This window comes from Oncorhynchus kisutch, linkage group LG27 (assembly GCF_002021735.2).
Source record: "Oncorhynchus kisutch isolate 150728-3 linkage group LG27, Okis_V2, whole genome shotgun sequence".
Lineage (NCBI taxonomy): Eukaryota > Metazoa > Chordata > Actinopteri > Salmoniformes > Salmonidae > Oncorhynchus > Oncorhynchus kisutch.
In genome coordinates, this window is record NC_034200.2 from 8,421,040 (window position 1) to 8,493,128 (window position 72,089).

General features: G+C 42.2%; 3 protein-coding genes and 1 long non-coding RNA gene across 16 annotated transcripts in view; all 4 read left to right on the forward strand.

Annotated features, from left to right (window-relative positions):
* The window catches only part of LOC109872320 (dual specificity mitogen-activated protein kinase kinase 2), a 20,806-nt gene extending 17,757 nt beyond the window's left edge, over positions 1-3,049 (forward strand). For all 9 annotated transcript variants that reach the window (XM_020463513.2, XM_031807112.1, XM_020463517.2 and 6 more), the window contains one exon: positions 1-3,049. This exon is cut by the window's left edge and continues 1,151 nt beyond it. The gene's annotated coding sequence lies outside the window, so the exon portion shown is untranslated.
* Positions 3,050-6,977: 3,928 nt separating this feature from the next.
* LOC109872186 (transcription factor E2-alpha-like) lies at positions 6,978-48,379 on the forward strand. Of its 3 annotated transcripts, none has more exons than XM_020463328.2 (21): positions 6,978-7,518; positions 11,305-11,397; positions 12,295-12,367; positions 19,984-20,057; positions 27,330-27,405; positions 27,988-28,028; positions 28,289-28,418; positions 30,314-30,363; positions 34,406-34,508; positions 34,974-35,113; positions 35,250-35,388; positions 35,572-35,624; positions 37,109-37,187; positions 37,747-37,823; positions 38,008-38,187; positions 38,365-38,452; positions 38,582-38,714; positions 39,037-39,090; positions 39,764-40,005; positions 43,478-43,624; positions 43,726-48,379. In XM_020463328.2, exons 2-20 carry the CDS (start codon positions 11,344-11,346, stop codon positions 43,615-43,617), a joined length of 1,926 nt encoding a protein of 641 aa, XP_020318917.1. In that variant the 5' UTR covers positions 6,978-7,518; positions 11,305-11,343; the 3' UTR covers positions 43,618-43,624; positions 43,726-48,379. The 3 variants fall into 3 exon arrangements, with proteins under 3 accessions (XP_020318917.1, XP_020318915.1, XP_020318916.1); XM_020463326.2 differs by lacking the exon at positions 39,764-40,005 and adding an exon at positions 42,374-42,624; XM_020463327.2 differs by lacking the exon at positions 39,764-40,005 and adding an exon at positions 42,377-42,624.
* A 17,719-nt stretch (positions 48,380-66,098) lies between these two features.
* LOC116357804 (uncharacterized) lies at positions 66,099-68,208 on the forward strand. Its single transcript, XR_004205793.1, has 2 exons — positions 66,099-67,419; positions 67,701-68,208. It is a non-coding gene; the product is annotated as an uncharacterized LOC116357804 (long non-coding RNA).
* Positions 68,209-69,270: 1,062 nt separating this feature from the next.
* The window catches only part of LOC109872009 (methyl-CpG-binding domain protein 3), a 5,593-nt gene continuing 2,774 nt past the window's right edge, over positions 69,271-72,089 (forward strand). Inside the window, exons 1-3 of one of the 3 annotated variants that reach the window (XM_020463077.2) lie at positions 69,271-69,493; positions 71,390-71,552; positions 71,637-71,774. In XM_020463077.2, coding sequence (XP_020318666.1) covers positions 69,480-69,493; positions 71,390-71,552; positions 71,637-71,774 — 315 coding nt within the window. In that variant the 5' untranslated portion in view covers positions 69,271-69,479. Of the gene's footprint in view, positions 69,494-70,060; positions 70,323-70,404; positions 70,982-71,389; positions 71,553-71,636; positions 71,775-72,089 lie in introns of those variants that run through there. The other 2 variants (XM_031806958.1, XM_031806959.1) reach the window with 2 other exon arrangements.

Sequence of the window (72,089 nt, forward strand, 5' to 3'; positions counted from 1 at the left end):
TTGCCAAAGTGGCAAAGAATGTACTTATTGTTGAGTACAAAGTGTTATGTTTGGGGGAAACCACATCACGGAGTGCCACTCCATATTTTCAAGCATGGTGGTGGCTGTATCTATAGGATGCTTGTGGTCGTCAAGGCCTTATTTAAAAAGATATATATATTTAGGCTAAAAAGAAACGGAATATATCTAAGCACATACAAATCCTAAAGGAAACCCTGGTCTGCTTTCAAACAGACATTGGAAGACAAATTCACCTTTCAGCAGGACGGTAACCTGAAACACGGCAAAATCTACACGGGCTACATACCAAGATGACATTGACTGTTCCTGGGTGTCCTAGTTTTGACTTGGACTTGACTCGGCTTAACTCTATGGCAAGACTTAAATGGCTCTCGTGGTGATTAACCCACTTTTTTATTTAATAATGGGAAAGTATTGGACAATCCAGGTGGCAAAGCTCTTAGACTTACCCAGAAAGACTCAGTTGTAAATGCTGCCAAAGGTGACTAACACGTATTGACTCGGTTGACTACTCAACAACGAAATGCATTTCTTCCACTTTGACATCAGTGTTTTGTGTAGATCAATGACAAATCTATTTTAATCCCACTAACTGGAAAAAGTGAAGGTGTGGGTACTTCCTGAAGGCACTATTTTGCATTGCTGTAACACCAGAACCCTTTGAACAGAGGTTACGCAGAAATATATATATATATATATATATGCCTTGTTTTAGAAATAAAGAAATTGTGATACTTGACATCAAACTAAGCGAGACCTATTTCAGCTTCCTGAGTATGTAAACACAACTGCACTTCTATTTTCCCAAGATCATCTTATTTTGCTTTTCAATTACATCTATCAATCACTCTGTACAAGCAATAACCCAAATATGGGCCAGGCCATAGGTCTTGTTACAATCATGATTAGGAGTTATATGTATTGACATGTACATTGTATGTCTTCACATCTCTGTGTGCATATTCAGCAGAGGCTGGTGGGGGGAGCTATAGGAGTATCGGCTCATTGTAATGTCTGGAATGGAATAAATGGAACGGTAAACATATGGAAACCACATGTTTGACTCCGTTCCATTTAATTCCAGCCAATACAATGAGCCCGTCCTCCTAAAGCTCCTCCAACCAGCTTCCTCTGATATTCAGATATGTTAAGCTTATTTGCATACTGTACATCAGTTTTTAATTTTTCTCTTTCGGCAGATTGAGTGAGTAGTGTTTGTCAATGAGATGTGGGATGGCATCCTGTCCAATTCTTTCACATCAGTGAAGTTGAAGGAAATTCTACTAGAAGAGGATGCAGCCCTAGTGTCTGTGTCCTGGCCAGGCTCCCTCCATCCCTTTGGCTGTAGGAGAGATGCATGCCTGACCAGTGTTGGGAGATAAACACACCTTAACCAGAGTAATTTATATCTCCTAATACAGTGTTTCCCAAGTCCTGTCCTCAAGTACCCCCAACAGTACACATGTTTTGTTGTAGCCCCGGACAAACTCACCTGATTCAACTCATTGAGGGTTGTGGGTACTCTATGACTGGAGTTGGGAAACACTGTCGTAATATACACTTGAGTGTACAAAACATTAAGAACACCTTCCTAATATTGAGTTGCACCCCCTTTTGCCTTCACGACAGCCTCAATTCATTGTGGCATGGTCTCTACAAGGATGCTGGCCCATGTTTGAGTGGTGGATCATTCTTGATACACAAACTGAGTGTGAAAAACCCAGCAGCGTTGCAGTTAACACAAACCGGTGCATCTGACACTTATTACCATACCCCGTTCAAAGGCTCTCAAACCTTTTGTCATTACCATTCACACTCTGAATGCCACACAGACACTATCCATGTCTCAATTGTCTCAAGGTTTAAAAATCCTTCTTTAACCTGTCACCTCCCCTTCAAATCAATGAATTTGTATTTGTCACATGCGCTGAATACAACAATACAACCTTACCGTTGTAAGCCCTTAACCAACAATTCAGTTTTAAGAAAATGTTTACTAAATAAAGTTAATAAAATTTTAAAAAGTTATACAAAATAACAATGAGGCTATATACAGGGGGTACCGGTACCGAGTCCATGTGTGGGGGTACAGCTTCGTCGAAGTAATTTGTACATGTAGGTAGGGGTAAAGTGACTATGCATAGAAAATAAACAGTGAGTGGCAGCAGTTGTAAAAACAAAGGTGGGGTGTGTCAAATAATCCGGGTGGCCATTTGATCAATTGTTCAGCAGTCTTATGGCTTGGGAGTTGAAGCTGTTAAGGAGACTTTTGCACCTAGACTTGGTGCTCCGGTACCGCTTGCCGTGTGGTAGCAGAGAGCATAGTCTATGACTTGGATGACTGGATTCTTTGACAATTTTTGGGGCCTTCCTCTGACATCGATTAGTATATAGGTCCTGGAGGCAGGAACCCAGTGATGTACTGGGCTGTATGCACTACCCTCTATAGCGCCTTACAGTCAGTTGCCAAGCAGTTGCCATACCAGGCGGTGTTGCAAGCGGTCAGGATGCTCTCGATGGTGCAGCTGTAGAACTTTTTTAGGATCGCGGGACCTATGCCAAATCTTTTAAGTCTCCTGAGGGGGAAAAGGCGTTGTCGTGCTCTCTTCATTACTTTCTTGGTGAGTTTGGACCATGATGGTGTTCACATCACCAATAGACTAAGGTACTTGAAACGTCATCTACACGGATTAAAGTGGATTTAACAAGTGACATCAGTAAGGGATCATAGCTTTCACCTGGATTCACCTGGTCAGTCTGTCATGGAAAGAGCATGAGTTCTTCATGTTTTGTACACTTAGTGTATATAAAAGCATGTATACAGCAGGGCATGGAGCTGCCATAAAATAAGTGCGTTTCTGTGTCCTGGGGTGGTCGAGTGAAAGTTGGCCTTTCACTGATTTCTTTGCTTCTCTTTGTGTATTTCTTCTCAAAAATGGTTTAAAACGATGGATGTTTTGTACCATGTCAAAAACATCAAAAATGTTGTTTTCATGGCATAATTGTCAATAAATTATATGTATTGTCACAACGGAGCAGGGTCTCCTTATTTTCTATAAAACTATTGAAAGCAAATTCTAAAGGGATTTTCTTTCATGGCATGACATGAACTACCGGTATCCTGGGGTGTATTCACTAGGAATGAAACGGGGAGGGACCTACCTGAATCTGTAAAATAAACTCTTGTTTCGGTAGCAATATTTTTGCAACTGTTTGCTACATTGTGGTAAAACACTCATGATACCACTAGGGGGAAGTATAGCAATTCAGAGGCGCTCAGGGTAGAAGTTGCCCTCAAGCACAGATCTAGGACCAGCTTACCAAGAGGGAAAACAGCAAACCTGACCTTAGATTAGTGTCTAAAAACAATTGTATCATATCCCTTCAAAGGCCACTTCAATAGAGTAAACAAATTCCCCACAGCCGACCTTACCTATGTGCTAAGGATGTTGACTGTGTAGGTTTTGTGTGTACACTCACGCTTGAGCGTGTGTGTGTATGAGTGTGTTGGGGATAAGTCTAAAGCTTAAAGAGCTCAGATTCTAGCAGAGTGTGTGCAGGTTTTGTATATAAGTCTGTGTGTGTGTGCACGTTTGTGTGGTGGGGGTAATTCTAGAACTTAGAGAGGAGGGGGGCTATGAGGGAGATGGGTTGCTCTATAAGCCACTGCGGCAGTAAAACAGCAAAGTCTGCAGTCATTAATATGCAAATATGCAAATTAGAGGGTAATTAAGATCCTGCGTTCGTCAGTAGCTCTTTGATTGCTAATGAATTCCAATCTGCAAGAAAGGGGGAGGGGAAGATGAGGAAAAAGCAAGTGGAAAAGAGAGACAGAGAAGAGTAGAGAGAGGTATATTGCACCTCTAATCACGTTCTGTGAAAACAGGAAAGGGTAATGGGGGTCCATCATTAGAGGGTGAATAGGCCTATGCATGAATGCTTAGATGGATAAATGAAAAATAGATGAATGCTTTTGTCTATTGTCATGACAGAATGTTGTCTCTGTCAGAGTGTGAAGGGTGTGGTTGTTGTTAAACAGTGATTAACGTACATCATCACCAAACACACAGCATGGTGCAAGCCAGACCCGCTACGGGGAGCAAGAGAGATGCATGCTGGTTAACGGTGATTCTTATGACCCCCGTTGAGCTAGAGAGGGAGAGAAAAAGAGAGCAGTATGGAGAGAAAAAGAGCAAGAGGTAGCCTGGCGGGGGGGTTGCAATGGCAGCATATGTGTCATTGAGCACGAAGGATGTTATTTTATATTTTTGGCAAGCAGTAACTTCACCCACGGGCAGACACACTGCTGTTATTGTTGCTTCAGTGCTCCCTTGGCACCCCTAATCCCCCCCCCCCCCCTCACTCTCTCTCCTTACATAGCCTTCAACCCCCACCCATCTTCATCTCTTTCTATCTCTCTATCGTTCGCTTGCATATTATGGCAACAACACCTCTTTCCAAACATCGCCACAGAAGTAATTTTGTTGCTTTAGAATTAAGTTGCCCTTCTGCACTGATCTAAGATCAGTTTTGTGTTTTTTTCTTGTAATAATTTATTTGGGCAGTAATTATGGCAAGCTGGTCCCAGATCTGCACTATTGGGAGTTTGTTGCATTTGTTACAGGAAACAGGAAACCATAGTCATAACAGGAAGCCCCAGGTTTTGCACACTGTACCTGATGCGTGGGTGGCTGCACGGGGCCTACCTGCTAAGAAAGGGGAGCTGTACAACTGTAGAGAGAGGGAGCCCAGGAAAGCGTGGGTGGAGGAGAGGGTGCTTTAGGGTTAGGAGGATGGGGTTCCACGCTTAAAATAGCTTTTCATACTTTGCGTAGGCCTATAGGTAAACCACACCACCGTACAATGCTACAGTGCAAAGATGGCAATACTTATATAAAACAGAATTTCACGCTTTTACAGAAGAAGTGGTAAGACTTTTCCACAGGTGCAAAAGCCTAGTAAATCTAGGACATAGTAACCTTTTGTCATAAACTGCTCATAGCTGAGAGGGGAGGAAAAAACACAATGTAGATACAAATGTATGACAGCAATGACATCAACTTCGAATCGGCATAAAAAATCATTACAACAGCAGAATAGTAGAAACGAGGTGAGGGAGGAAAGAGCAGGTCAGGAAACGAAGTGAACATCTCACCCTTGGTTTGTGAAGCCACACATGTGGTGCGCTCTGTACTCTTGTGAAGGCTGGGGCAGATGTAACTCAACTCAATACCACTGAATTTTTTTTCTTTCTTTTGAAACACGTAAACACACACACATACACAAACACACAAAAACTAACATGAGCCACAGACACATGCTGTGCTTGTTTATTTTACCACTGAAATACCTGTCTCACGAGAACCCCGTCCAGAGTCTGTATTACTTGCCATTCCCTCTACAAAACCATAGGGGAAAACCAGGCGCTCTTTTGCCCTTTTCTCTCTCACACACACACACACACACACACACACACACTCCTTTATACAATACACACACACACACTCCTTTATACAATACACACTTCATGTCAGACCCAGCTGTTACTCAGTGCCCGACCCCCCTCAACTGATGAAGCCTTGGTTCATTCAGACAATTCATAACAGACTACTTGCTCCTGTGGAGGGAACGCTACAATCATCCAAACTTCCATTTCATTATACTACTGATGGACACAAATAATGTTGACAGGGATTTTGGATTTAAGCCAACGGCTAACACCATTAGTGGGCTTACCATAGTGGGCTTATAGTGACACAAGTCTCAACGATACAAACGGGGTCCAAGTACCTAAGAAATAGGAAATGAGACGCACTTCAAATAAAATAATCTGAATCTTGTCAGTCAAACAAATGTATCATCCTCCTCCCAAATGGAGAAACGGTGTCTGTCTATACTAACTAATCACAGTGTAATACACACAGTAATAACACATTTTCCTGTTATATGCACTCCTTTCCCTTTCTCTATAACACATGGCATATGTTGCTGCCCATACAGTTTCCCTGCCCCCACGCTATACATTCTTGTTGTGGTCTTGTCCACTAATTCCTCACCTCCCTGTGTATACTGAGTCATAAGCTAGGGCCACCAGGGATGGTTAGTCCTCTGTTTCAGGTCCAGATCGGTTGCAGAAGAAAACACTGTGCACTATTCTCTCCGGGTGAACCTTATATAAGACATTTTTTTTTTTACATACTTAGATGAAAACTTCTTAGCTCACAAGCTGTTCTCACAAAGGATCAATATAAAAGGCAAATGCTGCTGTATCCTGTACTTTTAAACCCCCTCTTTAACCACACTTTCACACCACTGAGGTGGAGCCATTTGTCCAATGCTGCCTTTGGAGTGACACACACACACACGCAGAAATCCTGACCCCTGATCTGCCCCCTCTAATTATTTTGTGTAAAATAAATGTTAATACTGGTAGGCTAGATTATTATTAACAGATACTGTCTATGTGCTTAAATCTGCAATACTCTTTTGTTGGAGGATAGGGTGGGCTGGTAGATCACATTAGGTCTAAATGGATTAGGTTACTAGTAACCTTCACGCATTATCTTAGTAGCCTATATTCACGTTTTGTTGTTGTTTTTACAGAATTTCTGACTGAATTGTATAGGCCCTGTGCAAATAGGATATATGTACGGTTTGTTGATGTACCTAATATGAGGATACATATTTTGCAATGGTTTTCAAGTTCAGCCTTTACCAATAACTGCATCGTGCACTGTTATTGCAGTTAAACACATTTTTAAAATGAAATGCTGTCCATAACACGGACCATAGCGGGTCCATGATGGGGTAACCTTGGAGGCAGGCCCAACGAACAATGTCGATATATATTTGGACTTTCTTACTGTCAATCAGATTCTCGTGGCATACCATTGGTTGTGCGTCTGCTGTATTATCGTTCCATCTCACACTGTTTCTGGTCTGCCACTATTCGGTTTTCCGCAGTCTCCCTCCGCAAATTGACGTAGTTCTCATGGTTTGCGATTTAAAAAAGATGTCATTTTAATGCATCGACAATAACACTGATGCTGTACAGCATTTTAGTTTATCTCCATATCGATGTGTTACTGGATGTTTATTGAAAACGGCAGTTTTTAGTTGTAGGGCGTTTGAAATCGGACACCACTGGTGTTTTTACGATCCTCGTAAGCCGCGGAGGGATACTCTTTTGGAACCGACAATTGTGGAGGCTGTTAACATGTCTACTCGGAGGATAAAATGGTTACAATTGTCGCAACTAAAATAATCGATTGAGATATCACAAGAGTGATGAAGCTATTTGGAAACGTTGTCTCATTTTCCTGACGTGGACTCTATAACGAACCAATAAGGGTTTGGGAGAACACGATATCGTCGTTCGCTCTTCATTTACAGTCCGGAGCACAGAGAGGGAATCTATCCCCAACTTTGTTTTTCTCTCTACAAGCGTTCTTTCCCCCCCCCTGTTGGATGCTACATAATTAAAGAGGTTACTGAAAGGTAAATACACCACATCACACACTGTATATTTGTGAACGATATTATGATATTGACCAGCATATGTTTGGCGGGGGCATTGTGTAACTTTAGCGAATAATAATAATAATGAGTTCTGTGAGTAGCACTCCCGGAGAAAACGGGGTCTTGAATTTTTGTCCGGCCTGGGCCATGGGAGCGAGCATGCAGCAGTTGGGCAGTAACACCAGCTACTTGCTGGCTTGTCGGAAAATAACGTTACTTCTTTGTTCACTTTGGACAACATTGTCAAGTTTTAAAAGTAAACTAACATGCCAGTTCGAACGGCTAAATCATTGTAGTGATGCTACTGGCATTTCTGTATCAATATTTTCTGGAATAACAAACTAAATGTTTTTTTTTAGACTGTTCGAAATTTGGTTAAATATTTAGAGGAAAACTTTGGTGTAGAGGAAAGTTGCGCCCAGAAAGGCACGCATGCATGCATGCCTCTATTTTCTGTGTCAAATAGGCAGTGTTTATATTTTACATTTATTTTATAATACACGTAAGATCTAATTTATCTTAATTCCCAGTTATGTGCTCCTCAACCTTTTCCACTCTGTTTATTTCGCATTTGGCAGTAAATTCCTTTCCCCCCCACCCTCTTCTGTCGCGTTGAACCCCGTGAACATGAACTTAAGCAATGTACATTCTTTACACGGTTCGACACATTTTATTATCGTTTTTCCATCATGCACATTTAATTTAATATGCAAGGAGAGCAAATTTTACTCCATTGTTCTAGCCGTTATCACAAACTTTATCGGGGCCTGACTCTCTTTGTGTTCTAGACTAACAGACTAGTGGAGAAGTCGTGTGTATTCGACAGCTAATTCACAACCGGTTTCTCACCCATCCCAAACGCACGGACTGAACAATAATTTATGGGCTGGCAATGGTAAAACCTGAACTTGGGGGATTCCTTCGAAATCCACAAAAACTATTTAGATTCGCCGTCCGGGAAGGCCTAAGTATTGGGGGGGGGGGGGGGGGGGGTTCGTCAGTGGGGCCCATTATGGATCTTCGAGTTTAGGGAGTTGGCAGATTTCCGCAGCAAATGGGACTTTCAGAGAACTGTCAGGCAACTGTTGAACGTCTGCTACAGCATGAATTTCTGTACCAACAAGCTCATACTACTTTTCAGTAGTAATGCATGTGTTAGTGTACTCCTTATACTAGTCATGTCCATCCAAAAACATCCTGACTATGTGATTCTAAGTAGGTTATAGTATACTTTTTTTGCAAGGCTTACATAACTATCATACAGCCTATTCATGATTACATTCCCCACAGTGACAAGTTTACCAAACTGAGTTTTGCATGAGGCCCCCTCTTATCTTTGCACTTTCTTGTGTGTTGGCTCTTGGCCATGGGGTGCTGCCTGCCTGGTAGTGTTTCAGATGCTGCCCTCAAGGGAAGACACACTCACCATCACCAACAAAACTGGTGCTCAGCACACATAGGCTACTCTTGTTCTTGATGTGTCTGAAATCCTTTCACACAACCAGAACCCAGTGCTTGCCGATGCCCTGAGCTGTTCATTAGCCTACTTAGATGATTGTGTTTGATATTGGAACACAGATTTTGTAGCCTAAACCTTACTCTGGCTGAAGTTTGAGGAAACACTTGATACCTGAGTTATGTTCATCTGGTACAAATGGGGAAATGTTGTGAAACAGAACAACTAGGTCCTTTATTTGATAAACTCACAGGGTTGCTGTGCTGGTAAAGTTCAGATATTTCATACCATATGTAATGGGCTTTGATGTGTAGGCTGGTATTGTTGTTGTTGACAACGACTCTTGAAGCAGGTTGGTTTCTTAGGTTGCAGAGGCAGCCAGGGCTGAGGAGAGAGGCGATTATTGGCTTTGTGGTAGACCAGAGGCCATACTCCAGATAGCTGACTGATGTGGGCTAGAATGGGGAAAGCCCCCCAGAGTTTGACACTAGATCTTTGATAAAGGCACTGAAAACCTCTAATACCCAATGATTAAAGCATCACCAGTAGTTCATCCCAGTGTGTACATTTGCTAGTAGTTTCCATACCTTAAGGGATTCCACACCACCTGTTTTGTAGATTGAGCTATGTAGCACAAATCTGCAGGCCACAATTCCAAATGAATGGGAAAGAGTTGCGTCATCTAACTCAATAACAGAGCAGGAAACTTGTAGCAGTGAAATAACTAGTAGGCTATATTTGTGCCATCCCTTTCCCTTATTGGCCTTTTGAAGTGTTTGTAAAGGGTGCTTTGTGTGTTTTGCCAACCCTAATGTTGGTCATTCTATACAGAAGGCAAGTGATATCATGCTGACTCGATGCTCGTGACATTTTCACCATGGTGGCCGACCGGGTGTCAAACCTGATTTATATTCCCAAGACTGTTAGCCCACTGAACTAAAGCCTATTCGTGGGAGCCCCTTGTTTGCTCAGCGAGCAAACTTCAGTCTTCAGGTCTCAGACAAGGTTGCTTATCACGTTGACCACCTACATGCTCTGCCAAATGTGAACTTATGTTCTACAAGGGGAATTGTAATGTGGAGTATCCACAGTAAAAAGTGGTTGCAACCAAGTTAATGGTTTGTGTAGAGAAATCTTGGTGTCTGAATAAGCAATTTGTTGGTGGATTTGAATCCTGATGCTGAAAATGTACCCTTGACACAGGAATCAATTTATTAAGATTTGACTTCACACTTTTGTCACTCAGAAGAGAATCAGTCTTTCAACGATTTGTACCTCTAGACCAGGAGTCTCCAACCTTTTCTAGCATGAGAGCTATGTTGAGAGCCCCGGCCCACACACAAATTCAGTTTTATATTCGTTTTTTTAGTTTTCCACTCAATGTCTATTGTTCTTAGAGAAACAATGGAACTGGATGTCCTGTGTCCATGCCAATTCTTAAATCATATCAGAAGACCATTTATTTTTAGTTTGGGAAGATTTGAGTGTACTTCCCCTTTAATTACATCTAGTGAGTGAGGAATGTGCCGGTCTAGCAATGGTGCTTTACTGCTGCTACTCATTTCATGGCAAAGTATGCAAATTAACAAATAATATATTCAGATTGATGTACTTACTCATGATATACTTCTGCCAGGTAAGTCTACTTTGCAGTTAACATTTAATTGAGAAGGTTTTGGGAAGGTATTTCTGTCAACCCACAAGACGGTTATCGCATCAATGGTCTACACACAGACAAATGCACACGCCACACAGACAGACGGGCATGGGTGGAATAATGGCGATGTCGTGTTGATTAGATATTAGCTGGAAGCTAACGGTGTCTGATACTTGGGAGGTTTTGTTTATGACAGTTTTTTTACCCTGCAACACGTGAAAATTGCATGTACTTTCAGAATTGTTTGGCGAGCTACTCGTAGGTGGGCTGCTGGTGGCTGGCGATCGACCTGCTGGAGACCCCTGCTCTAGACCATGTGTCACTCATTCCACTGAGGCAGAGTGTCTGCGGGTTTTCAAATCAAATTTTATTTGTCACATACAAATGGTTAGCAGATGTTAATGTGAGTGTAGCGAAATGCTTGGTTTTTCACTCCCCCCTTGTGTTTGCTTGATGAATTAAGGTCATTGATTAGTTAGGAACTCCCCTCACCCGGTTGTGTAGATCTTAATTGGATACAAATTGAAAGGGAAAAACCAGCAGACACTTGGCCATCCATGGAATGAGTTTGACAACCCAGCTCTAGACCTTGCCAGTTGGTCTGTTATCCCACTAAAGATCACCTCTCTCTCGCTCTCTCTCTTCCCCTCAGTTGCTGAGACTGCGAGGGCCAAAGGAACAGCAGCAGAGAATGGCTACAGTGGGAACAGACAAGGAGCTCAGCGACCTGCTGGATTTCAGCGCGGTAAGACATTTGCTGTCAATGGCCCTGCAATATTTTTGTTCCCAATACTAGAATATATTTGTCCAGAACAGCTCCTTCGGGTATATAATAGGTTGTTTGTAGTCAAATACACATAGTCTCTTATAATGGGATGAGCACGGGAAAAACGTAGACTGGTGAAATGTATTATTTTAGATACTAGTTCATGTACACAGAAACACTTCAACACACCTTTTGTCAAGACGAGTGTATAAATCCAAACCCATCAAGATAGACATGCCAAAGACCATTTGCTAAAATGTCTCTTTAATAAAAGTAAGTGTTTTTTTGTTGTATTGTTTGGTATAGAAGGTTGGTACATAAAGTGAATAGCACAGTATCAATCAGCCAGTGTTGTTATTGGGCTGTTTTTGTGAGTCACTCGCGTCAATGACTAACTCATTGGCATGTTTTTTTAGATTGCTTCACACTGTTGACAGCTGTGGGAGTCTGTTGTAACTGAGAACGACTAAATCCTTCTATCAGATAGATTAAATTAGCGCCTAGCACCAAACCATGTAACATCAGAGGTGTAATGTAACCGTTGCAATTGTACTTTGGTGTCTATTAAGAGCAGCTTTGGTTTCCTGTAGTCTAATGAAGATGACTAGTTTAGTGAAGTGGTTGCCACAGGCTCGCCATTTTTCTCAAGACATAGATGTCAAAAGGAGACTTCTGCTTGTTTTTTTAGAACTTTAGGGCCCATATCCACAGTGCTTCTCTAGCATCAGGTTGGACTTTTACATCATAATGAATAAGATTGTATGAACTGATTCGAGATTAGCGGTCCAACTCTGAGATGCTTTGTGGGTACAATCTTTGTGGATACACCCCAATTCTTGTTGAATGTTTTTGACTCAGTGTTTGTCTCTGTTTCAGATGTTTGCACCACCGGTGTCAAATGGGAAGAACAGGCCCACCACTCTCGCCAGCAGCCAGTTTGGAGGCTCCGGTAAGACCCGCCCTTGGTTTTTATACAAAAATAAATGCCCACTGAATGCTTACAGCTACCAAATAGATTTTTAATAAAGCCTAATTATGGTGCAATCATTTAAGTATTTCAGTTAACATGGTCTTCTTCAGGTCACCTTGGTGATAGTACAATAACATTTTGACCAACATGGTCTTCATATGTGACCATATGATCTAAAATGGTCAACATCCACCTTTTCCCTACATCTCATCTGAAGCTGTTTCATTAAGGGTGTTAATTGCTCTATAATGGTCCCCTATATATGTCTTTAAGGAACAGCATGACATCGATGGGCTGTTACAGCCCTTTCAACAACACTTTCTTATTTGTCTTCTGAGAACCCTCCCCACTGTCCATCCTCTCACTGCCCCGAAGGGAGTGTTGTCAGTGAGGTGAAATCACAGTAGCTGTATCAATACTCCAAATAGGCTGAAATGGCATACTGGCCTTCATTACCACTGATGGGTCGAAGGATTGGATATGATTCCACCGGTCTTCTCCTTGCAGATGTTTGTTAATAAAGTTCATAATGAAAAGGAAGCAGCCTCAGCCCCCCCCCCCCCCCCTCCAGGTGTCCCCGCCCTCACCTTCTCAGCTACTGCCTCACCATCACACTCTACAGAGGGTGTTAAAATGGGGGGGGGAGGAATGACCCTATTCACCGCCACATTCCCCATCTCTCACCCTGTGGGGAGCGGGGAACTATTTCCGTTATTCTTCGCTCCTCCTCACCCCCAACCAACCAACTACCATCCCTCAATAGATCCCATCTCCTCTTGTTGATAACCATCCAAGATCAACACAAGAACCATGGGGCGGCAGGGTAGGTTAGAGCGTTGGACTAGTAACTGAAAGGTTGCAAGTTCAAATCCCCGAGCTGACAAGGTACAAATCTGTCATTCGGCCCCTGAACTGGCAGTTAACCCACTGTTCCTAGTCCGTCATTGAAAATCAGAATTAGTTCTTAACTGACTTCCCTAGTTAAAGGTAAAATAAAAAATGCTCCACATGCAACTTGCATCCTCTCTCTCACTCGGCCTCAAGCCACTTTTCTTCAACCCTCTCCGCCAATAATTTTCCTTCACCGCCCTTCTCCAATCACCTTCTTTCACCCTCCCTACCGTTGATGTAGGTATTTTCAGGTTGTAACTGAAAAGAAACAGGATATTGAAGTAGCATAAATCAGATGAAAGGGATGGAGTAGGTGAAGCATGGAAACCGAGCTATGGTGTTTCTCTAAGCTTGAGGGCCACTTACATTTTCTTTTATAGCGACAAAGGTGCACACTTACAGAAAAAGGCCGTTACTGTTCTCAATCCAACGGCTGCTCCTGGTATTGTGTGGCAGCCCTCAGCACAGGTCTCCACAATGCTCATCAGAGGCCAAAACAAAGGGCCTAGGCCGCAGAGAGAAGTGGATAGGCAGGCAGCATATGTGGCCTAGTGTATGATTTCACCCAGGAAGCCCCCACCCATCCTCTCACAATGGGGAGGAAGAGGCTCTATAAGGGAAGGTTCCTAGTCTCGCTGCACTACCATCTCCTTGGTAGCATTGGTTAGTATCTGCTCTGCCTTGCCTTTTTTTCTAGATTTGATTTAGATGAGCTGTGGTTTATTAGAATTTTTTTGGTGCTCGTCCCTGTAGAGTGGAAAAGGTTTGACGTGTGCTGTCATGGATTAGGACGAGTTTAGCCTGGCCCAAGATATTGATCTATGGTCAATTTTTGCGGGAAGGGTAATAATGCTTTTATCACAGATCTGTGTCTTTGGGAGATCTTTACCCGTAGGAACGGTCATTGTCGTGCATCCCTAGTTCTCTCTGACTTTGGGTGTCTATGTGCAAAACCCTTGAGGTGTAAACTAACTTCCAACCAAGTTTCATTTACTGGCAACCAGAAACTGAGATTCTGAACTGGTATTTTTAAACTCTGGCTTGGGTTGAAATGCAAAAGAGGAACGTATGCATTTTGCATGAACTTTTTGTACTTTAGGAACTTTCCTTCATGTGAATGGAAATTTGAAGACAAACCCAAATCTAACTGCCTGTAGCTCAGGCACAGAACCAAGGATATGCATATTCTTGGTACCATTTGAAAGGAAACACTCTGAAGTTTGTGTAAATGTTAATTGAATGTAGGAGAATATAACACACTAGATCTGGTTTAGATAATACAATGAAAAAAAACATACTTTTTTTTATTGTTGTATCATCTTTAAAATGAACAAGATAAAACAAACATTCAGATAGGATGATGGGGCCAATTTCAGTGGAAAATATAAGTGGGCAACAGTACTTGTGCAAAGTTTCAGAATGATAACTTCCAAAATGAGTGTGCTTACATGACAATCATCATTTTACATTTATCAAGTCACCCAGGTGTCCCACACAAGTAGCCAAAATGTACCCAAGTGGCCAAATTGGTGAAGTTATACATTTTGAATGGAATAACTATATACAAAATACCAAAATGGTATTCTCCCCCCCCCCCCCCAAAAAAAATAAAAATAAAATGTTTTGAGAAAAAACATGGGGGGGAAAATGTATACATTTACAAAATAACACTTTCAATATTTGGAAGACCCTCCGTCCTCTACACAATATTATGCTGCTGATGCCAGGTGCCATAGCACATCCATGTGCTACTCGTGGCAGGAGCTGGATGAACCAGCTTCAGTGGGGGATGGACACCTTGGCACTGGGGGCTCCCATTCGGAGTCAGTGTCACTGTGAAAGAAAATGTTCAGTCAGAATAGTTTCACATATGAGCCCTGTATCAACAGGTATAATAAACAGCTAGATATATAGATATGAGTACAGGGAACATAGGGTTGACTATATTATTATAGATAGATCTACTGTCTTTATTATATTACAACAGACCAGCTGTATGTCTCCGTTTCACTTTGGCCATTGTTGTGGCCTGCCTTCCCCTCAACAGCCTCAAATAAGGCTATTTGATTTCACAAATAATATTTTATATTAATTTCAAACAACGGCATGAGAAGAATTTGCCAGTCCAAAACGATGTCCTCTCCGTTCAAAAAATATTCCTCCATTTGGGAATCGCTACATGAATCGTCCCCGCTCAATTTCTTCTAAAATTGTGTGTACATCTGTATATCTAGACTTAGATTTAGCTTTTCCTGGCTTAGTCGCCATACTGATTGATATATATATATATATATATATATATATATATATATATATATATATATATATATATATATATATATATATATATATATATATATATATATATATATATATATATATATATATATATATATATATATATATATATATATAAATAAATAAATAAATAGCTATATATATATATAAATAAATAGCTGAATATGCGCTTTACCAAAACAATCTTGTGCGCAACATGCGTGGCTCCTTCCGGTATGACTCTTCAATGGCGAATGAACCTCTTTACGCCGGAGTTTACTACATGGGTTGGTCTTCCAACACATAACCATTACATATCGCCGTTTACCTCCGCTCATTGGCTATCTAACCAGCTAGATTTCAAGATGATCAGTGGTCATTGGGTTAAAATACAGTCAATCAACGAAACAGCAGGCAAATCATTGCACAATGATGTCATTACTTGTTGTCTTCAAATCGGTTTCTTTCAGTCAATGCGTCCTGCGAAATGACCCATCAGGTTTGGTTGTGTTACAAACAAACCAGTTGATTGCAATGAAACCAAACATGACTGGAAAAGTCACGTTTTGTGTGTATTTACCTCGAATGTGTCGTCGTCAAATGGAATGAGACGGAATTCACGACACAAGCGGTTCACAAAATGTTTCGTGTTAGGCTATAAAAATGGATTTTATCAAACAAAAGACCATTCATTGTGTAACAATGAGCATTGGGATTGCAAACAGAGGAAGATCGTCAAAGGTAAACGATTTATTTTATAGCAGTTTGTGATTTTGTTACACCTGTGCTGGTTGAAATAGTTGTTTTTACGGGGCTCTATCCTCAGATAATCGTTTAACGGATGTGAAACGGCTAGCTTAGTTAGCGGTGTGCGCTAAATAGCGTTTCAATCGGTGATGTCACTTGCTCTGAGACCTTGAAGTAGTGGTTCCCCTTGCTCCGCGGCTTTTGTGGAGCGATGGGTAACGATGCTTCGAGGGTGACTGTTGATGTGTGCAGAGTCCCTGGTTCGCGCCCGGGTATGGGCGAGGGAACGGTTTAAAATTATACTGTTACAATCTCATCGTATTCTTTCGCATTAAATCCTTTTTTAAATCTGACAACGCAGTTGGATTAGCAAGATTCTAGGCTTTCGAAACATGTGAGACACTTGTATTTTCATGAATGTGTAATGACTTTATGTAGCGATCACCGTATGTTGTCGAATTTCATCCCGCTACCGGGTTCCGTGCGCAGGGAGGTTAACAATTTCAGACACATCCTATGACTTCAGACACAGACACAAGATACTGTTGCGTATCCATTGTAGACATTCCCTAAATCATAATCACTCCTTAATACTTATTAGGCATCATGTATTATGTCTGGTTGACTCACATTTCTGTCATACAGGGCTGGGATGAAAGGAAGGAAGGAAGGAACTGTAGACACCAGACAGTACACCAATCAGTGCCCGGGGCATTATCCTATAAAAGCAAAGTGTTTGTGCCTGCATGTTCCCTGTGTATTGGTCCTGTAGCCTCATAGCTTGTGTGACTCAGGCTGACTGGCCATTTCCAGTATATCTTCCTGATGTAATTATAGGCCAACCTCGCTTGAAGGGGTGGTGAGACCCGGGTTTAAAGGGGACTTGAATGTGTCTGGCCTGACTCAACCCTCTCGCTCTCTGAGCTAACATGCTGAGACGTTCTCTCACTCACTCTTAACTCACTCGGTCACAGAAGTACCCTGGGGGAGGGGGGCAAACCCTATAAAAGAGGTTAAGGTGTGGAGTTCCTGCCTCATGTTTTTAGGGTTGTTGTCATCAGCAATGGCTTGGTAATGTAGTAGACCAACTATTTTCAAGATTCTTGGTTAAATTAATCCGTATAATTAGAATGTGGAGTTTAGTACTGGGGTCCTCTCTTCTACCAGGGTTCTGTGGACAAGAACTCTGGTTTTCTCTGATGTTCTATTTGTCATATATCAGGCTGTCATGGTAACGACTTGCAGGAGGAAGCCATTTGAAGTTTTGAGGAAAACAAACGAGTCTACTTAGACGAGTCTCACTTATTCTCTCCTTTATACTAATCAGCAGATCTGTTAATTAGTAGGAAAATGTGGTCCTAATGAATATGCATGAAAGTAATTTTAATGATGTTTTACTTCAGAGTTGCTCACTTGCCCTCTCCCTCACTCAATGTGAGTAATTTGTGTGGTGTCTTTTTGTCTCTTTTTTTTTTTGTCGCCGGTTGAAACGCAGCTCCCCGTCCATACATTTCAATGCAGTCCAAATCCCTGGACCTGCCATTTTAAAATACCTTGCAATAAGAGTTGTGATACTACTTACCCCAGAAGGTCTAGGAGAGTGCTTCCTTCCATGCATTCCAGACACACTCTTCTCCATTCTCTCCGTACTTCCTGTAGACCCTTCCTCTCCTCAGGAGAACACATGAATAGCCTGAGGTGTGAGGCCCTAGCTACCTGCAGAGCTCCCTATTATCCCCGTGCCTTTGTGGATCTCCATGGGTGTCAGTTCAGGTCTATATCCCCCTGCCTTCCATCTGTCAGTCTTCCTAAAGAGCAGTAAGAGATACCCACCATGTTCATTTCCTACCCCAGCGGCTATGCTAAGTCTTCCACATTCTTCAGATGACCAATTTTTAGCCGCCTATTCACTGTGTTGACATGGGGGGGAGCGAGTGGCTTATAAAGGTCCGGCCTGAATCAGTAGCAGGATGCCAGATTAAGATGTCCTGATAATGTTTGTTGGCAGCCCTCGACAGAGTTATGGAGATTTTTAATGGTCCATTGCAGCCGTTTTTATCGCTATCAAATCATTTCTGGTTAATAATTAAGTACCTTAATGTGATTGTTACTTTTTGACCATTTTAATTGAAAATAAACTGGGATTCTTAGAAAAGGGCAATTTCTCAAGCAAGAATTTTGATAGACCACTGCCAGACAGTCCTGAGTGGGGAGGGGAAAACTGGGCAGAGGGGTTTGGAAATCTTTATTTATTTTTTAAAGAGATTTTTTTATTGGTCTATTAACCAAGTCACTGCATGGTAAGGCCAAAACTACATCCCACCAAAAGACTGACATTTCAGCCATTCTTTTCAAACATCTCTTAAACTAAAAGGGCATTCTCATTTTCACAGTATCATTCCAACCTCATTTATCGGTCCACAATATTCGGCACATTTCATCATTTGTGGGCGCTGTCTCATTAATCGTTGCCTCTGCGATCCACCTAAGAAATGTCTAGGGGAAACACTGGTGTCCTTTCAGCAGAGGAAAGGACTGGTCCTTATCCCTCTGTGTACATGTCCTCTCTGAGTCTGTTCTACTGCTGAACATGGAGAGTGACAGTCAGGTTGAGGCAACAAACCCCTCGTCTCCTTCATCTGCGATTCTGCTGCCATCTCTCCTATAGATCAGTTGTCACGGTTATATAGCAGCTCTTTCCTCTCTGGACCCATCATTCTCCTTGATGGCTGATCCAGTCGTGCTTCCAGCCTGCTCCCCTCCGCCCCTTTCCATTTTTTTCTTTATTAGACAACAAAACAAAAATATGAATATTCATAGAGCGAAGCCTCATTAATATGCACAATTATGCAAATCAGCACACAATTAAGCCTCAGCTTCTCCCCAGAGACGCTGGGTAGCGGTAAGAGGAAACTGAGGGGGAGGAGAGGAGGGGGGCAGGAATTTTTGCTTCGGCAATCTTAAAATCGCTCTCCCTACTTCCCCTTCAATGCAAATCCTTTGACCAGGGACAACATGCATGACGTGTGTCCCTTCTGTCATTTGTGTACTCCTTAGTCCGCTGTCATGCAAAGGGAGGTGTGAAGGGATGGGGATACGAACAACTACTGCGTTGCCATGGACAGAAGTGGGGAGAGTGGGAGAATGACAAATGTTGAGGATGATTGTAGGAGGCTCATACTGGGTGTTAATTATTCAAACTTCCTACAGCTCATAGCTACACTAAGTGACAGTGTGGTGGCAGAGCTGTCACGGGGAGCTGAAGTAGCAGCGTTCAGCCAAAGGTTATTTAGAACACTTCTAGCCAGTGAGGAAGCAGCAGTGCTTCCTAACTGGGTCACCCTCCATTGCATATTGGCTTCTAGCCTATATCGCCTATCTCCCTAGGTACTGGTGTAGATCTTAAAGGACAAGATGGGTATTGGCATTATTTTAATGGATCCCCCTTGCCCTCTGATTGGCTAGGTGACCAAAATGGAAATAATTCCACATCTCCAACTTCTCAAACCTACAAATGCTCTGGGAGGGTACTAGGAACTAGGGGTTTATTTGGAGTTGGATGAAAGACTACCAGTCTACTACTAGTTTTGGTCCCTTTCCCTCTCTCTTATCTCCTTTCCCTTTCCAGTCCTACATGGTTCTGAGTGAGCAGGTCTAACCCTGTGCGTTCCATCTTCTAGGTATAGATGAGCGGAGCGGTCCTGGCCCCTGGGTATCAGGAGAACAGAACAGCTCTTCCTTCAACCAGGGACGGGTAAAGGAACACTGCACACTTCATACTGTACACTACAGTGACTACACACTGATCAGCATGGACATGTTTTTCTTACACAGGGGATATTACTAATAGTATATGACTAGCAGGGCTCAAAATTTAAAAAATCATTGATATCACTGGCGCTTTTAACAAAGTTAGGAACACCACATAAAATTTGAAGAGCACAGAAAATAATGTACATGACAAAAAGTATGTGGACACCAGCTTGTCGAACATCTCATTCCAAAATCATGAGCATTAATATGGAGTTTGTCCCCCCTTTGCTGCTATAACAGCCACTCTTCTGGGAAGGTTTTCCACTAGATGTTGGAACATTGCGGTGGGAACTTGCTTCCATTCAGCCACAGGAGCATTAGTGAGGTCAGGCCCCGATGTTGGTCGATCAGTTAGCGTTCCAATTCATCCCAAAGGTGGGGTTGAGGTCTGGGCTCTGTGCAGAACAGTCAAGCCCATCCAAACCAATCTCGACAAACCATTTCTGTATGGACCTCGCTTTGTGCACGGGGGTATTGTCATGCTGAAGCAGGAAAGGGCCTTCCCAAAACTGTTGCCACAAAGTTGGAATCACAATTGTCTAGAATATCATTGTATGCTGTAGTGTTAAGATTTCCCTTCACTGGAACAAAGGGACCTAGCCCAAAACTTTGTAAAAACAGCCCCAGACCATTGTTCCTCCTCCACCAAACTTTACATTTGGCACTATCCATTACTCCAGGTTGCGTTTTTCTGGGATCCTCCAAACCCTGATTCGTCCTTCGGACTGCCAGATGGCGTGATATATCACTCCAGGGAACACGTTTCCGCTGCTTCAGAGTCCAATGGCGGCGAGCTTTACACTACTCCAGCCGAGGCTTGTCATTGCGCATGGTGACAGTGTGTAGTCTTGTGTGGCTGCTCGGCCATGAAAAAAAAGCTTCCATCATACAGTTCTTGTGCTGATGTTTCTTCCAGAGGCCGTTTGGAACTTCGTAGTGAGTGTTTGCAATCGAGGACAGACCTTTTTTATTAATTTTAGCAATCTGCGGTCCTGTTCCATGAGCTTGTGTGGCCTACCCCTTCCCGGCTGAGCCGTTGTTGTTCCTAGATGTTTCAACTTCATAATAACAGTACTTTAAGTTGATCGGGGCAGCTCTAGCAGGCAAGAAATTTGACAAACTGACTTGTTGGAAAGGTGGCATCCTATGACTGTGCCACCATTGAAATTCACGAAGCTCTTCAGTAAGGCCATTCTACTGACAATGTTTGTCTATGGACATTGCATTGCTGTGTGCTCAATTTTCTACACCTGTCATTAACGGGTGTAGTTTAAATAGCCGAATCCACTAATTTGAAGGGGTGTCCAAACCCTTCATATAGACAAAAGTATAAGTCGGAAGTTTACATGCACCTTTAGCCAAATACATTTAAACTCAGTTTTTCACAATTCCTGGCATTTTAATCCTAGTAAAAAAATCCCCTGTCTCAGGTCAGTTAGGATCACCACTTTATTTTAAGAATGTGAAATGGCAGAATAATAGTAGATAATTATTTGTTTCAGCTTTTATTTCTTTCATCACATTCCCGGTTGGTCAGAAGTTTACATACACTCAATTAATATTTGGTAGCATTGCCTTTAAATTGGGTCAAACATTTCGGGTAGCCTTCAACCAGCTTCCCACAATAAATTGGGTGAATTTTGTCCCATTCCTCCTGACAGAGCTGGTGTAACGGAGTCAGGTTTGTAGGCCTCCTTGCTCACACACTCTTTTTCAGTTCTGCCTACACATTTTCTATAGGATTGAGGTCAGGGCTTTGATGGCCACTCCAATACCTTGACTTTGTTGTCCTTAAGCCATTTTGCCATAATTTTGGAAGTATGCTTGGGGTCATTGTCCATTTGGAAGACCCATTTGCAACCAAGCATTATCTTCCTGACTGATGTCTTGAGATGTTGCTTCAATATATTCACCAAATTTTCCTCCCCCATGGTGCCATCTATTTTGTATAGTGCACCAGTCCCTCCTGCAGCAAAGCACCCTCAACATGATGCTGCCACCCTCGTGCTTCATGGTTGGGATGGTGTTCTTCGGTTTGCAAGCCTCTCCCTTTTTCCTCCAAACATAACGATGGTCATTATGGCCAAACAGTTCTATTTTTTGTTTCATCAGACCAGAAAAAGTACGAACTTTGTCCCCCCTAGTTTGGCCTTTTTATGGTGGTTTTGGGGCAGTGGCTTCTTCCTTGCTGAGCGGCCTTTCAGGTTATGTCAATATATGACTTGTTTTACTGTGGATATAGATACTTTTGTACCTGTTTTCTCCAGCATCTTCACAAGATCCTTTGCTGCTGTTCTGGGATTGATTTTGCACTTTTCGCACCAAAGTTTGTTCATCTCTTAGGAGACTGAACGCATATCCTTCCTGAGCGGTATGACTGCTGCGTGGTCCCGTGGTGTTTATACTTGCGTACTATTGTACCTTCAGGCGTTTGGAAATTTCTCCCAAGGATGAACCAGACTTGTAGAAGTCAGATTTTTTTTTTCTGGGGGTCTTGGCTGATTTCTTTAGATTTTGCCATGATATCAAGCAAAGGGGCACTGAGTTCGAAGGTAGGTCTTGATATACATCCACGGGTACACCTCCTATTCACTCTTATGTCAGTTGGCCTATTAGAAGCTTCTAAAGCCGTGACATCATTTTCTGGATTTTTTCTCCAAGCTGTTTAAATGCCCAGTCAACTTAGTGTATGTAAACAGTGGAATTGTGATACAGTGAAATAATTTGTCAACAGTTGTTGGAAAAATTACTTGTTTCCTGGAAAAAGTAGATGTCCTAACCGACTTGCCAAAACTTTAGTTTGTTAACAAGAAATATGTGGAGTGGTTGAGAAACAAATTTGAATGACCCCAACCTAAGTGTGTGTCAACTTCCGACTTCAACTGTGAATATAGCTTACATTGGGTCTATATGAATCCTACTGACTTTTGAAGAACAGCTCCTAAGAAGATATCACTGTTCCTTTTTTTCTGTGGCACCAAATGTTTGCGTATACTGGTAAAGTTACCACGTTGTTAGGACTGCACGATAGGAGCAAAAAGTATTGTGATTTTACTTGCTCTATAGATCAAAACACGGGTGAAACATTGGAATCAAAGAGTGATTATTCAACGGTTGGTGGTGGTCATGAAAACAACTTAAAAAGACTGGTATGAGTTATGACCGGGTATTAACCAAAGTGTTGGTCAGTGTTTCCCAAGGGGCCCGTAATCACATTGGAATATGTTTTTTTTTTAATGCTATTTTTTAATGCTTTGCAAAAGTGTTTACCCCCTTGGTGTTTTTCCTATTTTCTTGCATTACAACCTGTAATTTAAATTGGTTTTTATTTGGATATTATGTAATGGACATAAACAAAATAGTTGACATTTGAAGTGAAATGAAAAAAATTACTTCTTTAAATAAATTCTTAAATAAAAAACAAAGTTCACACCCCCTTTGCTATGAAGCCCCTAAATAAGATCAGCTGCAACCAATTACCTTCAGAAGTTACATAATTAATCAAATAGATTGCACACAGGTGGACTTTAAGTGTCACATGATCAGTGTATATATATACACACCTGTTCTGAAAGGCCCCAGAGTCTGCAACACCACTAAGCAAGGGGCAGCAACAAGCAAGTGGCACCATGAAGACCAAGGAGCTCTCCAAACGGGTCAGGGACAAGGTTGTGGAGAAGAACACAAACTCATGGACCAGGCAAGGACGGCATTAATCAGAGGCAGCAAAGAGACAAAAGATAATCCTGAAGGAGCTGCAAAGGTCCACAGCGGAGATTGGACAGACTCCATAGGACCACATTAAGCCGTACACTCCACAGAGCTGGGCTTTACAGAAGAGTGGCCATAAAAAAGCCATTGCTTAAAGATTTTTAAAAAGCCACGTGGGAGACTTCCCAAACATATGGAAGAATGTACTCTGGTCAGATGAGACTAAAATGTAGCCTTTTTGCCATCAAGGAAAACGCTACGTCTGGCGCTAACCCCAACACCTCTCATCACCCCAAGAACACCATGGGGATGTTTTTCATCGGCAGGGACTGGGAAACTGGTCAGAATTGAAGGAATGATGGATGGTGCTAAATACAGGGAAGTTCTTGAGGAAAACCTGTTTGTCTTCCAGAAATTTGATACTGAGATGAGGTTCACCTTCCAGCAGGACAATGACCATAAGCATAATGCTAAAGCAACACTCGAGTGGTTTAAGGGGAAACATTTAAATGTCTTGGAAAGGCCTAGACAAAGCCCAGATCTCAATCCAATTGAGAATTTGTGGTATGACTTAGATTGCTGTACACCAGCAGGAACCCATCCAACTTGAAGGAGCTGGAGCAGTTTTGCCTTGAAGAATGGACAAAAATCCCAGTGGCTAGATGTGCCAAGCTTATAGAGACATATCCCAAGATACTTGTAGTTGCAATTTCTGCAAAAGGTGGCTCTACAAAGTATTGCCTTTGGGGGGTGAATAGTTATGCACATACGTTTTCAGTTTTTTTTTTCTTGTTTGTTTCACAAAAACATTTTGCATCTTCAAAGTGGAAGGCATGTTGTGTAAATAAAATGATACTAACCCCCCCAAAAAATCCAATTTAATTCCAGGTTGTAAGGCAACACAATAAGAAATGCCAATAGGGGAATACTTTCGCAAGGCACTGTACATACAGTACCAGTCAAACGTTTGGATGCACCTACTTATTCAAGGGTTTTTCTTTATTTTTTACTTTTTCCTACATTGTGGAATAATAGTGAAGACATCAAAACTATGAAATAAAACAAATAGGAATCATGTGTATAATCAAAAGTGTTAAACAAATCAAAATATATTTGAGATTCCTCAAGGTAGCCACCCTTTGCCTTAATGACAGCTTTGAACACTCTACGTTTCTGTAGATTGTTCTAAAACCATTATTTTGTCAACAGTAATAGCCACTGCAGTATGTTGATTCCTGCTGTGAAAGTATCTGCCTGTTTCACTGTCGGCTGCTGTGTGAGCGAGCCACTCTCTCCCTCTCCCCAATGTGTGCATGGACGAGGGAGAGATGCGTTCCGAAAAGCACAAGCATATGACCCTTGCACAAAATGCAATTGCGGGAAAAATACAGTTTTCAGCGAGACTACAGTTTCACTTAGAGGGGATAATCGCAACTTTCTGTTAGTGTCTATTTCTATGGTTTTGATGCGCCGCGTAGTCGAGCGCCCCATTTGCAGTGAATAGGCCTACATCAAGTAGCCGATGCCAAGAGCTGGAAATGTTTTGTTTCGAGTACCATCAGGTGTCTTTATAGGCCAATATGCACAAAGATATCGGCAAATTCTCTGAAGAGCCAAAAATAAATCTGATCATTCTGGATCCTATTTTCACAGGTTGCACATCCAAATATGAATCATGTGTTCTCTGGATATGTAATCTGAAATGGCTTACTTTTTGAATAATGCGCTACCGTTTCAGTTGTCTTACATGGCAGTGGGTAAAAATTGCCTAGGTCACTGCCGCTAATGTAAACAAATAGCAATTTTCTTATTTGATGTATTTCTAATCCAGCAAAATAGACAAGTCATATCGTGATAAATCAGAGAGCCATATACAAAAACTAATATTATAATTAGAGAACATGTTTTCATATTTAGAAGTTATGTGAAAAGCAGCGATGTTCATGTTTCGGAAAAATCTGTTCAAGCAGAGTGTTGCGGCAAAATAATGTTACTTGTGTATTTTTTTATTTATTATTGGATTTTAGTCACACTGGTGCTCTAAATAAAACTTAGGGTCGCACAGCCAAATATTTAGTCGTGTATGGGACCAACTTGGTCCCATTTTAGTGTGACTGAAAGGGCTTTAGAGCCCTTATCTGGACTAGGGTTGGGCGATATTACGATTCTATCGTCGATGATTGATTAACAGCAATCGTCAATGATGACGACATCATGATGTGACAGACAATGGTTTAGCCTATTTGAACTTGTCTGGCACCGCTCAGGAAAAAACTGTCTCACAGCGCAGCACACAAGTGACATTCTGGGTAATTTGTCTCTTCCTATTTGTTATAGCCTATTTCAATTCATGTTCTCCCCTACAGAACACGAGAGGAATGTAGGCCAGACAGAGTGGAGAATTTCATCAAAGCAGCAGAGTCTCCAGTCAGACAATATTGTTTCTCTGTCGGATGCATATTGGCGTTAGGCTATAGCCTAAACCATTTTTGTATTTACATTTTTTTATAACCGATACTCCGTTTTTCCCCCTCTATTCCTTTCGCTCCATTTTCATAGGCTATAAATATGACTGAAGGCGACTTTTTGTTTTATGCGTGACTTTCTCCCGATCAAACAATGAATGTAACAGAGTTCCATCTTATTAAAGTTATTTGAATAGCCTAAACACAAGCTTAAACTTGTCATTACATTTTTCTATAGGCTGAGATTTTGTTCTCTCATTATTAGCCCTCTGGCTGTCTTAAATATATGATCCATGTGGACCAGGAAAATCCCTCAATGCGCAGTTAAAAAACCAAATAACCTATCTTCCTACTAGGCCTATCCTAAAAACTTTACGGCAAGTTAGTTATGAACAGTAGCTTATTTCCCAAATATTCTATCATACGAAGGCGTTGTCCCAAGTTGTTGTGGCTTTCAAAAATAACAAAATGAAACACTAGCATAGGCTCTTCTCAATCACAGCGGACAACATTATTTATTTTGCGGCAAATAAAGCAATTATTATCCAGTTATAAGGACGGTAGTGCTTTTTATCCATCCCATGATGTAGGCCTATAACCTAGCTCACTACGGTAAGACAGCCCGTTCCTCATCAGACACAAACCTGTTCTGCCCCTCTACCAGAAAGGAATATCAGAAAACATTTGCCATTGCCTCCACTTAGCATCTGTCCAGGCTTTCAACAATATTATCTTTCATTATGATTCGTTCAGTTGCATTACATTTTGCCCTATAGCCCAACTAGTGTTGTATTCTTGTCATTATGAAAAATATATATGGGGGTGACTAGCATTGTATGTCACAATGTTTTACGGGTACATAATCATGATAGTACAAAGGTTGACATCGCCTAACCCTAAGCATAGATTAGCCCAAAGAGCCCACATGCGCAGTGCATTTGGTTGAAGATTGGCATACTGAATTGTTTTTTTTGTTTTTTAAGACACAGCAATTGATTTTAAGTCTTCATATCTCTCATCTCTCCCCCTCCCTCCAGGGTTATGGCGAAGGAGCTCATTACAACGAGCACGAAGGCCTCGCTTCCACCCCCTTGTTCGGCTCGGGGATCGTTGGTAAGCAAATCTGAATATATTTCCTCCAACCTGGTCTGTGGTTTAGACCTTGGAACAGAGCGGGTTCTCTCCCCAACCCTCAACCCTTTAATTAAGCTCAGCTGATTTGACGGCCCCATCAAGACCAAGTAAACCCACTAACAGGTCCCTGTGGTCTTGTGTGGCTTTCGGAGCTGCAGTAAGCCACCCTGTATTTACAATAAATGACCAGGAGAAGTGACTGCATAATGATGCGTCTTTAGGGGAGCAAATTGAAATGCACACAAATGAATGGAGATGCAGTTGTATGTGTGTCTCAGAGGATACAGAGACTGTGTGCGAGAGAACCTCACTGTCACTGTATATGAGAGACCTCCTTCAGGGGCATTCCATGTGTGTGTGGAGGTGACTAGGCGCATACATGGGGACAGGGTGTTTAGGCTGTGTGCTGGAAGGGGGTTAGGGGTTTAGGTGCACCCAAGCACAAACAACTGGAGAAAGGGGAACACCCTGGATTGAGTGTTAATGTGCTGGAGATGCATAAAAGGTGGCTTTAAAGGTCTTTACAATGGCCTGCCCTGATTGTCCCTCTTGTTTTTACAGGGAAAGCTGAGCGTGGACCCTACTCTTCTTTTGGAGCGCAGGTAAAATCAGACTCCTCTCTTGACCTCGCTTCTCTTCCAACGTGTCAAATGTTTTGTCCCCTCTGAAGCCATCATCTCTTCCTCTGACTGATGTTCTTGTGAATCTGCCCATCTTGTCCCATCTTCTACTTCATCCCTAAGTTTTCTCCCTTCTCCTCCCGTCAACCTTCTCATCCTCTTTCCTCTCTCCACATTGGTATAATCTCCCATGCAGTATTTGTGTGTCTGACCTTGTCTTCTCTCATTCCTCTCCTGCGTAGCCGGGCTTTATGCCCAGTGAGATGCCCATGCCCAGTCCTGATGCCCTGTCACCCTCGGGCCTGAAGTCTGGCTCCCAGTTCTACCCCTCCCAATTCAACCCTCGCAGGAGACCCACCCAGGAGAGCATGGGTAAGGACAGAAACCACTGAAAATGACCCCATAATACACTCATGCTATCCCCATTTCCTAGCATGGATACATGCAAGGAAGATGGTGCACAGAATTAGACTGGGTAGAATAGACATACTAATGTAAAGCAGTGCCAATTTTCCTGGTGGCCACATTGGAGGGTCTTTAACCAAAAACTTTGTTGAATTTAAGCTTACTTCCATGGAATGGCATTTCTATTTAAATGCTTACTGCAATGCATTTGTTGTAAATCTCGGACGTTCTACATAGGGCTGGGCGATATATCAAATTAATTCTAATTTGTTTTTGTGTGATATTCTAAATGCCAGTATTGCAGATTTTTTTTCTTCTCATTTTTGTGAGCGTTTGTCCTCTTGTTCTCATGTTGTCTTTTTGGTCTTGTTCGCTCCGTCTGTGCTGTGCTCCTTCCCATTTACACCAGAGATCTGTATATAATTACGAGATGCTCATGTCTCCGCCTTAACAATGGGAGTCGTTGTCCCAAAGGCGGGGAAGGCAGGCGACAAGCTTAAGTTCAAAATAAGCGCATAGAAACCCACTAGGCTTATTTTGGACAGATTTTGGCCAGAGTGAAACCTCTCGCTTCGTCTCGTTCTCCCAAGCCCTTCCCCCTACCACTCACAACAACAAAGATGAGGGATCACTTCTTCCTCTCTGACAAATGGTTTCATTTAAGGTTTGGTCCAACAGAATTGGTCATGTGGACACCACAAAACATGGAGACAAAATTGTACTGTAATAGAGGAGACCTTAACCTTTCCAACCATCCCGTTTTGTTTCAACTCCTCAAATTTCGAGCAAAGCAGACACTACTAAAACGGATGTACCAATGAACACATTCTGGAAAATGAATGCTCAGTTTTTGTACCACGTATCGCTAGCAGCATTTTAGTCAAATAAAGATTGTTATACTAGCTGTGTATTATAAATGTGCAATAATCTTAACACAATTATATAAGGAATTGGCAACTCATTCTCATTCTGAGAAATAAGGTAGGCCATTTGATTTCAACATCTGAACAAAGTAGAAAGGCTAGAATGCCGTTTTTAAATAGTTGGATACGGGCATAAGGTTGTTTTCATAACAACTGGAGCTGAATTCAGAGCTTGTGAAATTATACCTAGATCCAAGTTGACTAAACTTTTAAATTATGAACATTAGCTGGCTTATTGCTAGCATGTGGGCTTGGTCATTTTTATAGACCGACCTGAAAGCCAGATAAGTGAGAATTGCAACAACAAAAAGCAGGTACTACTATTTTGATAAAATACTTCAATGATGTGTCTTATGGTTGTGGAAGCCATACATTCAGCCTAGGTATAATTGACCATGTTCTGAATTGATTTAATTTTTGCTGTTTTAAATGCAGTACATTTTTACCTTGTACCACAAAGCTTATTTAGAGAGAACATTTTTATAAATCTATATGTATATCGGGGAAAAGTTAGATGTCTTTTAGTCCAAATCGCCCAGCCTTAGTTCTACATGTATACTGTTGAATAATTGCTACCTCTCTGTACAAAATCACATGGAATTCATGACTGTATCTGCTCCACTTTTACTATGACAAAGGAGAGGAGTTGCTCTTTATTCTGGTTCATATTTCCGACTGTGATTACCTTCACTTCTCCTACTGAGGTTTAAAATAAGAACCTGAGAAATCGCACTTCTGCTAAACCTGCAGGGGATTCAATGAAAGGAGAGGTGGTGTGAGGCCACTGCATAAACATATTGGTTGTATAAGATTAGATTACATTTGATTAAGTTATGGGCCATAAAGGCAGATATTCCTACCAGCACAAATGGACAATTATTTGGAATGCCCTTAACTGCTTTCATAACTTTGTTTCGTGTGTGTGTGTGTGTGTGTCAGATGCCCAGCCAAAAAAGATCAGGAAAGTTCCCCCTGGCCTGCCCTCTTCGGTAAGTACTGTTACATTCCCCAGCATGAAATCCAAAAGTCGCTCAAACAGAAGGGAGAACTAACAGATTTACTGACAACGACCATTAAAACAAAACAGGTGGGGTTTTAGGAGGGGCTCTAAATGACAGTCACGGGGGTGTCCACTGAAAGTTGCATAGCAACAACAACTGGGACCTAAAAGACACTCACCATGAGCGCCCACTAAATTTAACCAATAAGAGGCAAACGAAAGAAGAAGAAAAACACGACTTTGATAGGAAGCAAACCAAAAAACGGCGGAGCAAAACTAAATCAGCGAAATCGGACAAAGGAATGTTTTTCTGGAAATCAAATAGAGAGCCAGCTAAAGGTGTTAACCTTTCGCTTCTATCAAGACAACTGGAGCACTGGGCCAGCCACTCTTAAATATCACCTGTGCCAGCACAGTTGAAACATCTTCTGACTAACAAGATGACAAGCCAGCGCAGGTGTAACATACTGACTAACCAGGTGACACCAATTGGTGCCCCCATTGTGCTAATGTCCAAACTTGAAAATATAAATGGAACACCAAAGCTTGTAGAACTGTCCCCCTCTCCAGCCCCACCGTTACCCCCCCTCTTACCAGACTGCCACACCCTAGTCTGCCTATTTGCCCCTTAAGAACACACACCCACACCCAAGAACTCTCAGACCTTTTGCCCTCTCCAAACCCAAAATGTGCCCACCTACCCAACCATATCCACACCTTTCCCCACCCATTATCAGGAATGCTCCCATTTTCTTTTTGTATCCCCCATCCTTAAAATGCCTCCCAGCACTCATCGTCACTGAGTGTGCACTCCAATAGCCAGACTAAGCCCCCCCCCCACACACACACAGTCCCAGTGCATGGCAGGCTTCTCCCTGGTGTTCAGAGCAGCAGCCTAACTGGCAGAGAGAGAGCCTCCAGACCCACAGCTGTGTGCCTTTACACTGCCGACGATGTGAAAAAATAAACAGAGCCCTACTCATTCACCCATTCATTTATTTAGACATGTTTTTATAGAGGGTCATATTTATAGGCCATTTTTTTTTCTAGATGTGCTTGCATTCCTTCCAGCCCAGCACCCTCGTCCACAGATTACTTAAGGGGTAAAACTATGCTTGATGACATGCAGACCTGGCCGTTACCTGACTTCACTATACCGTTTCTGTTCTTCCCCTGTTCTCCTTCCGATTCTCCCTCTGTCGCTCTCCCTTCAACTCCCTATGTTTTATCTCTCCCTCTCTCTCTTGTGCTCTACTTCCTCTCCTACCCTCCTTTCTGTTTCTCTCTCGCCCCCCCCCCCCTCCATCCCCCTTGTTCTCTCCCTCCCCCATCCCTCTATCCCAGCTGCCCGTAGAGTTGGCTGCAGTCCAGGAATGGGCAGATGGCACAGTAATTAGTAGTGCATCTCTCCATTCCCTTTTGTACCTCTCCTCCTCTCTTCCTCTCTTCCTCTCTCTGTTCAATCAAATAACAGAAAAAACTTCACTGTGTAAGATCTGAGTTGTCGGGCGCATAGTTTGATTCTCTAACCCCTGCCAGAGTAGAGCTGATTCTGAGAGCTCTGCTAGTTCACAACCTCAGGACCTTCACCTCTTTAGTGACATGCCAGAGACTACTAGCAATCCTATGGGTGATGCTCTGTAAGCCTCAGAGGAGACTGGATCATGTGTGTTAACCAGACCTAACTTAATCATGTGTGTAACACACACACCACATATCGCAAACCTAGCCGTAAGGCCCTGCGATCACAGAGAAGAAGCAGTAAGTTGAGGGCAAAATTCCCCCCTTTTCAACCATTAAAGAAACCATTTGTTATCTTTGTAACAGAGCATTAAGATCATAAGGCGTTCAGACATTGTGCTGAGTTAATGGAAACCTCCATGTCATTATTTCAAGGCAGCGCCTTCGGAAAGTATTCAGACCCCTTGACTTTTTCCATATTTTGTTACGTTGTTACGCATCCCGTTTCCATTGCCTTAAACTAAAATGGATTAAATAAATCCTTAACAATCTACACACACTACCCCATAATGACAAAGCGAAACAGGTTTTTAGAAGTTTTTGCACATTTACTACAAATAAAAACGGGAACCTTTATTTAAATACATTTTCAGGCCCTTTGCTATGAGACTCTGAATTGAGCTCAACGCATCCTGTTTCCATTGATCATCCTTGATGTTTCTACAACTTAATTGGTCTACCTGTGTTAAATTCAATTGATTGGACATGATTTGGAAAGGCTATATAAGGTCCCACAGTGCATGTCAGAGCAAAAACCAAGCCATGAGGTCGAAGGAATTGTCCGTAGAACTCCCAAGACAGGATTGTGTCAAGGCACAGATCTGGGGAAGGGTACCAAAAACTTTTGCAGCATTGAAGGTCCCAAAGAACATTGAAAAGTGAAAGACTAAAGTTACATCCATGGGATGCTTTAGTGAATTTCAGAATGTCTGGAATAGAAAAGGCAGAAATAAAACAATTCAATAAACATTCGCAGCCAGTCATCCAAAACATAATGGAATAAGTTTGAAACCACCAAGATTCCACCAAGACTCTTCCTAGAGCTGGCCGCCCGGCCAAACTGAGCAATTGGGGGAGAAGGGATTTGGTCAGGGAGGTGACCAAGAACCCGATGGTCACTGAAAGAGCTCCAGAGTTCCTCTGTGGAGTTGGGAGAACCTTTCAGAAGGACAACCTTCTCTACAGCACTCCACCAATTAGGCCTTTATGGTAGAGTGGCCAGACTGAAGCCACTCCTCAGTAAAAGGTACGTGATGGGCCACTTGGAGTTGCCAAAAGGCGCCTAAAGATTCTCAGACCATGAAAATGTAGATTCAAGATTGAACTCGTTGGCCTGAATGCCACGCGTCACGTCTGGAGGAAACCTGGCACTATCCCTACCGTGAAACGTGGTGGTGGTGGCAGCATCATGCTGTGGGGATGTTTTTCAGGGACTGGGAGACTAGTCAGGGAAAGCTGAATGGAGCAAAGTATAGAGATTCTTGTTGAAAACCTGCTCCAGAGTGCTCAGGACCTCAGACTGGGGCGAATGTTCACCTTCCAATAGGACAACGACCCTAGGCACACAGCCAAGACAACGCAGGAGTAGCTTCGGGACACGTCTCTGAATGTCCTTGAGTGGCCCAGACAGAGCCCGGACTTGAACCCAACCGAACATCTCTGGAGACCTGAAAATAGCTGTGCAGCAAGGCTCCCCAGCCAACTTGACAGAGCTTGAGAGGATCTGCAGAGAAGAATGGGAGACACTCCCCAAATACAGGCGTGCCAAGCTTGTAGCATCAAACCCAAGAACGTGTCTGTGTAATCGCTTCCAAATGTGCTTCAACAGAGTAAAGTGTCTGAATACTTATGTGAATGTGATATTTTAGTGTTTTTTTATGTATTATAAATGTACTAACATTTCTAAACCTGTTTTTTTTTTTTTTTGTCATTATGGGGGATTGTGTAGAAATAACAACTTTAAAATTTTTTGGAAAAGGATGTAACCTAACAAAATGTGGGAAAAGTCGAGGGGTGTGAATACTTTCCAGCAGATTATACAGGTGTACAGAGTTTGGGGCTGTACCTTGTATAGCCCAAATAATTACATTAAACAAAAGGAGACAATTTAGTTCAGAGGCAGCCAGAGTTTTCTTGCAGTAGTCTTTTAATGTGGCCCAAAGGTTGCCGTATTAAGACTGGGAGTGTGTCTGTTATTTTCAGTCTTAAAAAACCTTTCACACTGCTTAGTTCTAGAGATATGTCAATGACCCAGTGTCTTCAAATGTCAGAGGCTGTTGATTTGAATTAATAAATAAAAATACATACTCTTCAATTGAAAAAAATAAACATTGATAAACGCTACATTGTACAAGGGTATGAAGGGAGGGATGGGTATCCTAATCAAGATATCGATACATGTTTTTTTGACTACACCTTCTCTACTATCTCCAATCAATTGGAAATTATTATTAGAAAATAGTCCGTTTTGACGTACTCATCTCCCTACTGTGTGTGTGTGTGTTCTCTAGGTGTATGCATCGGCCTCAGGAGAGGAATATAACAGAGACGGTGCAGGGTATCCTGCCTCCAAGCCTGGAAATGTTGGCTACCCTGGCTCCTTCTACATGCAAGGTCATTACTTTATACCAGATCGTGTCTGTGGGCCAAAACTACACAGTGTACTTATCAGAGTGGGTTAGCCCATAGTGATAACTCTGCTATATGGAGAAAGTGGAACAAAACATAATTTTAGGTGAGGTCAATCAATTGAATAATGCATTAGCTGACCAGTGACGTCTATGGCGATGACCCATTCCGGTCTTTTATTTTCTCAATTTCTGCCTGTGGAAACGCCTACTGCTAGTGAGTCAAAGCCCTGAGCTAATGTGATACTCCGCCTGCCCTGTGTGTCTATCTGTACACTAGGATTGAAGTCATCAGGCGTATGTGACATGCTTCATATGTTGTGGCCCCTTATTGTCTTATCTCTGGATGCTGCTCGTCCCTCTGGTGCTCACCCTCTCTCTCTTTTGTCCACACCCCTACCCTCCACACACAAACACCCATCCCTACCCTCCCCTGGTTTCCCCCTGACAGAAGGCCTGCACCCCTCCCCTGACCCGTGGAGTTCTGGCGGGTCGATGGGGCAGCCAGGTTACTCTACAGCCATGCTGGGTAACTCCCCCCACCTGGGCCAGCCTACACCCTTCACAGCCATCAACCCCCAGGACAGACTGGTGAGACTTCTCTCACAAACACATACACCAAAAGGTTCTCTCTTTAAATGACGGTTACATAAGCAGGTAGTATACACCACTGTCATCTCGCTCTCTCCCAAAACACAGAATGACTTTTAAGCCTGTTTTTGTGCAGAAACGCCAGCCGCTGCCTCTCTCGCCCCAGAACTACCCCCTGCACGGCAGCGAGGTGAACGGGAGCTTCCACTCAGGATCCACTGGCTACGGAGTCTCCAACCACACGTCCCCCATCAACGGAACAGACACCATCATGGGTATGACTGTCTACCACTGACACTATGTAGACTGTCCTTTTCTATATAGCTTCCTGTTTCTGTCTATTTTTCTCTTACTTTTTGTCTCTTCGTTTGTTTGTTTCTCACTTTACTTCTATATGTTCTTCGAAATGGAAATATCAGTTCTAATTGTTTGCTGTCTACTTTATTGTTTCATCACAGCCAACCGGGGGACAGGAAGCTCAGGAGATGAGATCGGCAAAGCCCTAGCATCGGTGAGTAGAATCGCACAGACCACATCAACCATAGTCTTCAGTCATTTTGCCATGTTGATTGATCCACCGAGACCAAGAAAAAAATTAGGGCTGAACCCAATTAGTCGACTCGTAGATTTATTTATTTAGTATTTTATTTTTTTGTTAAGCTGTTGGTCGACCTAAATTTGTTTTAGTCGAGCAGTAACGTGTGTGTGTGATATATAGATGCGCCCGTCTCCGTGAACTAATCCATTGCTGAGGCCTAGACTAAAAGACAATCTATGCTTGATACGAAAATGTGGTCGGAGGCTCCATATGGACACAAGTGTGACACAATTGCAGAGGCCAAATCCAGCTCTGAACCGCATCGCCTCCCAAATTTTGTAACAATGCAGAGGGCTCTGTATAGCTCCTCATTGACATGACTGGTTGACGGTAGGTGGGGGTGGTACATCCTGTATAAACAAACTTACTTCCTTGAAAACAGCTCTGCTCTGCTCCATGAAGCGCTAGAAGTATGAATGCCCTAACTTCTTCTGAGGCCGTATCACTTTAAATGCTGCATGGCCAATGCAGATGTCAGATTGACCATGCACCCAAATGCACAATGCACTTCTCTCTCCAGAATATCCAGTCTCTCCTGCCAATTTGTGCACATTCATTGTTTCATAACTTCATTGTGTGAATTGTTTGTATTTCGATTGTTAGTGTACATAAATTCCCCATTACATACAGTACCAGTCAAAAGTTTGGACGCACCTACTCATTCTATTGTAGAATAAACGTGAAGACATTAGAACTATGAAATAACACATGAAATAATGTAGTAATCTAAAGAAGTGTTAAACAAATCAAGACAAATTTGAGGTGTCGGGTACTCTGCTACAGTGAGCTCCTGCCCAAGTCCAGCACTGCTTTTTATGCCTACAAATGGCCTACAACTGTGTCTGTCCGGAGCTCACTGGTGCAGGAAACTCTTGAGGGCCCAGAATATTTTATACAATGTTGCACGTTCCCTAGCGCATGCTTCGGGCAGAACCCAAGTTAGTAGTTGATACAATGTTTCAAGTTTGGCTACACATGGTCTGTCTGCAACAATGTGATTCATCGGATATTTATTACCTGCAGGCTGCAATGTTGTTTTTATTTGGCTTTTTGTAGGCTATTTTTAGATGTTTCAAAATGTTGCATGTTTCACTAGCTGGCTAGATAACAACAATTTACATATCTAGCTGATAACTATCAAATAAAATGTTTGCTTTGTGTACATATTGTTTAGTCTTTATTGTTGCCATTGTCCTGGCTGGAAGAAAGTTCAGTGATTGGGAGGTGCAGTGTGAGGTAATACAGTAGGGGGAGTGCGAGTGCTTCTCAATGTAATGTTTTATGCGTTCTCCACACTCTCATCCTCTAAGAAGGCGCTTGGAACATGAGTGTGGAGCACGGTAGTATGCATATTGAGAAACACCCACCATTTCATGTTGTCTTTTGTTTCTGTGTAGATTTATCCCTCAGACCACAACAGCAACACCTTCCCATCATCTCCGTCTACTCCAGTGGGCTCTCCCCAGGCCATAGCAGGTGAGTGGGCAGGGAGAATACACCTGTAGCTAGGAGGAACACACCTGGGTTAGTTAGCCCGTAGTCTAATTTAGCATAGCGTTTCCCAAATGGGGGGTTGGAGCCTACTGCTAGTTCCTAGCCCAGTCTTCATTCACAACTGATTAAGGTGTTATTTCGCTAAGTCTTTGGGTGAGTGCAAGGGCAAAAACATTAGTGAATCACTGACCTATGAGATCACACCTGTTTTAGGCCTTAGGGGGCACTATCCTGGGGTGTAAGGTTACAGCCATGTGGAAAATGACAAGAAAATATATTTTGCAGAGGAAGCTTAAATGACACAATTACAATGATAATATGGCTCCATCTATTGGTTTAGAGTGGAACTGAGTAATAGGATTAGGTTCTTGCTTGACAACAGTGCTTGAGTGACGTCTGAAATGGGGTTTAGGGTTGACTGCTTTTTTGCCGTCAAGAATGGACCGTTTACCTGGTAGCTGGACAGACCCACTCTTGCCGTAAGCGCCGACTATTTTCACAGACCCTGTTGTCCAGATGCTCAATGTCTCTACCTCTGTAGGTTCTGCCTCTCAGTGGCCCCGGGGCTCGGGACAGGCCACACCCTCTCCAAACTTCGAGGGTGGACTGCAGGCTCTGGTGAGTAACTAACTTATCATGTTTAACTCCATGTATGTGTGCAGTGGCACTGGTTACAATGATCAAAAACATCGGACCAAAAATACCACCTTGATCCTAAGCAAGTTGGATGAATTGAAGTCGATAAATTAAGTGTTTACTCATTGGTTTTACTTAACCCCGCCCTTTCCCCCTCCCCCTAAAGCAAAACAAGATGGAGGACCGTTTGGAGGAGGCCATCCACGTGCTCCAGCGTCACGCCGGGGGACAAGGGGGTCCAGGGGGGCTGGCTGACATGCACAGCCTCCTCAGCGCCGGGATAGGAGGTCTCGCCCAGGCCTTCAACAACGCTGGCCTGGGACTGGCCAACAGACTGCCCAGCCTGGTAAGAACAGGAGGGATAAATATGTAGTGGCCATATCTAGCCTCATGGGTGGTATGTCCATTGATTAGTGTCACACTATTATGTACATCCTCCTCCTTCATGTGATACCAATATAACACCTACTTGTCCGTAGTACTGTCTACTTGCCTAATACCATGTTTCTCATCTGCTCTATAGATGTCGAACCACCACGAGGACTCGACTAGTGGGGGTGTGCATGGTCATCATGGCCCTCCCTCTGGCAGCCAGCCCGAAGGCTTCACCAGTGAGTTTTTTTTATTTTTTATTTTTCTCACTCTTTCTTTTCATCATCATTTCAGGAAAGGACACGCAATGTTTGTCGATCTCTCTCTTTATCTGCTGTGCTTTTCATTTTCATCTCCCCCTCCCTCAGGCCTCTCTCGCTCCACACACTCATCCAGTGGCTCTGACATCAAAAGGGAGGACAAGGAGGATGACGAGAATTCCTCTGTGGCTGACAAGTCAGAGGATGAGAAGAAAGACTCGAAGGCCCGCACTCGAACAAGGTGACTAACCCTTCTGATAGCGATAAAACGTATCAGAAACACACGTCCATTTGAAGTCAGTCTCTCTCGGCCAAATCCTAACTTGAGACGCGCGTATGTGGGGTCTGTGCCATTGTCATAAAGGGGGTGAACTCTCACTCACTGAACATTATCATGATTTATTTAATGATTTAAATTCTGCTGCTTGAAAATGATTAGATGTATTCAGGGAGTGCAGGTTTGCCATCATTATTTCAACTTAACACGGCCCCAGCACCCAAAAAGAGGTGATTCTCCGTAGCACTGTTGTCATTTTTGCCCTCGTGTCTACCGTTGTTTTCAGAGAGATGTTCTCCTTCCAGACCTTCTCCTCCTCCCTATCAGACACGGGAGCAGAGTAAGTCTGCATCCAATCACGTGAGCCTCACACTTAAGGGGGTGTGGCCATAAATATAGATAGCTATTTAATTATTTTGAGAATAAATTTTAAAAACAGATTTATATCAGAACCATTTTAGACTGTGGCATAAAAAAAAGCTGTGCTGTTAGTGCCTTGAATGGTTTGTACAATCTTGAAATTATAACACATTCTTATAGCATACAATCTCTGAAGCAGATAACCTGAGTTTAATAACTGATGGCGTAAGTATTATGAATGTTAATGTTCAATTTGATGCCTTGCATTTCAGTTAAATAAGATGGTATCATGTCAGAGCTATTTCATGAATATAAACTTGGCTTTAAGAAAATGTTATACATTTTATAAAGAGAAGCTGTTTATGTTCTGTCAGTTTGCAGAAATATGTAACTGATTTATATGAAGTCCTGTTTTGTTGTAAAATTTCTAGCAACAAGTTTTCCCAAAGGACTTTTTGTAATCATAGTCCACAAACTAGTACAGCACTCTCCCAAATGATAAAAGGGAGTAATTATCTAGCGTGAACAAAATAATACTTGTTTGGACAGTCTTGTCCATGTTAGTAAATATGTCAGTCATACCCATGTAATGTCTTCTATCCCCCCCTTCCAACCAATCCTTCCCCCCTTGGTCCACATTGACTTTTCATCAGTCGTGATGAGGAGGACGAGGACGAAGAGGATCTGCCGCCGGAGGTGAAGGTGGAGCGGGAGAAAGAGCGGCGGGTGGCGAATAATGCCCGCGAGCGGCTGCGCGTACGGGACATCAACGAGGGCTTTAAGGAGCTGGGCCGCATGTGTCAGCTCCACCTGACTAATGAGAAACCCCAGACCAAACTTCTCATTCTGCACCAGGCCGTTAATGTTATACTCAACCTGGAGCAGCAAGTCCGAGGTCAGTGTGCTGTCACTGGGGGATCCAGGTTTAGACAGGAGAAAAGACCAGGGTAGGGCCGTGTCCCAATTCTGAGTTTCTAGTCTCCTATTCTTCAGGTTGAAGGCCCTGGGATGTGTCTCGATTGTCTTGAATGGTTTGGTCTCTGTGGCTCTCTTCCTTCATTGATGTGATGTAATTGGAAAGGTGTCAGTCCATATTGCTTTCACCTGTTCTGTGTTTTTAGATCATTGCAGATGAAGGAGGGGAGGTCACTTTCAAGTATTGAGATGCTGCCTTTAGGCTAGTTTCCAACCATCAAGTTGTGTTTGTTGATCAGTGATGGGAGGAAAGGGGATGAGGAAGCAGGCTATTTAATTGTTTTGGGACTAGCCCTTCTCCAGTCCTATAAGGCTTTGCTGCTGTGGACACATACAGGCCAGCACTGGACTCATGTCTGGTGAAGTATGTGTTGCCTGATCTAAATGGCATGGGGCTGTCTGTCTGGGCTGTCTCCACTGTAAAATATGCTTCATGTGACACTGCCTCACCCTCCACTATATTAACATTACTGATTTCCTTTATTTGCTTCTATCGCTGTCTTTGTCCAATCACTGTGCTTCTTGTCTGAGGCCTTAGCAACACACATTTTCTTTTTAACAACATTGTTATCTTACACTTCACGTTAAAATTATTTCAGGACCAGATGATGGCTTCTGTATTCGTTTCATCAGTTTTGGCGAATGGCCCAATTTTGAAGTGTGAAGATGTGATCTATTGCTATGAGTGTTTTACATTTGGAAAAAATGTAAAACCTCCTCAGATAAAAAAAAATTCAAGTCCCAAGTTACGTTCTAGTCTTTTATTTCTCTTGGGTTAACTTATATGGGCTTGTCTCTATTATCCACAAAAAAAGAAAGGAAAGAAATTCAGGCAGCTATCATTTGATATTTACCCTTCACGTTGTTTTAAAAACAAGACCTTACCACTTCTGTTTCTACAAATGTGTTACTGTTATCTGTGTCTGGCTCTATGCATAGACCCCCCACACTCTGTATTCTGCTTGCTGATTGGCTATACAAATGCAGACACAGGTTGTGATTGGATGGAGGGGCTCTCTTCTGCTCCTATCCCAATCTTCAATGTATTAACTTAACCCTTCACTTCCTTATTGCAATGTCTTTGTTGCATGCCCTTATTTGTCAAATGTTAACCTTTTTAATGTACTGATTTCGTTGGTCATCTCCACGCCTCTCCCTCTCTTCAACCCCCTCTTTCTCTTTTTGTCGTTTACTTTTGCAGATGGCAGCAGTGACTTCAGCTTCCATTCATTCAGATAAATACATCTATGGCAGCTGATGTATTTAACATGAGGCACCAGTGGCATTCAGCTTACTGTTGTCCTGTTTCCCAATCTCTCCCCCCTGGCTTCCTCTCTGGCCTTGTGTATGATCTAGACATGCCAGAGGGTGTGTCGCTCTCTTTCTCCCTCTCTTCCTTGGTCTTCTTACCTCCTAACTGACAGCCCCCCTGCCCCAAAGGCCTCATATTATCCTCTGACTCCCACCCTGGACCCTGATCAGCAGAAGACAGACTTGTCTTGGCTTTGTCAGATTCCATTTGGAACATTTGGTCTGATAGTTGTCAGCCCATAATGGCTCAACATTCAAAACGCTCAATTTGACAAAGGAACCCGAAAATGATCTATTTTGGCCAAGTGAAAGTCTGCCGAAGTAATAAAGTTACTTTGCGAATACGGTTTTGTTACATGCCAATTTTCTTTCTTCGGAAGTGAGTGTCATTTGCAAGGTCCTACGCGATGCCTTCGTTGACAGTAACAGTAGTGCTCTGGCCTTAAGATTCCTCCATGTAAAAAATAAATAAATAAATATATTAAAGAAAAGGATTCTAGTACCATGTCCTTGGCGGTCCATCCCTCCGCTCGATCTCTCGCTCTCCTGCACCTTGGCGCCACTCCACTGGGATCATCCATCCGTGACCCCCATCCTCCTCACTGGAATACATTGTCCATCCGGACCTCCACAGCTTTCTGCTGCTGGCCTCCTGGCCAAATATGGCACTTAAATAATGACTGCTGTCACCTTCAGCCAACCAGGCCGTCTGCTCTAGGATGTGAATTGAGTAGTGTGCAGGGAATGCTGTAGCCCGTCTGAGGTCACACTCCAGGGAGAGGCTGCCCCTAAATGCTCGTCTAGGATCAGATCTAACGATGACTGACCCTGGAACAGCAATTTGCTATCCAAGGAAACCTTCTGCAGAAATTGTCCTTAGGGCTGTAGTTAGGGGCAACTTAAACCTATAAGGGCAACTTGGAGGGTAAAAGCAGCAGGTGTTGGGGTGTACCATAACGACCCTCCTCCCTCCTCAGCAGCAGCAGCTGCAGCACGGCCTCGCTGAACGATGAGAACCTGACGGCTGAGGAGAAGGAGAAGCGCGATCGGGAGCGGCGCTCGGCCAACAACGTCCGGGAGAGGGTGCGCGTGCGTGACATTAACGAGGCGTTCAGGGAGCTGGGCAAGATGGTGCAGGTGCACCTGCGCAGCGACAAGGCCCAAACCAAACTCATCATCCTGCAGCAGGCCGCGCAGGTCATAATGGGTCTGGAGAAGCAGGTCCGAGGTAGGCCTCTCTTTACGAATAGATCCAGTACCGCCAACCACCTTCACTCAGCCAATTCCCTTCACTCAGCCAATTAGTTCTTAATACTGGACATGGAGAATCAGGTACAAAGTAGGGATTCCTGTACCAACCAACCCAGTAATGTCTGCTTCCAACCAGTCAACTGAGGCTTGACTAGTATGACGGCTAAAGAGATTATACTGTGCCTGGAGATGCAGGTGCGAATAGGGCTTCCTTTTAGCTGTGGAAGGCTTCCTTACCAAAAATTCCAGATCCAGTATGATTCACCTATAGGCCCTCTACCTCCACTCAACCAGCAGTCTCACCTCTGTATGCACTCACCTGCCTCTGACTGTCCTTCTATCCTCTTGGATAATGGAAAAGGTGCTAGCAAAAAGAGATGCCGATGGAGGCGGGGAAAATGGGGGCTGCACCTCTGTCAAATACTTAATGATCTCACCACTGCTGCCGTCTGGTCGTTCCTCTGTCCTGTCCAGCTGTGTCTTCCGTTCACCATTTTGGTCTACTGTCCTCCATGCTTGACGATTATATACTTTTTAATATTTCTTTCATAACTAGTCTCAGCATTTACACCTTAATCATACCTTCTTTGCCTGTCTAATCCTAACCCTTTGTTTTTAACAACTCTCGTTCTTCTATACGCCTAACCGTCTCCGTTTACTAGAATATACTGTGAAACCTGATGGTTTTGCCTCTTGCCTCCATCTCTTTGCCTCCATCTCTTTGACAATCTTCTTTATTGCGCTCCCCATCGGTTTACCTGAATTCTCAGCCAAAACCTGTAGATCCACTCCACCCCTCTGATTCTAACCTGTGTGGCCTCTTCCTAAAGAGCGTAACCTGAACCCCAAGGCAGCGTGCCTGAAGCGGAGGGAGGAAGAGAAGGTTTCGGGGGTGGACCCCCAGATGCAGATGGGAGGTGGGCACCCCGGGTTAGGGGGCGATGGACACAACTCTGTCAGCCATATGTAACACCCGGGTAAGTTGTCATTCTCTGCTGTCATACTGTGACTGTCCATATCGCATGTATTGTGGAACGTGTGTTACCATAATATAACAATCCCTGTTTCTCTCTTCCAGCTCCTGATCCTGTTGATTTGTACAGCTCCTAGAAGACGTGGCCTTATTCTCTTATCATGCATCTCAGTGTGCGTCAATCCACAAAGGTGCTCTCTATATATGCTAGCACATATAGTGGAGAAGCACATTCTCTCACACACACACACAAAACTGACAAACGCCAGTGGCCACATTCCTGACCATGAACACACAATACATACACCAATACACAGAGTTTTGAAGAATACTTACAGTAAACACCCTGAACTCCAAGGAGAGACTGGATCACAGGCAGAGGAAATTTAAACGCAATGATTTTCTTTGCGTACTGGTCATGTTTTTGTAAGACATTTTGAAGTTGCTTTACATGTTGGGAGCAAAATTTGTTTGGATCAAATAGTATTTTTGGGTCAATTGCTCATGTGAGCAACCTAGGATTGTGTGTCCTTTTGATAGTCATTTGCCATTCCCACCTGAAAAGTAGGTCTTACTTTCATCACAAGAAAAGGTGACATCAGAATCTAACCTGTATGAGTAACTATGTGCCTGATGTACATGCATAACGCCAAGGCTTGGGCAAGTTACAATTGTCGTCGTCATCCCCACCATCATTTTTACTTTTTTTCCTCAATGTCAAACACAGAAGTAGAGTTTGAGGTATCCAGCCACCAGAATTGAAAAGACTGGACTGTCATAGTGACGAATGGACACTTATTGAACTGGCAGGCTGAGTGCTGTTATATAGCACAATGATAAAAAAGAAACCCTAGCCAACTTTGGCCATATTTCTTTGTTTATGCCTTCTCGTAAGGGCTGCCCAGACACAGGCCCGTCTGAAGATTTATTATGGTGTGTATTTTTTTGATCCAGGGATCCTACAATCCTTCCATTTTGTCTTCATCTGTTTGTCGTCACTGCCATGAGTGGAGTTGAAGGACTGCCAGTGAGGAAGGTGAGCTCATCAATACATACCGAGACCCAGGACAGGTCATGACTCGCTACTAGCTGAGAACCACTCCCCGTTCACCTACTATTCCACAGGATCACACTGGCATGGTCATCTCAAGACTTCCTCAATCTGTCTTGGGGAGATTGGACTGAAACATGCAGGAAGTGTGTGTGCTCTGAACCAGAGCAAGCCTCTCCCCCTCCACCGAACCCGTCTTTGCCCCTCTGGTTCTGTTTCCATTTCAGCCAGGCCATGTGGACACGTGGTCAGTATACTCTGCCCCAAACTCATTCAACCACCTGCCTTCATTGCCTTCTCTTCACGTTTGTGGCGCAAGTGTCGTCAGTTGGCAAGGCAAACCTAGATGTCCAGGTCATGCGTACTTAAAAGACTATGTAAGTTTTCAGTAGACTACAGTTAGTTTGAAGAGGAGAGGCTATAGGGACACACTTGGTGCCCAAATTGATGGCGTATGTCGCGCAGAGTCAAGTGGAGCTGAACAGATTGCGCTCAGTTAGTCGCGCTGAAGAGACCTTCCCAGCTAACTAGTTTAGGCTCATGGCTAGAAAATTCAGCAAGAATTTAAAACTTGTCTGCCGAAGTTGGGACTTGGAAGAGTGTTCAGAATCATCCAGGTTTTAATCAGAGTAAATGTTCATCAACAAGTTATTTCTCATGTAGGCTGCTATCCTACTCAAAATAAAATCAAGTGGGATGGAACGAATTGACCCCTTTTAACTACCTCCGGGGATATGTTCTACTGCTGCCCAGTGGGAAGCAAGTCACACCGACAAGCACCACACATTCGCACCGTTTTGTCGTTGCTCGCCCATAGAAATAAACATTACTTTCTTTTACAAGTTTTTATTGTTTAACTAGCGCCATGCTGCTGTTTTAGCCAGCATAAACTAGCTAGCTGTGAAGGGCTCATCTGGACAACAGACTGCGCCGAAGCCATTCGTCTCCACTCGACCCTCGGCTGCATCATTCATTTTGGCACCATGCGTATCCGTATAGCCTCTCCCATACAGAAGGAATGGCTGTTGGACTTCAAGAGGGTGTATTTTGTGGTGTGCATTCTGAAATGTCATGGATATCTTCCCTTGAATGCATTCAACTGCCATCGATGGACAATTTGTGTTCCTTAAATTACAGGAAGCATTGGGTGTTTTGAACAATTTACGAAGCCTGTTTGTAAGGATCCTCCTTTTTGTAGAAGTGATTTGTTTTTTTGTTTGTTTTTCACTTTGTAAGATAGCTGTATGGGTTTTCTTTTGGATTGCTTACTTTCTTTTCATTTACATTGTTAAAATGTAAGGACGACTCATTTTAAAGATACCAGGAACAAACTTTAAGTGTCTCTCTTCCCTCCCAAATGAAGTGATCTCTTTTTCTTTCTTTTTTTCTAATTCTTTTTTTTTTCTTTGGGAAAAGCATGACGTGCCAGTTGCTTTGGTGTAAAAGTAGTTCATGCCAACTCCTAATCTGGCTGGAACATCCCCAAACTTTTGGAAGTACCTGTAATTTGGAGAATGTCTGTTTAAAAAAAAAACTGCAAAAAGTCTGTATATGTAATTTAAAACAGTTATTACTACTCACTATCAAAGGAAAATGGAAATGTCTGAGTATAGAGTACCGTAGTATGAGTCATAATACCCATAAAACCGAGCGGTTAAAGAGATGTTTCCAATTGTTTTTCCACCATTCAATTTTCCCATCAGGGATCTTAAACACTTAAAATAAGGGCTGTGTTTCATGTAGGTTTACCCTGGCGTGATGTTTTGATAACCGAGTATCTTTTTAGGACAAGGTGATTTAAAAAATGTTTTTTTTTTAACAATATATAAGCCTGAATTAAATGTTTATTGGGGGGTGGGATCATAAACAAATGCCATGATGATCTGGACAAGACTGCCGAATCAAGGCAGTAATCTTTGGATTAACAATCTGTTAGATAATTGTTGTAATTAATAAATTGGCTAAATTTCTTTCAATTTACAATTCCGGGAACTGTCTTGTGCAAGTTGTAAATTGACACATTTTCTCAAGGTGTTCGCTTGAGATGGTGTGCAGGAGCTTACAGGGATTTGTAGTTTTGCATGGTCTAATTTGATGGTAATTTGCATTTTTGAATCTGAGTAAATGGAGCCGAATATATTGATAAAAGTCCCCTTGTCTGAGAGAGATTTACATGGTTGTCAAAACGTCAGGCCAGGGTAAGCCTACATGAAACACAGCAGCCCTTTTAAGTGTCCTTTTAAATCCCCAGTGTGAAAAATGAATGGTGGAAAAACAATTGGAACCATTTCCCTGTTTGATTGCTAGGTTTTATGCGTATTATGACTCCTACTGTGGGGCTCTATTGGCAAGCTTTGTCACGCAAACATTTAGTACAAACGATTGAAAAAGGAACAAAGTTGTTTGTGTGTTTCATACAAGTTAGATTTTATATGAATACCTTTCGGCTTGCTAGGTCTACAGTTGCTGTATTGTCAATGTCTGTTGGTCCTAGTTAAACATATCAAAACAAACAGAAAAAGATTTATGAGGAATTAATGAATAGGGCAACCTTAGTCATTCTCCTGACTTTGGGATCATTGTTAGTGGTTACTCACCAGTGCCTGAACACTGTTGAATTGTGATTGTCTCTGCATGAATGGCTTTCCAAGAGAACCTTTTACAGATAAACATGGGATGGACATGTTGACATGGGAGGGAAGAGTGGGGCAATGCTTCAGTAAATCTCTATGAATATTGTTCTTATTAGCGCCCAAAGTAAAATAAACTATAAAGTAAAAAAAAAATGTTTACATCTTTTCTCTGTCAGTTAGTGATGGCATCTCAGATTTAGGCAAACAACTGAGTCCGCTTTGATTTACTGAGCCCTATTATAAGTTTCTATAATAGAAGTGTCCCCAGACCTTTTATCTTCTGTACAAACCATTGGCGATTTGGAAACAATACTCATGTGGAATAGAGTATGATGTCCATATTTTTTATTTGCAACAATCGTCTGAACTTTATTTTCTACTGAATTAGGGCAGAGATTCATTTTTTGTTACCATATCAAACATCTGAAATTGACATGTCCTGTATGTACAGGACATGACCAGTTATTTTTATTTTTTTTAACTTATCAACTAAACAGTATTTTCCCGTGCAGAGTGATACTGAATTGTAACAGTATTTTTCTTGATTTTGTCAGTTTCTTTCATAATAACCATCCTCCAGATGAAACCCTAAGCATTAGTATCAGTAATGTATTGTTTCGTCTGTTTCACAGAGGACATGTATTGTCTTTTGATTTATTACTCGAATGAGATTTGAAAACTCAACATCGCTGACGTGTGTTCCTTTTTCATTAATATTAACTGAATGTTGAGTACAGTATCCTTAGAACATCCCTTGTCAAAATGCACAACTAGTATTTTGCCAAGGGGCCTCATGGTCTGCCAATCTCTGCCCTGTTCAACAGATGGACACACTGCTACAAAACTCACTGTCTCTCTTACATTGGGGACAGAATCCATTTGTCCTCAAAGTGCCTCCAGTTTCCTATTTTTTATATATAAAGTAGATATTGAGAACTGTCGTGTATATAACAGTAATGTAGCAATAAATGTGCCATTTTTAATAAGAGAAATATACATTTTTTCAATGTCTGTCTTTTTGAGCTTGTATACCTAAATGAGAAAAAAAACATTGTAATAAAGGGTTGAAAACATACTTAGATGATTTGCTTTTATGTTTGTAGGCTACTGTGTATTGAAAACATGATTATCTCTCTGCGAAGGTCTACTACAGTGTGATTCCACCCTTCTCCCTGATGCGCATGCTCACGCCCTCTTCATGGATTTAGAAGGAATGGGTAGAATTAAGAAATATAGTTGAATTGCCGCCTGACCTAGCATCAATACAACCATTTGTTCCTTCTCAGGCCTCATAATATTAGGGATCTGTTGGCAATTTTTTGGTGAAGGTGTGTGCTGCAGGTAGCCTGAAAGAAGCGGCTGAGAATGCCCCAAGCGTTTTTATGTTTCTGAATAATTACAACGTGCTGGATGGAAATATGGCTAGAAGTGTATACCTGTCTGTACTCTATTGCAAACTAAAGACCGATCTGAAAGAAGGCTACTGGAAGTATACTCCCATTTACAGGCTAATTATGATATTCTCCAGTCCTTTGCATTTTTTTTGAGTAATGACCCCATACAATGTCAGTTTGGTTATTCAATTTCCAATGATTCTAGAGCTATGAGAGGAGCGACTCAATGAGATTGAAAAATGTGGCTAAATACTTACTTACAGTCAACAGCAGGAGTTTAGACACGAAACAGACACATGCTCGCTGCACACTACCTTCAGACTGTTTGCTATCATTTTAGCAGATGTTTGCGGCTAACACAAAGCAAATGGAATGTTAACAAACATTCGCAAACTATTTCCCGTGTTAAACACACCGATTAGGTGTTATTAATAATTATAAACTGGGTTGTTCGAGCCCTGAATGCTGATTGGCTGACAGCCGCGGTATATCAGACCGTGTGCCATGGGTATGACAACATTTGTTTTTACTGTTCTAATTACGTTGGTAACCAGTATATAATAGCAATAATGCACCTCTGGGTTTTGTAATATATGGCCAATATACCACGGCTAAGGGCTGTGTATATAGCACTCCGGGTTGCATTGTGCCTAAAGAACAGCTCTTAGTGGTGGTATATTGGCCATATACCACACCCCCTTGGGCCTCATTGCTTAATTATTAAGTCATCAGGCATATTAAGAACAAATTATAGAAATAGGTGAGGTTAATGACTTCCTAACTTGACCAGATAGTGACGACCATACTGTTAGGAATTAGAATAATAGAATGGACATGAACCTTATGATGGAATAAAGGTCAGGGAGTTGGTCGACCATGGTTTGCAAGTGCTATGATAAATTCAAATTTATTATTTTACATAACATCTTATCATTCCGTTCAAACAATGCAGTCAATCCACAGCCAATACGCTGGTTTAGGGAGTTTTCCCTTTCAGCCAATCTTTGTGAACTCCGTGAGGTTCGCTCCAAAGGAAATCAGACCATTCAAAAGAGGCCCTGAAGCGAACTGAGACCATCTGGAGAGGTGGTCGGAGTTTGGTTTGCTTGTTATTATTCACTCACTACACAAGACTACTGCAACACTTTCCCCTGCCAGTAACATAAGTACTCACATTGGTGCCACAAAAGAGAGACGATGTGCAGGTTCGGGGGAAAAATCGTGTGTACTGTTTTGGGATATTGATTTGCTTTTGTGAAGGATGCACAGAAATCCAAAATGTGTGGTTGAGATTATTTGTTTGCAATATGTGATCTGTAGGCTAAAATAGCTTCATAGCGTTTCAATAACATTATTGAATCGGCGGTTATTCTGATCTTTTTTGGGATACCAATATTTACATGTAAATAGTATCTTCTTATTACAATTGTCTAATTTAACTAAACGCAATCTATTAGCTTCCAAAATGTAAGTATGTGGACACCTGCTCGTCGAACATCTCATTCTCATCCTGATTGCATAATGCTGTCACCACCATACTTCACCGTAGGCATGGTGCCTGGTTTCCTCCAGACGTGACACTTGGCATTCAGGCCAACGAGTTCAATCTTGGTTTCATCAGACCTGAGAGTCTTTAGGTGCCTTTTGGCAAACTCCAAGCGGGCTGTCATGTAACTTTTAGTGAGGAGTGGCTTCCGTCTGGTCACTCTGCCATGAATGCCTGATTGGTGGAGTGGTGCAGAGATGGTTGTCCTTCTGGAAGTTTTTTTTTCATCTCCACAGAGCAACTCTCTAGAGCTCTGTCAGAGGGACCATCGGGTTCATGGTCACCTCCCTGACCAAGGCCCTTCTCCCCCGATTGCTCAGTTTGGCCGGGCTGCCAGCTCTAGGAAGAGCCTTGGTGATTCCAAACCGCTTACATTTTAGAATGATGGAGGCCACTGTGTTCTTGGGGACCTTCAATGTTGCAGAAATTTTTTGGTACCCTTCCCCAGATCTATGCTTCGACAAAATCCTGTCTCAAGTTTCCCTGTAGAGCTCTAAATCAGATTTACCTCATTTCTATCAGCATGTTAAATGTGCAACCAGAGGGGAAAAAATTCTAGACCACCTTTACTTCACACCCAGAGACGTGCGCAAAGCTCTCCCTTGCCCTCCATTTAGCAAATCTGACCATAACTATATCCTCCTGCTTACAAGCGAAAATTAAAGCAGGAAGCACCAATGACTCGGTCTATAAAAAAGTGACCAGATGAAGCAGATGCTAAACTTAGAGGACTGTTTTGCTATCACAGACTGGAATATGTTCCGGGATTCTTCCAATGGCATTGAGGAGTACACCCCATCAGATACTGGCTTTGTCAATAAGTGCATGGAGGACGTCGTCCCCACAGTGACTTGTACATACAGGTGAAGTTGTAAGTTTACATACATTTAAACTCCGTTTTTCACAATTTCTGACATTTAATCCTAGTAAACATTCCCTGTCTTAGTTCAGTTAGGATCACCAAATTTATTTTAATAGTGTAAAATGTAGGAATAAAAGTAGTGACTTATTTCAGCTTACATACACTCAATTAGTATTTTCTAGCGTTGCCTTAAACAATTTAAACTTGGGTCAAACGACTCGGGTAGCCTTCCACAAGCTTCCCACAATAAGTTGGGTGAATTTGGGCCCATTCCTCCTGACAGAGCTGGTGTAACTGAGTCAGGTTTGTAGGCCTCCTTGCTCGCACACACTTTTTCAGATCCTCCCACAAATTTTCTATGGGATTGAGGTCAGGGCTTTGTGATGGCCACTCCAATACCTTGACTTTGTTGTCCTTAAGCCATTTTGCCATAATTTTGGAAGTATGTTTGGGGTCATTGTCCATTTGGAAGACCCATTTGCGACCAAGCTTTAACTTCCTGATGTCTTGAGATGTTGCTTCAATATATCCACCAAATTTTCCTCCCTCATGAAGCCATCTATTTTGTGAGGTGTACCAATCCCTCCTGCAGCAAAGCACCCCCACAACATGATGCTGTCACCCCCGTGCCTCATGGTTGGGATGGTGTTCTTTGACTTGCAAGTCTCCAGCCTTTTCCCTCCAAACATAACAATGGTCATTATGGCCAAACAGTGTTATTTTTGTTTCATCAGACCAGAGTACATTTCTCCAAAAAGTATGATCTTTGTCCCCATGTGCAGTTGCAAACCGTAGTCTGGCTTTTTATGGCCGTTTTGGAGCAGAGGCTTCTTCCTTCCTGAGCGGCCTTTTAGGTTATGACGATATAGGACTCGTTTTACTGTGGATATAGATACTTTTGTACCTGTTTCCTCCAGTATCTTCACAAGGTATTTTGCTGCTGTTCTGGGATTGATATGCACTTTTCGCACCAAAGTACGTTAATCTCTAGGAGACAGAACGCGTCTCCTTCCTGAGCGGTATGACGGCTGTGTGGTCCCATGGTGTTTATACTTGCGTGTTATTGTTTGTACAGATAAAAATGGTACCTTCAGGCGTTTGGAAATTGCTCCCAAGGATGAACCAGACTTATTGAGGTCTACATTTTTTTTTCTGAGGTCTTGGCTGATTTCTTTTGATTTTCCCATGATGTCAAGAAAAGAGGCACTGACTTTGAATGTAGGCCTTGAAATACACCCACAGGTAAACCTTCAATTGACTCAAATGATGTCAATTACCCTATCAGAAGCTTCTAATGCAGTGACATCATTTTCCAAGCTGTTTAAAGGCACAGTCAACTTAGTGCATGTAAACTTCTGGCCCACTGCAATTGCGATACAGTGAATTATAAGTGAAATAATCTGTCTGTCAACAATTGTTGGAAAAATTGGAAAAAATGAACAAAGTAGATGAACTAACTGACTTGCCAAAACTATAGTTTGTCAACAAGAAATTTGTGGAGTGGTTGAAAAACAAGTTTTAAGGACTTCAACCTAAGTGTATGTAAACTTCCGACTTCAACTGTACATACCCCAACCAGAAGCCATGGATTACAGGCAACATTCGCATTGAGCTAAAGGGTAGAGCTGCCGCTTACAAGGAGCGGGACTCTAACCCAGAAACTTATAAGGAATCCTGCTATGCCCTCCGATGAACCATCAAACAGGCAAAGCATCAATACAGGACTAAGATCGAATCGTACTACACCGGCTCCGAAGCTCGTCGGATGTGGCAGGGCTTGCAAACTATTACAGACCACAATGGGAAGCACAGCCGAGAGCTGCCCAGTGACACGAGCCTAACAGACGAGCTAAATAACTTCTATGCTCGCTTCGAAGCAAGTAACACTGAAACATGCATGAGAGCATCAGCTGTTCCAGACGACTGCAGCCAATGTGAGTAGGACCTTTTAAACAGGTCAACATTCACAAGGCCGCTGGGCCAGACGGATTACCAGGACGTGTACTCCAAGCACGTGCTGACCAACTGGCAAGAGTCATCACTGACATTTTCAACCTCTCCCTGACTGAGTATGTAATACCAACATGTTTCAAGCAGACCACCATAGTCCCTGTGTCCAAGAACACTAAGGTAACCTGCCTAAATTATTACCGACCCGTAGCACTCAAGTCTGTAGCCATGAAATGCTTTGAAAGGCTGGTCATGGCTCACATCGATACCATTATCCCAGAAACCCTAGACCTACTCCAATTTGCATACCGCACCAACAGATCCACAGATGATGCAATCTCTATTGCACTCCACACTGCCCTTTCCCACCTGGACAAAAGGAACACCTATGTGAGAATGCTATTCATTGACTACAGCTCAGCGTTCAACACCATACTGCCCTCAAAGCTCATCACTAAGCTAAGGACCCTGGGACTAAACACCTCCCTCTTCAACTGGATCCTGGGCTTCCTGACGGGCCACCCCCAGGTGGTAAGGGTAGATAGCGACACATCCGCCACGCTGATCCTCAACAGGAGGGCCCCTCAGGGGTGCGTGCTCAGTCCCCTCCTGTACTCCATGTTCACTCATGACTGCATGGCCAGGCACGACTCCAACACCATTAAGTTTGCCGATCAATGACGAGACCACCTATAAGGAGGTCTCTTTTAAACCCAGATTCTGGTTAAGATTGTGAAGATTGTAAATTGACTTCAATCTTCCGCCCAAATGCAGGGTTCCAACGTTGGCGGTGTGATGTTCAGTTGGAGGGGTGGCATTGGTACACTGATCTTGGATTATGTACCATATGTCAGCAGCAAATTCAAGGACTAGAGGTATTAGAGGTATTATACTAGAGGTATTTATTGTGTAGTTGAAGGTGAGTATCATTGTGCATGCTGCCAATCAGTAAGTTAATATGCTCTCTACCAAGAGGCCTGCTTGTCCTGTTTTGCAGGATGTCTGTGTAGGCAGGGCAAACCCGATTTAGGATTTCTGGTAACGTTGAATCTGGTTGTACATGCTGTCGAATTTAACATAACAAAAAAAACATATGGGAAAAGGGAGATTTTTTACCTCACCTGGTTAGAGGACAACTTGCAAGAAGACAGTCAACTACTTTTCAGTGTTGGATTTTGATACGGGGGTCGTCAAAAGAAAAACGCAACACTGTTGGGGGGGCCCAAATAAAATCACAGAATTTGGCCCGCAGGGTCACCTGTTGGGGAACCCTGCTATACATAGCTGGTTAGATGAGAATTAGTAGAAGGCTTCTATCTATATTTTGGAATGGCAGATGTTGATTTCAGGAGGCTGCCATCATGGAAATCAACAGCGACAACGGTTGGCTGCTATTTAAGTGATCGTTTGAAATCAGGTTGTACAGTCGTGGCCAAAAGTTTTGAGAGTGACAAATGTTCATTTTCACAAACTCTGCTGCCTCAGTTTGCCATCATACAATTTGCATATACTGCAGAATGTTATGAAGAGTGATCAGATGAATTGCAATTAATTGCAAAGTCCCTCCTTGCCATGCAAAGGAACTGAATCCCCAAAAAACATTTCCACTGCATTTCAGCCCTGCCACAAAAGGACAAGCTAACATCATGTCAGTGATTTTCTCGTTAACACAGGTGTAAGTATTGACGAGGACAAGGCTGGAGATCACTCTGTCATGCTGATTGAGTTCAAATAACAGACTGGAAGCTTCAAAAGGAGGGTGGTGCTCGGAATCATTGTTCTTCCTCTGTCAATCATGGTTACCTGCAAGGAAACACGTGGTGTCATCATTGCTTTGCACATAAAGGGTTTCACAGGCAAGGATATTGCTGCCAGTAAGATTTCACCTAAATCAATCATTTATCGGATCATCAAGAACTTCAAGGAGAGTGGTTCAATTGTTGTGAAGAAGGCTTCAGGGCGACCAAGAAAGCCCAGCAAGCGCAAGAACCGTCTCCTAAAGTTGATTCAGCTGCGGAATCGGGGCACCACCAGTACAGAGCTTGCTCAGGAATTGCAGCAGGCAGGTGTGAGTGCATCTGCATGCACAGTGAGGCAAAGACTTTTGGAGGATAGCCTGGTGTCAAGAAGGGCAGCAAAGAAGCCACTTCTCTCCAGGAAAGACATCCGGGACAGACTGATATTCTGAAAAAGGTACAGGGATTGGACTGCTGAGGACTGGGGTAAAGTCATGTTCTCTGATGAATCCCCTTTCTGATTATTTGGGGCCTCCGGAAAAAAGCTTGTCCGGAGAAGACAAGGTGAACGCTACCATCAGTCCTGTCATACCAACAGTAAAGCATCCTGAGACCATTCATGTGTGGGGTTGCTTCTCAGCCAAGGGAGTGGGCTCACTCACAATTTTGCCTAAGAACACAGCTATGAATAAAAAATGGTACCAACACATCCTCCGGGAGCAACTTCTCCCAACCATCCAGGAACAGTTTGGTGACGAACAATGCCTTTTCCAGAATGATGGAGCACCTTGCCATAAGGCAAAAGTGATAACTAAGTGGCTCGGGGAACAAAACAACGATATTTTGGGTCCATGGCCAGGAAACCTTCAAGACCTTAATCCCATTGAGGATTTGTGGTCAATCCTCAAGAGGCGGGTGGACAAACAAAACCCCACAAATTCTGACAAACTCCAAGCACTGATAATGCAAGAATGGGCTGCCATCAATCAGGATGGGGCCCAGAAGTTAATTGACAGCATGCCATGACGGATTGCAGAGGTCTTGAAAAAGAAGGGTCAACACTTGCAAATATTGACTCTTTGCATCAACTTCATGTAATTGTCAATAAAAGCCTTTGACACTTATGCAATGCTTGTAATTATACTTCAGTATTCCATCTGACAAAAATATCTAAAGACACACTGAAGCAGCAAACTTTGGAAATTAATATTTGTGTCATTCTCAAAAAACACATGGAAATAATTTTATTTTTTATACCCCTTTTTCTCCCCAATTTCGTGGTATCCAATTGTATAGTAGCTACTATCTTGTCTCATCGCTACAACTCCCGTACGGGCTCGGGAGAGACGAAGGTTGAAAGTCATGATACACAACTCAACCAACCTGCTTCTTATCACAGCGCCATCCAACCCGGAAGCCAGCCGCACCAATGTGTCGGAGGAAACACCTGGCAACCTTGGTTAGCTCGCACTGCGCCCAGCCCGCTACAGGAGTCGCTGGTGCGCGATGAGACAAGGATTTCCCTACCGGCCAAACCCTCCCTAACCCGGGCGACGCTAGGCCAATTGTGCGTCGCCCCACGGACCTCCCGGTCGCGGACAGTTACGACAGAGCCTGGGCTTCCAGAGTTTCTGGTGGCACAGCTGGCGCTTCAGTACAGCGCCCTTCACCACTGCGCCACCCGGGAGGCCACCATAAATATTGTTTACATCACTCGTTAGAGGACAACCTGGTATCCTAGGAATCAACTTTGAGGAGTTGGTGAGGTAACTTTGGTCAACTCTGAGTTCAGTTCGAGATAACCAGTCATGTGAATGTGGCTCACCTTTTTAAGTTAGGTACATTTTTATGGCAACGAATCCTTCAGAACTAACCTGCTCCGGGGAATGCTAACTCAGGGCTAACTCCATTTATCCTGAATGACGTGTCTAATAGTGATGGGTCGTTCACGAACGAGTCGGCTTGTAGGTGAAAGTTGGGAGCCGGCTCACATATCAGAAGAGCCAAATCTATTTATAATTTTAAAAATAATTAAGATATGAATAATCAAAAGATTGAAATGAATAGAATTAACTAATTCAAAGAACGTAAAAAAATCTTAAATAATATAGGCCTAAATGCTCAAGAACACACATTCGTTCTGACTGTCTGCTCAGACTAACAGCCTCACCTGTTCCTATCAATCAGACATGCAGTGTCAACCAATGAACCAAAGATGCGTGAGGGAGGGCCGAGCCAACTCACTCACAGTCACGTACTTAGCAGCCGAGGAGAGAGAGGAAGGACAGCTGTGAAAACAACAGCTGGAAAATGAGTCAGAAGCACAGTAGCATTTGGATGCATTTTAATAATGTAGACTGTTAGTGAACATTGTAGAATTTGCCAAAAATCTCAAAGCCGGTTCTACACACAACCTACGTTGGCTCGGCATATGTGAACTTTGAGTTCAGCGACAGACACACCTCCGAGAACTTGGCAGAGGAACTGTTGAGAGTGGCCAGAGAATGGCAAGTAGATGGAAAAGTGGTATGTTGTGTTAGCGATAATGCAGCTAACATAACAAAAGCCCCCCAAAAAATTCAAATGGACCCATCATCCATGTCTTGCCCACACAATCAACCTGACTGTAAGAGATGCTCTGGAAGTGATTAAGCCCACTGTGGACAAAGTGAAAGCAGCTGTGGAATACTTCCACAGGAGCACAGTAGGTGCTGAATAACTAAAGTCTACACAACTCCAGATGGGGATGCCTGAGCTGAGGCCTAAACAAGACTGCACTATAAGGTGGAATTAAACATTTTATATGTTGAAGCGGTTTCTTGAGTCAAAGGATGCCATCATCTCTACCCTGGCCATTGTCAATGCACATGCTGATGTTCTGACCCAAGAGGAATGGGAGGTGGTGGAGGAGCTGTGCAGTCCTGGAACCCTTTGAGCAGGTCACTGTAGAGATCAGTGGAGAGAGGTACAGTAAGCAGTTATTACTACATCATTATTTAATCCAGTATTCGATATGTAGATGAGAATGTAGTAGACAAAACATGAACCTGAACTAATAAGTTGCTGTTCTTTCTTTTCAGCTCTGTGACAGCCTCAAAAATGCTACTCCTGTGTAAGGGTCTGCGAATGCTGCAGTTTTGCAAATTGTTATTTATTTTTCTTTGTTATGGTGCAATATTCTATTATGCTGTTCAGATTGTATTCGTTTTGAATGGTTAGATTTATATGCACTTTGTTTTATATACAATAAAAAGTTATACTTTAAATCCACATGTTTAATAGCATTATTTTTCATAACAAACCAATGCATTTTTAAATACATTGTGGTTAAGGTAGAGTATGATTTCATTTAATAGTTTGAATTGTTGTAACATCAATCATAGTCAAACTTTCGCTAACTGTTTGACTTGAAAAATTACAAAACATATTTTTGCCGTTTGGGAGCCAAAAGAGACGGCTCTTTTTGGTGAGCTGAACCGAACGAGTCGGCTCACTGAAAAGAGCCGGAATGCCCATCACTTATTAGTGTCTGAGCTGCCAGTTGAGGACCAATAAAATCAGATTCATTCCATTCATTTGAGGAAGACTGATAAATATTTTATTAATCAATGTTTTTTTTTGTGTAAAAAAAAGGTACTTCAAAATTGAACTTATCACATTATCATGTAATGACAGAATGCAGTTCAAACTTCACGCACAGTAGAACGTTTGTATGACAAATACAATTATTATTCTAATAATCATTTTATCGATAGGAGTGGGGGGGAAAGGTGCGCATGCTTTGATAAGCACACCAAAGACGGCATTAACGATAAGTAATAAAAATAAAGGTGGCACTTGTAAAAGCATATTTCGCGCCGTAAACTTTTTTTCAAGTTTTGATTTCGGTAAAAAATGTATATGTGGCACAGGTTTGCAAATGGATTAATGTTTCGGCATTGTCACACTGCAGAGTTCAACTAGCCATGTGCACAGGTCCGGCCCTCCCTTTCGGCAAGAATAGGTTTTCACCTATGGCGGCACTTGAATTTGAGGCTGCATTTTGACAATTGGCTGCCGCCCTCTAGCGCTCCTGATCCGCTACTACACCGCCCGCGGCACCCCAGCCATAGCTTTGCCTTGGTAGCTATGGTGATGTGTGTGTGTTTATATGCGTTTATCCAATTGTGAAACATTAATCAAAATGAATCTGCCAAATAAATTATTGTATTTTTTTTCATTTTTACGTTTGTGAGTTACGACGATGATTAGTGATTAAGGTGGTAACGTAAACAGCAACATTCAAACGAGGCTACAAAAATAACTTTTTTTACATTTGTATTTTTTTAATTTTTTTTTAATTAACAACAAATCAATACATAAAGCACATGAGGGAACACAAGCATACATAGATTACAAACAATGGACAATCGAGCTAGGGGGTACAATATCACATTACAATTACACAAGGACCTTAAGGGACATGCATATACTTACAATTCTAACAGCTTTTTTGTTAGTAGAGCATTTAACCGTCTTAAAATACAGTTCAATTTCTTTGTGTAGGGTACGAAAATGTGGTTTTCTGTTTGTAAATTTACATTTGTGTATATGAAATTTGGCCAAAAGAATAATGAAATTAATGACATAAAAATGTTTCCGCTTATTTCTATTGTATGTAAAGAATCCAAACAGTACATCTCTCCACAATAGTTTAAAATCTTCATAAATGTGTTCAATTATAAACCTACTGATGTCTTGCCACAGTTTTTTTTACATGCATAAAATGCCAAAAAAAGATGCAAAACTGTTTCTGGGTGGTCTACAAAAGGAGCCATTTGAGTTGATGTTTTCCTTAAACTTCTTCATGTTGGCAGGATAATATTTATGAATAATTTTAATGGAAACTTCCTTAATTTTGTTAACAAGTAGGTATGTGTGTGGCAACATCCAAACTTTTTTCCAACAGATATTATCAATAAATCCATTCCAATAAGGCATGACATAAGGTATAGATACAACATCCTGCTGAAACAAGGATCGTATCGCTCTGTTGTTGAATGGACCAAAAGATAAACAAATCTTTCCTACTGATGAGTCAACAGGGTCAATAGAAAGTAGGCTCGGAGGGTCAGGTCTTGACACGTTCCTGAATAGCAACACCTGAGGGAATGGCATCTAAAACAATTGCAAAATATTTAGGTGTTACAGGGACCGTGTAAAGTGATAAGAATTCTTTATAACTGAGCATTTACCAGTTGGCTCACCAATAGGATATTATTTCGGAACCAATATTCTAAAAACAGAGAGGTATTTTTATACAATATATTCCGATTATTCCATATATAATATCTGTGTGGAGAAAAATTGTGTTTATAAATTAAGGACCATGACAAGAAAACCTGCCGATGAAAAGCAGAAAGTTTCACTGGAATTCTGTCAATATTATAATTGCAAAACAACATGAAGCTACAAAGAATGGGACTGTAGCGACTGTGTCAAGAAATGGGACTGTAGCGACTGTGTTGACGTCAAAATCGGGGGTGTGAACTAGGTTTCTATTCAAGCTTGATCGACATGGTAATGGCTCTATAGTATTGTAGAAAAGTTGAAAAGACGGACCCTCCGTTACATCTTAACGTGTCATGTCGTAACATACAGCACGCATAAAGCAACTATTTATGTATTACAACCTCTCTCCACCAGGTGTAGCACTTCTATCATCCTTTAAAAACAAGAAATGTACGGTGACAGGGTACCTAGTAATTTTTTGCGTCATCATTGCATGCGATCATCATTCTCAAAGCCGCTGTTTACTTCTAAGATCACTTTTAGCACCGCCCTAAAAACAGATTCAAATTCGACACAAACCTTCAAATAGGTATGTAATGACATATTATATAAACTCTTTATAGTGTTTTATTTACATTTTAGAGGTGATAAGTTGGACAGATCGAGTGAAAAAAAGCAGTTTTCCCACACGACATCTCTCCTTCTCACTATCACACATTAGTTTCGCTTCCCCACCCGCCATTTTTTTAAAGACCCGACGAGCTCATTGCCTGCTTGAATTATGCAGAAACGGGTAGCGTTTAGGTCATGTAATTGATTCTGTTGGAAAGGGGAGAAATTGTGCTTTACAATGGTATTGACATTACAGTTGATCTGGAAGTATTACGTTTTTTGGGGCACTAAAATGAGGGCAATTGTACGGACCAAGGCGATGTACGAGTTTACGTTAGCCTAACCTAGCCTGTTAACGTTAGTTAGCTACTACTAGTGGATATAATTTTAGCTAAAAGTCATCTATATAGAATTGAAACAATTTGCTACCATGTCTAAGAGACTAAAACTATCAGGAAGCGAATATTAAAAAAACAATGAGAAAGGAGTCACAATCTTTATAGTGTGCAGCAATGTCCATCAGCCGGTGTGGAGAATGACAAGCCTACGTGGACAGGCCATTCATTCGCCGAGAACGACGAGCCCCTGTTCGCTGATTCTAGCAGCGAAGAGGGCAAACCGGAGGAGTCAGAGCCATGCACTTTCACCGATGATGACAGCTCTCTGGCCTGACAAGAACAGGTGGTCGCACCAGGCCTAGCAACACCTCCAAACAATGCCAGCGAAGACCCTACTATCTTGAACCCAGACTCAGATTCGTCGTTCACCGTCCCGGATGACAGTCGTGGTGCTGCTGCTAAATCCGACTCCCAGACAAAAAAACATAAAAGATCCCGGTGAGTGGCCAAAATATATGAATGGATCTTTACGGGATATGTTAGTGCAGGCTGGGCCACATCAGGATAAGGAGGGGAATTTCACAAGAGATGAGGGGCAACGAAAGTTTTCGGTGGCCCACTACAATAGGAGGATGGCGAACGGGGAGAGAGTGGAGAGACCAAGGCTTGTCTATTCCAAGCAAAAACGATGCAGCCTTCTGTTTCTGCTGCAAACTTTTTTCACAGTGTAAATCTGCGCTGGTCAGGGATGGAACCAGGGACTGAAAGAATCAGTGTCACCTCCTCAGCTCGCATGAGAAGTCACATGACCACCTAGATAGTTTCCAGAGGTGGAAGGAGCTGGAGATCTGTCTGGTGTTTTAGCAAACTCAGATGATTTGATTTCAGGACCATGGACAGCTACCAAGCAAAAAAAAATCGCTGACTGCAACGCAGCACCACAGCAGAGGAAAGAGGCCACTCTAGGTGGAGACGAAATAAATAAATGCTGATGTTGGACAATCGAATTCGATATGTAAATAAACAAAATTCTTTAAGGCATAGGCATAAAGCTTATTTTACACTGCTCCAGCAAACGAGGGCCGACATGCATTTATGGAAGCACTCCTTTCCAAAGCTCAAATGATCTTACTCTGTTTTACAGTCCTATAGGAATATTTAAATATGTTATATAAAAGTGTTATTTTTATTGTAATTGTAACATTTATGGGGTTGTGCCATGTGTGATAACAGGTGGGATATTATTTAATAAGAAACTCGTTTTCCTACTATAGGTAGTAGGTTGCATAGTGATAGCAACAATGTAACTCGCTGATGCAGCGGTTAAAGTAAAATTCCCTTCTGCCTGGTAAGGGACCTCCTTATGTGCATGCGTCCATCAAAAATGTTTATGGGCATAAACATAGAATTACATAGATAATTGGAGCTTATTTCTTCATCTTCCAAAAAATAAGTGGTAAGCCTCCCTGTTTGACAGAAACAATTATCCTATCCATAGATGTCAGTATAGCCAAATTCTCCAATATTGTCCCATGCACTATTTAAATACCTCCATGTCTGAGAACGGCTTGGTGTGTTTGACTAAAAGCAGGGCTTGAATTGAGTGAGTGTATCACATACCCTTTGAGAAAAGGGCAAAAATTACATATTTTGTTCGCTTTATATTTTGAAATAAATACATAAAACGTATCCAGGTTATATCAAGTGTTCTGTAACCATGCTTAACTCGGTGATGCCTTATGTTAGAAACAAGCTCTAAAATGCGCGTGAAAGACGTGACTCCGATGCATTGATTCCTCACTATGACAATCTGATGTTCAACTGCAGCCAATAATATTCAAGGATATTTTCTATTTTGAAATGACTTTGCTATTCTGTCCCTATTAATTGAGCTTTTCTCTTTCTGAAAATATTTTTGTTTCGCCTAGGGTGGAAGAACGTCCAGGACCGGCCCTGCATGTGCAACATGCACCCACTGTTACAGCCTGTTAGAGTTAGCCGCAGGCGGACGACAATATCCATCATGGTACGGATGAAGCCTGAGCTGGTATGTGAAGCTAACTAGCTGGCTAGCTTTAGAAAACCCTGAGTAGATCGAGCTTGTTTCATAGTACACCACTCTGCTGAAGACAACCAGCTATTTTGATTTAGTGGTCGCCAAAACAGAAATAGAAATGCAACCCTTATGTGTCAATCACTCATATCGATTTCATGTTGAAATCAATAGAAAGAACACTACTGAAAAACTACATGGAATCTGGGAATATACTATGTATATCACTGGTTAGAGGACAACTTGTAGGACAACCTGTAGAAGACAGAGGGTTACATTTTGGATTGTTGCATTTTGTTTCAAGTGGGTCGCCAACGTGGAAAGGTAAACACAACACTATTTTGATAATCACTCATATCGATATCAACTTAAAAGCTATAGAGTGGGAGCAAACATTTGGGTGATATGCACTGTTTAACTAACACTATTCAAAGGCTACACTGAATCTGATAGAATTTTTATGTCACTTGCTTGAGGAGAATTAGCTGAAGACCGCCATCTAAATTCTAGAATGGCAGATTGAAGCAATCGATTTTGTCATCATGATTACCAAACTTTTATACTAACCACTAATCTGAGATAAAAGGATGTGTGATTGCCCTGAAGTCAATGTGGCTCTAGAAAGATCTCTCATAATGACTAAGCAGCAGCCCAGACTCGCATTCGCCCTCTACTATTAACGAACACAGATTGTCAATGTGACTCAACAATAACCTGTTAACTCACTGGACTAAAGAAATGGCACGAGATCAGTCTGAGCGCGAACAAGTCTGCAGAGCATAGTTCACCGATCTACCTCTGTTTGGCAGTTACCTTCGAACGCAACATTGATGGCAATGATGGGATAATGGGAAATAATGTAGTCTCCCTGTATGATGCTCATCGTCAGCACCGAACTAGGGTTGGGTGCTATCTAGCCCTGACGTTCTGACGTCCCTTGGAAAACATTGTTGTGTTCATTTGTATTGACGAAACCACATACGTTCCCTGCCTGTCTCAAATGGCATGTTCCATATACCTCTGGGAATTAGAGACAAAATATCCAAAGGAATGTGTTATTAAAACGGACTTTAAAAACGTGGGTCTGCTGCAGGTATCTGTATCAGGTATCACTTGCTCTCTGCTTTACCTTGTGTCAAAATAAGTCCTGCACATGTGGCATATGTACAGAAGCAAGTGATAACTTTTATTTTGACGAATTTGGAAAGTCTGTTTAAAAATATGTTCCTTTGAGTATTTTGTTACAAATTCCGAGCGGTATAAGAAACAAACTCCCTAACAATCGGCAGAGTAATATCTTCGACACTGAATAGTGTCGGCAGTCAGTCTCTTTTGTTTTCACACAACAGTTTAATAATATTTACATACTGCTTTAATCATCTCATATGTATATACTGTATTCTATTCCACTGTACTTAGTCAATGCCACTCCGACATTGCTCGTCCTAATATTTATACATTCATTCCATTATTTTACTTTTAGATTTGTGTATGGTTGTGAATTGTTAGATGGTACTGCACTCTTGGAGCTAGGAACACAAGCATTTCGCTGCACCTGTAAAAACAGCAAAATATGTGTATGTGACCACCACAATTTGATTTGAACAGACCTTGAGGTCGTCAGACAAATACTTAGGTGTCTGGTTAGACTGTAAACTCTCCTTCCAGACCCATATCAAACATCTCCAATCCAAAGTTAAATCTAGAATTGGCTTCCTATTTCGCAACAAAGCATCCTTCACTCATGCTGCCAAACATACCCTTGTAAAACTGACCATCCTACCAATCCTCGACTTTGGCGAGTGGATGCAGTGGATGCAGTCTATCACAGTGCAATCCGTTTTGTCACCAAAGCCCCATATACTACCCACCATTGCGACCTGTACGCTCTCGTTGGCTGGCCCTCGCTTCATACTCGTCGCCAAACCCACTGGCTCCATGTCATCTACAAGACCCTGCTAGGCAAAGTCCCCCCTTATCTCAGCTCGCTGGTCACCATAGCATCTCCCACCTGTGGCACACGCTCCAGCAGGTATATCTCTCTAGTCACCCCCAGAACCAATTCTTTCTTTGGCCGCCTCTCCTTCCAGTTCTCTGCTACCAATGACTGGAACGAACTACAAAAATCTCTGAAACTGGAAACACTTATCTCCCTCCCTAGCTTTTAAGCACCAACTGTCAGAGCAGCTCACAGATTACTGCACCTGTACATAGCCCACCTATAATTTAGCCCAAACAACTACCTCTTTCCCAACTGTATTTAATTTTATTTATTTATTTATTTTGCTCCTTTGCACCCCATTATTTTTATTTCTATTTTGCACATTCTTCCATTGCAAAACTACCATTCCAGTGTTTTACTTGCTATATTGTATTTACTTTGCCACCATGGCCTTTTTGCCTTTACCTCCCTTCCCACCTCATTTGTTCACATTGTATATAGACTTGTTTATACTGTATTATTGACTGTATGTCTGTTTTACTCCATGTGTAACTCTGTGTCGTTGTATCTGTCGAACTGCTTTGCTTTATCTTGGCCAGGTCGCAATTGTAAATGAGAACTTGTTCTCAACTTGCCTACCTGGTTAAATAAAGGTAAAAAAAAAAATGTTAAAAGAAGAAAAATAAAAGACACGTAGCCATGTTAAAATACTCCAAACCATAAGGTGGCAGTAGCGTTGCACGGCAATGCATGTCTGTGTGTTGTTTAGTTCATGGTCTTAGATTCCAATGTTAGCTAGCTCCGCTGTTGTTGTTATTTTGTAGAAAGCCGTTCTATCCAGATGGCCACAGCTAGATAACTACAGAGCAAGATGACGAAGAAGCACTTTAATTCGATCTCCATAATTCCACTACCAGCCCATCGCTAAGCTAGCACAACATAGCTAGTTGGCTAAGGACAATTGCTCCCGAGTGGCGCAGGCACTCGTGTCAGTGCTAGAGGCGTCACTACGGACACCCTGGTTCGAATCCAGGCTGTATCACAACTAGCCGTGATTGGGAGTTCCATAAGGGCGGCGCACAATTGGCCTAGCGTTGGCCGGTGTAGGCCGTCATTGTAAATAAGAATTTGTTCTTAACTGACTTGCCTAGTTAAATAAAGGTACAATTTAAAAAATGCACCAACTCGGCAGCTGTTTCATGGAAAGCAATCCATTGTGATTTAATTATGTCATTACTAGCTACAGTGGTTAGCTTCCTTGGAAGTATTTAGTGTGCATTGCGTCACTTAGCTACTTACTATCCCACATTGCATATGAAGTGTGACTGGCTCATGACATTTAACCGTGTATGTATGGAGAATGTCATTTTTTCAATTTTTGTTGTCACTCCTGTTGGCTCCCCACGTGGGGGTTCATGCTCTCTGGTTGGCTCAAAGTCAAGTCATTGTCCACTGACGAGCATTGAGATTCTGACAAGTAGATAAGACAGGATCGTCGCTATGGGGTCTACACGTAGCAGGTACAGCATTTGTTCTAGCAAAGACAAAACGGCCTCCCACTGTGATAAGTATCAAGCAGCCGTCTATCGTTAGTGAGATTATCAGTGTGTTTCATGCTGAAATTCAAATGGAATTTTATTCAACATTCGGGAAGCACAGTGCACGTGAAGCTAGCTGGAAGGTTTTCGGCAAAGGATTTCTGTGCTCGGATAATGTCCAAGAGGGATAGCATCTGTGCATCGCGACTAGGTGGTATCCCAAATCTTTCACTTTTATACCTTCCTGATTTCATACCCGGATATGCGGTATACTTTATACAATGTGAAATCGCCACAGTAAGTTCTCAGATCTTCACAATACATTGGGTTTAGGGGTCGATTTGGGGACCAGTGTTTCCGCTGCAGTCATTGCCGCCACGCCCTAAAAACATGGACCCTGGAATAATATTTCTGCCGAAGCGCACTTTGAAGATGCTATAACAGTTCACATTTACTAATGAATAGAATAATCCGACAACCCCATAGTAGAGTAGTTTATCTATTTAACTATCCGGCTTGTGTGTTGGGTATGAGAAATATTCCTCTTAATGCAATGTCGAGAAAACAGCAGTTTTTTAATAGCCTATGTTAAAAAGATGGGGATCTGCACCATTTTAAAGTGTTTAACAGTGTCATGGTTAAGGAGAGGGGAGAGTGGGGCTAAATGTAACACGGTACCCTGGGGTAAAATGCCACCCTACCTACAAAATATTTCTGGGGGACTTAAAAAATGGTGAGACTGTTTACATTTTTAGTTGAGCAAGAGTAGTGGCAACCAGGGAAAGTGTTTGGAAGAATTGTGGTTTCTGTGAAAAGTACAGGCAAGGGACATGTTACCCTGGCTTGCGGCATACTACCAAGTTACCCTAACAGGTAGGCCAAATTTATATCCACTGTGTTTATGCAAGTTTTTTGGGACATAAAATATATCAATAGGATGCAAACAAGTTAAAATATCACATTTAGCTAATGATTGGCCCAATAGGGTAAATGCAGATGAGCAACACCCATGCTTTAGCCTATTTATTTGTAGCCACTATTCTGCTGCATCATCAGTTGGGCTACAGTTGATAATGCATCTTGCTAATAGCATACCTGATAATATGGACCACTGTCCATATACACTGTCTGAAATCAATTATGTTTGCCTGTAGGTCAGCCTCGGCTGTCAGAGACAGGCCAAGAGAAATGGGGACAGTGTGACCAGAGCTGCAGATGTCATCAGACTACTCCACACCAGGGCAATGACAAGAGAAACAACATGCTTTCACCTTTTTTCAATAAACTTAACTGGACTTTTCATCCTGATCTTTGACATGTTTTTTTGAATAACTGTTGTGCATTTTATGTATTTTGGGGGGAATTGCTCAGCCAAGGAATCAGGTGGAGAAATGGGAAATGCATGCATGAGAAATTAACATTTCTCTTATACCATTGTTATTCCTTTGTTAGTTTGAAGTCTGATTTATGTTATTTTTAAAGTAAAACATTTCGGCTTTTCATGGTCCGTTTTCAATAATGGCTGCTGTGACTACTGCTAGTTAACATGAGGACGAAAACGTCAGTTTTCTGGGGAAGTTAGTAGAGATGTACCGATATGACATTTGGCCGATATCTGATATTTTCCTTTCCAAAAGGAATCTGATACCGAAATTTTACATTTTAGCTATCTTTTAAGCTTTCTAGTAGAGTTAACACACACACATGGACGCAGCGTTCTAAGGCACTGCATCTCAATGAAAGAGGTGTCACTACAGTCCCTGGTTCGAATCCAGGCTGTATCACATCCTGCTGTGATTGGGAGTCCCATAGGGTGTCGTCCAGGTTTGGACAGGGTAGGCCATCATTGTAAATAAGAATTTGTTCTTAACTGACTTGCCTAGTTTAAAGAAAGGCCACACACCACACTGACCAAAAAGTTATTTTGTTGGCATTTACGTATGTCCCCATTACCAGTAAAACATAATCAAAATCAAAACCTGTCACTTGCTGTGCTGTTTCGTTGTTCAGTTGTTTCATTCTCAACCAGGAGTTCATCATACATGTCAAGCAGTGAAGTTTCAGCTCTGTCTGTCTGTGGTCTCTTCCTCGGTGCGCACTGTCACTGTTGGGCCGATGCAGGTGTTTTTTATTTTTTTTATAGCTAATATCGTCCGTTTCGATATGCATCCCTAGAAACAAGCAATATTTCAATCTTCTTGACGGAGTAGTGTGGATAAAGGTACAATTTGGAGGACAGTGGCATATCACATCCCTGCATTGAGGTATGTTTTCCGACCCATGTGTCGCACCGGCTCCAGTGTCTTATTGTAACCATGATTGCCTTCAGACGAAAGTGTCAACAATCGCAAAGGTAGGGTCGGTATCTTCTGGCAAACCTGACATGATGGATAGTTGTTTTCTGGAAAAAGTTGGTATTGGGTTATTTCATCCAGCTTGGTTTATTTTTATATTTTATTATTGTTTTAATTGTAATGTAAAGTGTTCTTCCTGTTGTGAGACAATGTTTGTACTCAGGGCACCATTGGGAATGCGACCCTGGTCTCAATTGGGCTATCCTGAATAAATGCACGTTTTAGTGTTTAGTGTGAAATCTAAATAATTTTGTACAAACATACAAACTGATGAGAAAAAGACTGTAGCAAATGTAGCTAGATTAAACAACATTAAAACACTCAACCGATCCCAACAAAGACAGGACTTCAGTTGGGACTAGTTTGTGGACCAGCGGATGACTTGCTGTCCACTTTATGTAACAGTGGTCTAGCGTTGCGGAGTGATCTTCTGAGTGTCTTGACAAGAGAAAGCAGGGAGGACAGCTGACATCGAAAAGGAAAGCAGATCCACATCAAAAAAATTATAGCCAAATATTCAATACCCCCATGCAGATTCCCGAATCAACATAAATCGAGCAATCATAACCTGCAAGAAGCATGGAGAGGAAAAGGTGGGGTTGTACGACTTGCTCGAATGAGTTGTAAGGACAAGTAGCTAAGTAAAAGACGGTAGCTAGCTAATGTTAGCTGGTCTGCAGTAGAGAAAGCATGTCTCTAGCTAGCTAACATTGTTTCTCGATGGAGTAGCCGAGACGTTAGCTAGCCACTAAAGTAAAACATCACCCACTTAGGTAACTGTGTACCCAAAATTGCAAATGATCAGTGTCTACATATTACGTCAAATTTGATAAGTAACCATTAGATAGCGAACGATAAGTCCTTGATTGCTAACGTTAGCTTGCTAGCAAACGTCAGCTCCCCGCACATTTGACAACAAATTAGCAAGTAACGTTAGCATCAATAGCTTTCTGTTACAAGTCTTTGTTTAGATTTGTGTAAATTGATTCTGATTATGTGGACGTTGTACTACATTATTGTGGGTGCAGTGCAGCGGGTTACCCACGGCAGTAGCTAGCTAACTTTCATTGTTTACTACTATGCAGGGGTGAAAGTAAGGCGGTCAGGTGCGGCGTCCCGGCAAAATAAATAGTGGGGGTACGCCGTACCGGTAAAACGTGAGCCTATCACAAGTACATGCCAAATACATGCCCAAACAACTATAGGCTATTACACAATTATTTAACAATTCTGCATGTCAGCCCCGTGAGCATTTTCGAATTGACTGGAAACTGGGTGTTATACTGTCCATATTGCGTTGTGGTTTGAGGAGAACGCTTATATTCAGTCAAGGCCGTGATGAGTGGCGGACAAGGCTGATATTAGTGGCCGAGACCGAGGCGTGCGAGGACAACAGTGAATGCGTCAATTCAGACTACAAGTGTAAGCCTAATGACAATCGCAGAATGGCATTACAATACACGTAGGTGTTTTGTAACAGATGTCTCTTCCGCTGGTGCACAGTTGGTTTGGATGCTGAAATTATTTTGTGAGCGGACTAATGTGCGCGGGTAGCCTACAGGAGCGCATTTGTTAAGTGATTGTTTGGCAATCAGATGAAAACATCTGGCTGGTTGTGTTTATGCCACATTAAAAGGCATAGGTGGCGTGACAATAATGCTAGTTGAAGCTAAGCCTTCCCTAAAGTGAATTGAATTAAATTGGCAAAATGATATAGCCTAATTAGCTTCTATCCATACCGAAATAAATCAAATCATTCAAAATAGGCTACTACACCAGAAAGCATGATTTGGCCACAGAGGATCATTAGCGTCTTTGAAAAAACGCTGTGGATTGTTTTAAATTGCATAGCCTACGGTCGGATAGATGATTGTTGAGTTGCGGAGACCTAGCCAGGCATATCGCAATATTAAAAATCACAATCGCGGAAAAACCGGTTAGAAAGCAAATGGATATTGCTGTAAAGAGATGCCAATGAAAGACCCCAATCTGTCTCTTAGGTGTCAAAATTCTTAAAACTTAATTGAGCAAACAGTAGCCTATTTTATTGGCACCAGTAGAGAACATCGGCCACATCCCTGGTGAGTGCGTATTCACTGTCTTTGTCATTGGGTTTCTTTTAGATAGTAATTTCCCCCTCCAGGTTAGATGGATGTTGAATTATATTTCGTAGGCCAATTATATGAGTCAGACACAGTTTTTATTGATATTTTTGGCAGAGTAGGCTACCCTGTAAATTTTTGTAGCATTAAAGAAAAATGTGCAGGCACTTTGTGTCCCATACCAGTAAGAAATTAAATCTACTTTCACCCCTGCTACTATGGTTGTTTTGCAGGCTGAGGTTTGTGAATTAGGCCCATTTGTAGTCTTGTCAGTGCAACACCACTGACCTCCACAATAGGTTTATGCCTCTTGTACCTGCAGGTTTGTGCCTCAATTCATTGCCTATGATTTTCTTCTCCTGATGGCCTGTTTTCCTGCCCCTTTAGTGACCCTGGAAAGAGATTCCTCAGCAAGCCCCAGCTAGCTCGTTACCTGGGTAACACCATGGAGGTGCACGCCATTGACCCCCGTGCAGGAAGGATGCTAACGAACAAACTGCACAGGAACAGGCACAAGCATCGCTATGACAACAACAACCATCAGATCAAGGTGAGGGAGTTTGAGTCCAGGATCATGTGTAATCTGTTTGAACATTGAACTATGATCCCTGACCTGTTTCTGTCTGTGTTGAAGGTTAAGCCGGACCTGAACACGACCCTACCAGTCCGACAGACAGCATCCATCTTTAAACAGCCGGTCACCAAGGTGACCAATCACCCTAGCAACAAAGTGAAGACGGACCCCCACAAGGCTGTCGACCAACCAAGACAGGTGAGTCCAACGATGCTCTGCGCTTATTGTTTGTCTTTTATTGATACCGTAATGTTATTTATTTCATTGCTGCCATATGGTTGGTAGATTAAGTCATCTGCTCTGGCCTAGTCTTTGAAAACGTATTATTGCAAATTGGGATGGTTCACTCAATTTTTCAAGCTGACTTAAATGTCTAATGCAGCTGTTTTTATCTCAATATCAAATAATTTCTGGGTAACAATTAAGTACCTTACTGTGATTTGTTTTCAATTCAAATAGTCAAAAGAAACAAATAGAGTAATTTCTCAAGAAAGAATTTTGCTAGGAGTGGTC

What these genes read in the sequence shown, in the direction of transcription:
- LOC109872186 (XM_020463326.2), top strand. Translation starts at nt 11,344, where the DNA reads ATGGCTACAGTGGGAACAGACAAGGAGCTCAGCGACCTGCTGGATTTC. An exon ending in CAGCCAGTTTGGAGGCTCCG is followed by an intron (nt 12,368 to 19,983) that starts GTAAGACCCGCC and finishes TCCATCTTCTAG; the next exon opens with GTATAGATGAGCGGAGCGGT. An exon ending in CCAGCCCGAAGGCTTCACCA is followed by an intron (nt 38,453 to 38,581) that starts GTGAGTTTTTTT and finishes CCCCTCCCTCAG; the next exon opens with GCCTCTCTCGCTCCACACAC.